Source organism: Humulus lupulus, chromosome 6 (genome assembly GCF_963169125.1).
Source record: "Humulus lupulus chromosome 6, drHumLupu1.1, whole genome shotgun sequence".
In the NCBI taxonomy this organism is placed as follows: Eukaryota; Viridiplantae; Streptophyta; class Magnoliopsida; order Rosales; family Cannabaceae; genus Humulus; species Humulus lupulus.
The window spans coordinates 34,163,202-34,235,290 of NC_084798.1; the positions used below are offsets into that span (position 1 = coordinate 34,163,202).

Genomic DNA, 72,089 nt, shown 5'->3' on the forward strand with positions numbered 1-72,089 from the left:
AAGTTACATCATTGGTGTACAATTTAACCATTCCCTCACAAGAGTACCCTTTTCCCAAGAATACATTTGATTTGGTAAGTATAAGTTTACCAGACTCAAAAACGGCTTTAATGCCGGGCTTGCCAAGCAAATCACCACTTACCAAGTTTCTACTCATTTCGGGAACATAAAGTACATTCACTAATGTAACTTTCTTGTCGGAGGTGAAGTAGACTTCAATAGTACCTTTGCCAAGTACCTTGGATTTGCCCTCATTGCCCATTTGTATCTCATGGTTGCCCTTTGACTCTTCAAAGGTCTTGAACAATGATTTTTCATAGGTGACATGGACGGTGGCACATGTATCATACCACCACCCTTTCACCTTGCCTTGAACTGCATTCACCTCATTAAGGGTAGCAACTATGTTTTCCTCTTAAGTTGCGTTCACCTTAGGTCCTTGCTGGTCTTTTCTATGTCTACACTCTCTAGCATAGTGACCCTTTTTCCCACACACATAGCAAGGACCTTTCTCGCCCTTAAACTTGTTTGGGTTGGTTTTTGGACCCAAAGGTTTCTCATTACCCTTTTTCCCTTTGTTTTTTGGGATGTTTTGGTTGTGACACCGCATTTGCTTTGGAAGTCTCTCCATTAGACCCCTCCACAAGTTTATCTCTACATATCGATTCCTCTTCGATTCGAATATGTTTTTGGATCTCCTCCAAAGAATAATCCTCATTTTTATGAAGGATTCTTTTCCTATAGCTCTTCCAAGTTAGTGGTAATTTAGCCGTTATAGCACCAACTTGAAAGGCCTCGGGAAGCTCAATCTTTAACACTTTCAATTTATTAACAATAATTTGCAATTCATGAATTTAAGGAAGAATAGGTTTATCACCAAAAAATTTGAAATCGAAGTATTGAGATATCAAAATCTTTTTGGTACCTTCCTCTTCCGCCTTAAACTTTTTCTCAAGTGCATCCCATATCTCCTTGGCCGATTTGGTCTCGGTGTAGAGGTCATAGAGCCTATCGGATAAGGCATTGAGGATATGACCCCTACAAAGAAGGTTGTCCTCCTCCCTCTTCCTTCTCTTCTCCACCTCCTCGGGAGTGTCTTTGTCGAATGGCTCGGCTAAAGGTGCCAAGGATGACTCAAGGATGTAGGCGATTTTGAGAGTGGTTAAAAGAAACCTCACCTTGTCTTGCCACCTAGTAAAATTGGATCCATCAAACCTATCCAACCTCATTAGGTCTTGGTTCATGATTTTGATGGTCTCCCCTTCCATTGAAACAAAAAAGGGTAAGCTTTTGAATGTTAGGAAAATATAAATTTGCCTCAATGGAAATAATAAGAAATTACAACTCTATGCAATATATTATAAATAATAATGATTGATTAAAAGGAGTTACAACTCTATAACTGAAAATTACAAATAAACAAAGAAAATGAAGAAGATGATTAAGAAGAAGAGAATAGTAAAACACAACTCTAAGCAAAAGGTTACAAATAAAGTAAAGTGTTTTAAACAAAAGAAAAGAAAAGATTACAATTCTTGAACAAGAAATACAAGTAAAAAGAACAAGAGAATAAGAAGAAAACAATACAATAGAATGGAGAACAGAAATACAAGAAAACTCTCACTTACACAACCTAAGTGAAGAGGGTTGGGGATCACCAACTTGAACAAGGTTTAAAACCTTTGTCCAAAAGCTTATTTCCCCTAACTCAAGCACTAAGGGATCTCTCTCAGATATTGGAAAAGCTTTCTGGAACTATCAAGCCTCAAGGTGTTTCTAGCCAAGTGCTCTAATGGATAGAAATGTTGTGTCTTACAAGTGAGCTATAGGCTCCTATTTATAGAGTTTAGAGACACCCTTTAAATTTCAAATTCCACCAACCCCCATGGCTGTTACCAATGTTTAATTGGATCAATATGGAATTAAAAATGAGATTTGGGAGTTATTTGGGTTTTTTGAGCCGTTCAACAAAGATTGAAAAAACTGAAAAAATGGTAAGTTTTTGGCCTGTGGCCGCAGCCAAAGATATTAGTGGCTGCGGCCACTAGCCTCTGTCCCACAGGCCGTGGCCACCAACATTCAGTGGCCGCGGCCACCGACCATTTTCTGCACTAAAAAATGTGCTGTTTTTCCAAACGGTTCCAAACCCTCCCAAATGATTTTGTAACTCCCAAAACACATTATTAGGGGTTAAAAGCATATCTCAAATAGCCATATCACATATGGCTTTATGAAATTCATCTCAATATTGTGTAACAACAATTTTACACAATAAAGGGTAATATTTGGAAGTTACAAATTTGTAACACCAAATATGTTACATTATTTGGATATATCTCATATATCTAAATATTGTAACTCTCTATTATATGTTACAATATGTGACACACTTTGTCACATTTATTTAATCTAAAACATTATATTATAATATAATATAATATTACATTATATTATAGAATAATATAACACTCTCTCCCAGCAAGTCTATCTAGCATCTGATCAATGAAAGGAAGAGGGAAATGATCCTTCTTAGTGGCCTTGTTTAACTTCCTGTAGTCCATGCAAATTCTCCATCCAGACACTGTTCTAGTAGGAATCAACTCATTGTCTTTATTCTTCACCACTGTGATCCCACCCTTCTTAGGTACACACTGTACAGGACTCACCCATGAACTGTCAGAGATAGGATAAATAATGCCAGCATCCAGCCACTTGATGATTTCTTTCTTCACTACTTCCTTCATGATAGGATTTAGCCTTCTTTGCCCCTCAACAGAACTTTTTTTACTGTCTTCAAGCAAGATCTTATGCATACACAAAGAATGACTAATACCTCAAATATCTACAATAGTCCACCCAATGGCCTTTTCGAACTTTCTCAATACTTCGAGCAACTTTTCTTCTTGATCATGGTTCAACTCCGCTGAAATAATAACAGGTAAAGTGGATGATGGACCCAAGTAGGCATATCACAAATGCAATGGAAAAAATTTCAGCTCCAACTCAGGTGGCTCTTCAATGGATGGTTTAGGAGCTTTGAACTCCCTAGACGACAACTCCAATGAATGAAATCGGTTTCTTGTTCTTAACCCTTGAGAATTAGCCTCCAGCCAAGCTAAGTACTCCTCCTCGTCTTCCTCATTGTATGAATCGAACAAAAATAACCTCTCTAATGGATCACCAACATTACTCGTCTCAAACTCCCTTGATGCCAAAGAATCTACCACTAAAACCACTGAGCATTCCTCAACCTCATCAGGAAATCTCATAGCTTTAAAAAAATTAAAAGTCACCTTTTCATCTTGGACCCTCATAGTCAGCTCCCCCTTCTGCACATCTATTAAAGTTCTTCCTGTCGCAAGAAACGGCCTCCCCAAGATGATGGGCACCTCTCTATCTGCCTCATAGTCTAACACAATAAAATCAGCAGGGAATATGAATTTGTCTACCCTTACCAATACATCTTCAATCTTCCCATCCGGATGAGCAAGAGATCTATCTGCTAATTGAAGAGTAACTGTAGTATGCCTAACTTCTCCAATCCCCAATTGCTTGAAAATAGACATTGGCATCAAGTTAATGCTTGCACGCAAATCGCATAAAGCCATGCCACAATAAGAATTACCAATGGTGCATGGAATGGTGAAACTCCCAGGATCTTTCATCTTCGGTGGCAGCTTGTTTTGCAAGAATGAGCTACACTCCTTGGTAAGAGTCACTGTCTCAAATTCCCCCAATCTTTTCTTCTTTGTAAGGATGTCTTTCATGAACTTCACATAGTTGGGCATTTACTCTAGGGCATTTGAGCTACACTCCACACATGCAAGAATGAGCCACACATGCAAGGATTCATCTGTATCCCTGAACCAAAGTCAAACTGCATGATGGATATATTGACTGCTGTGTTAGAGTTTGGAGGTACAATTTATTGGGACGATGATACTAATGGGCATGCAACTTGTGACAATATTGGTGTTACAATTGAAGGCCAAGCTACAGAAGTTGGTAACAAAAATCATGTCCAATCTATGAGCAAAGCCACAAGAGATGATACTGATGGGCATGCGACTTGTGACAATGTTGGTGTTACAAATGAAGGCCAAGCCACTGGTCAAGCTACAGAAGTTGGACCAGAAGAGAGTCAAGGTGACAAAATTGATTGGTTTGCTCTCAAGACTCACATAGATCTACAATTTTCATTGATAAGATCAGAAATTGCAATGTTGTCTTCAAAGATAATGTCTTTACTTCAACAATAGAATATCATATCAATGCCCCATTGTGATGATGTCATGGTGGCAACTGTATTACTGATGATGATTACATGAGAACATACCATTGAACAATCTCCTCATGTTGAAGAGCATCATCCTCAAGTTGATGACCAACCTTCTCTTGATAAAGAGCAACCTCCCCAAGTTGATGGTCAAACTCCCCGAGTTGAAGAGCAACGTCCTAAGGTCGATGACCAACCTCCTCTTGATAAAGAGCGACCTCCCCAAGTTGAAGAGCACCCTCCAAAGAGGCCACTAAAGCATTCACACTACATGAAATCACCATACATTGACCATTTTCGTCGGACTAGATTGCGACGAAAAGATCATATCTAGTTTGATCCTTCAAGGGATATTGATCCTGAAAAACAAAAGATGTTTGATGAACATTTAAGAAGTCAAAAAATTATTGATTGTGGGCTTGGTTTACGAACTATAGAGTATTTCCAGTAGATTATTAAAGATCGTGAATGGCTATTTAGTGAGGTATGACATATGCTTTTATGATCCCTTATATCTAAGACTTAATTTTGTTTCCACATGTATAATGTTATTATTATTTTTTACAACACATTGATGATGCTCTGTATGTCATTAGAAAGCAACAACATGAGTATCAGGATGTGATTCCACAAGATGCAATCATTTTGGATGAAAAATTTACTCAACTGGTGACCATCAAATTCAACTCTAACCCTAACATTATTGATGATGAGATAAGTCGATATATTTCAGGGAATCATCCGTATTTTTGGGGCAAGAAATGTAAAGGCTCAAAAAAGTTGCATATGCCTTTAAACAAAAGGAACCATCATTGGGTTGCACTTAAAGTAAACTTACAAGCATTAGAGTTAATTGTTTATGACTGTAGTATTGGAGCGACCTCATCAAAATAAATGGATGCTTTGATGTTGCCACTCCAAACGATGATTCTGACTATGCTTCGTTTATCTTCACAATTTGAGGACATAACACAATGTCTTCACAAACCATGGACATATACACGCTTACTTAGTGTTCCACAAAATTCAAGGTAAGTATATTTATCTAAGTCTATATATACATGCTTACTTAGTCTGTATTTATTGCAAAATTAAATCTATTATTAATTTTAAACTTTCTTATAATAGGGAAGATTGTTCAGTATACACAATTAAGTTCATTGAGTTTGACATTGCTGTTTGTACTTTTGATCGTCTTTTAGATGACATGATACCATTCTACAGAATGAAGATGGCGGTAGATATTTTTTGTCAAGATTGGGATCTTTAGTAACTTGTATATTTTAAAATGTTTGGCTAGTTTCAATAATGACAATGTTATAAAAACTTTATATGTAGTTGAACTCTACTAAGATCATCATGAATTTCTCTAGATTTCTCAACCATATACAAATGTCAGTTGAGCATATTTAATATTTGGAAATCTCAACTGGATATAGTCGAGCTCTACTCATGTTAGTCGAGCTCTATGGTAAACAAAATTATAATTTTGATAAATCTCGACCATATATAGTCGAGCTCTACTCATGTCAGTCAAGTCATATTGTAAAGGTTCTAAAACCTCAACATGTATAGTCGAGCTCTACTCATGTCAATTGAGTCATATTGTAAAAGTTCTCAAAACTAGACAAGATATAGTCGAGCTCTACTCATGTCAGCCGAGTCATTTTGTAAAGGTTCTACAAAACTCAACCATGTATAGTCGAGCTCTACTCATATCAGTCAAGCCATTTTATAAAGGTTCTAAAAAACTCAACCATGTACAGTCGAGCTCTACTCAATACAATCGAGCTCTCTACAAATGTTAATGCCACTTTTTTTACTAATAAATAAAACTATCAATATACTTAAAAAATTAATTGTATAAAAATGTTTGTATTTTCATAATTTTCCTAAACTAAATGTCGCATTTATTAATTACTTGTATAAAAATATTTGTATTTTCTTAATTTTCCTAGACTAAATGTCATATTTATTAAAATTAAATTACCCTTATTAAACATATTGATACATCTCCTATTTATTATAGATAAAGTACCGCATCTAATAAACGCAATAATGTTAATGCCATTTTTTTACTAATAGATAAAATTATCAATATTCTTAAAATATTAATTGAATGAAAATATTTGTATTTCATAATTATCCTATACTAAATGTCATGTTTATTAATTTATTGTATAAAAATATTTGTATTTTCATAATTTTCCTAAACTAAATGTCACATTTATTAATTTCTTGTAATTTTCCTAGATTAAATGTCACATTTTATTAATATTCAATTATTCATATTAAACATATTGACACAACTCCTATTTATTATAGAAAAAGTACTGCATCTAATAAATACAATAATGTTAATGCCACTTTTTTTACTAATAGATAAAATTATCAATATACTTAAAAAATTAATTGTATAAAAATATTTGTATTTTCATAATTTTCCTAGACTAAATGTCACATTTATTAATTTCTTGTATAAAAATATTTTTATTTTCATAATTTTCCTAGACTAAATGTCACATTTATTAATTTCTTGTATACAAATATTTGCATTTTTATAATTTTTCTAGACTAAATGTCACATTTAGTAATATTCAATTATTCTTATTAAACATATTGACACGTCTTATATTTATTATAGATAAAGTATCGCATCTAATAAATGCAATAATGTTAATGCCACTTTTTTTACTAATAAATAAAATTATAAATATACTTAAAAAATTAATTATATAAAAATATTTGTATTTTCATAATTTTCCTATACTAAATGTCACATTTATTAATATTCAATTATTCTTATTAAACACATTGACACGGTTGAGCTCTACTCACGACAGTTGAGCTCGATGATGAAATTATTATTAGTCTTTCAAATCTCGACTATTGACAATTGAGCTCTACTCATGTCAGTCGAGCTTTATGCTAGAATTTTATCTATCTTTACAAAGCTCGACCATCCATGGTCGAGCTCAACTGACGTCAGTTGAGCTCTATGCTTGAATATTTATTAGTCTTTACAAATCTTGACTGTTGACGGTCGAGCCTACTCATGTCAGTAGCGTTCTATACTGGAATATTTATCAATCTTTGCAAAGCTCGACCATCCATGGTCGAGCTCTACTAATGTCAGTTGAGCTCTATGATGAAGTTATTATTAGTCTTTCCAAATCTCGACCGTTGATGGTCGAGCTCTACTCATGTCAGTCGCGTTCTATACTGGAATTTTTATCAATCTTTGCAAAGCTCGACCATTCATGGTCGAGCTCTACTCATGGAAGTCGAGGTTCATCTCAAGTAAACACAAGAAATTTTAAATTAATTTAAACACAATGATATAAATTAACCATAGTAACTCAAAACAAGCATATGCATCAACAATTACAATATAGATGTTGTGGCTCGTAAGGGGCATGTTTTTTTTTTGGAGTGACCAGGCTGCCCACATAAACCACACCTTTTTATCCATTTTTTTCCCTTGCCAACTAATGGGATTCTTTTCAATTTTTCTCTACCACACTTGATTGGGACATTTGGAGGCAATACCTTCGGCAATACTTCAACTTCATTGATATCCCAATCTTCTTGTTGAGGGACTGGATAAATGGTATCAACATAAGCCAACGCCCAAGATTCCAACATATAATAATTAGAGCACAAATCACACACTTCTATTCCAGCTTGCTCATATGATGCTAATGCATGCACACATGGAAGTTGATCGAGGTTAAAGACATGACATGAGCATTGTATTTTACCTAAATCAATTATGGCATCATTTTCTTTACCTGTAACCTCATACTCAAATCGGTTAAGTTGTTTCACAATCATTTCCGATGCTTTCTTGAATCATTTTCGAATAATATTCTCTGACTTTGGAGTTAAAGGTGTACACTTTGTATTGATAGATGCCACAATATTGTGGCGATTTTTGAACCACTCAGAGACTTTTTCTTGCATAGCCTCCAACAACGCAATGATGGGGGTACTCTTTAGGTTCCCTCAGTGCTGCATTAATAGATTATGCACCATCCGTAGTCATAATATTGTACCAACAGCTTGTAAAGTGAGATCTCGCCCATTTACTAAGTGTGAGATTTGATTCTTCAAGATACTTCATTGCTATGTGATAACTCTACAAATTAGAGTTATTTTACCATATTTTATATGCTAATTGTTGCTTAGTTCGTGAGTTTTTAATTAACTTATTAAGTTTTTAAGTAATTTTAAATTTATTAGTCTTATTTTGATTTTATATAATTTTGTGTGTTTTTATAGTTATTTTGTTGTAAAATATTGTAGTTTAATTATTTAAAATTAGTATTGTTAGTTTGAATGCTAAAAATATGATTTTATTGAAATTAAATGTTATGTAAATTAAATTTTAATTAATGTTTTCATGGGAGTTATATGATATATTTTATTAATGAAAATATTTAATTTTAATTTAGTTTATAATTTATTGTGTAGGAAAATTATTGCCCTTGAAAAGCAAGAAAATCAAAGGAAAGATGGTAATTTTGAAAGAAAGTAACAAGAAAAATGGTGTTTCTCCAAAAGCCCAACCACGTGAGGCCCACTCTAGGCCCAACCCGTAGCCCCCCCTCCAACACCCAGCCACCACATTGCTGCCATTTCCCTTATTGAGCCCAACAAAAATGCATTTTGTCCCTTTGTCCCCTATGACAAAAATGCCAACTTTTTACCCTTTTTTCCTACACATTTTCACCACAACATCATCATTACACCCTATAATTTACCTCTACATACCATATTTATTTTATTTAATTAATCTAATCAATTTAATTAATTTAAATTGATTATTTTAATAAACTCACTTTGGCTATAAATATGGACTTTCAAGACCATTTTTGGGGTGCTTAATGTTTTTGGTTACCATCTTTTTCTCTCATTTTCTCTCTACCATTCTCTCTTCCATTTGGGTTTTTCAAGAGCATTTTGCAAGTATGTATGTCTTTTATTTTGTAATTTCTACTCTAGTTATGTGCTTCTAATCTTTTTCATAAGATTATTAAGATCATGATGAAGCAACTTGTAACTAAGTAATATTTATGTTGTATGTTGATTTCCCTTGTAATGCAACAAAGTCTATGGATTTTTCTTCTTCATATATTTCTTTCATCTTAAATATCTTGTATTTTAGATTGTTAGAACATATTTACACTTTGTACTTCATTAGTGCATAAACATAATATTCTTTGTGTAAGATGTGTCATTAAATTGTACACATCCATGCTTAGAACAAAAATATTATGTTTTGCCTTATAAATAATGTTCATTGATTTATTTGTTATTTCATTAGATTGATTTACACTAAATGCTTTGAAATTATAATTTTGAAAAGTGAAGAAAAATCCTATCTTTTTATAAGAAATTTGTGTTTAAAATTATAAATCTTTTTGAAAAAGGATAGTTTAAATTATTTTAACTATCACTAACACTTGGGAATCAATATACTAATAAATATTATTAAACTTACATTTTGTGGATTCTAGTATCTTAATAATCTTTTCTTTTAACACTTATTTTCAACTCATTATTGGTTTATTTTCATTATCTTAAATAGCTTTATTTTTCAATCTTTTATTTTATGTTCATAATATTAAAACTTATCAATCTTTGGAACTAGGTTAGAATTTATTACTTTTGATTTAAAATAGTTTCATTTTCGATTTTAGACAACTCCTTTGGGTTCGACATCCTTGCTTACGATCACTATTCTATATGGACGATTCGTGCGCTTGCGATATATAAATTTTTAAACATACCCGTTTTGGGTCCATCAAGTTTTTGGCGCCGTTGCCGGGGAGTTGCAAGAGAAAAGAAACAAAAATTATCTCAAGGTTAGTAAATTCTTCTACTAGTTATTTTAATTCTTGCACTTAAAAAAAAAAAAAAAAACCTAAAAAAATATATATCTATAAAAAAAAACTAAAAAAAAAGATAAAAAGAAAGTTGGGACGGTTCAACCACCCATAAAAAATATACTTATATTTCTATATTTATTGTTTTTTTTTAGTGACGGCACTTGTGCCTCCTATCTATCTTTTTAAATTTTTATAGTCGATGGCACTTGTACCTCCTAATTTTGTTGTAATTTTATTTCTTTTATATCTTTGTTAGTTGACGGCACTTGTGCCTCCTAACCTTTGTGTAATTTTCTTTATTTATTTTGTTGTATTTTTATTTTATTTAAATTCCGCAAATTACTAGTTGATGGCAATTTTTCCTCCTAGCTAGTTGATGGCAATTTTTGCCTCCTAGTCCTCTATCTTATGTTTAAGTTGATGGCACTTGTGCCTCCTAGTTTTTACCTTAATTTTGTTATGGTTGATGGCATGCTATGCCTCCCTACTCTTGCCTAAATTTTAGTCTTATTTAATTTTTGCCTTATTTTTCTTTGTCTTCTTTAATATTTTAGTGTAATATTGTGAAAAATACTTGAAAAAAAAAAAAAGAGAAACCTAAATCTTGTCCTTTCACCATAAGCAATTTTTGCTTAAAGGAAATTTGAACAAAATTCCCATCCGCCTCTACTAATTAACCTCGGGGAGTTGTTAGTAGTGCGCGAGTAAGTGGAATCAAATAGGCCTGGGGACAAGTAAACCATAAGAATTATATTGTTGTGAAATCTCTAAAAATTATAAGTATGCTCTGTGGTTGCGGTTTTAACTGATCTTCCACATCAGAAAATTGCTTGTTTGAGATTATCCTTGTTGCCTTGTTTGTGAAAATTGTATGCATCATTGGGAACGTAACTCTAAAAAACGATTAGTAAAAAGACGTTTATCTTTATTTGAAATTGAAAGTGTTAGTAAAAATTTGAGCATCATGGAACCTATTGCTAATATTGTTGATGAAAATGTTGTGCCTGAAAAAACTTTGCTTGAATATTTTGCACCTATTTCATCTAATGCTCCTTCGTGCATTGTTTTACCTACAACTTCTGCTACTCATTTTGAGCTTAAACCAGCAATCATTCAATTGTTGCCATCTTTTTATGGGTTAGATAGAGAGGATCCTTACATGCATGTCAAAGATTTCTTAGAAATTTGCTCAACATTTAAATTTCAAAAAATTTCTGATGAGTCGGTCAAACTAAGATTGTTTCCTTTTTCATTAAAAGACAAATCAAAAGCTTGGTTAAATTCCCTTCCCACTGGGTCTATAACTACTTGGGATCAACTTTATAATAAATTCTTGTTGAAATTTTTTCCAATGTCTAAAACTGATAGTCTAAGGAGAGAAATCTCCGAGTTTTTTCAAAAAGATAATGAAGAGTTTTATGAATGTTGGGAAAGATTTAAAGATTTATTATTAAAATGTCCTCATCATGGTTTTGAAAAATGGAGACTTGTAAAATATTTTTATGATGGTTTGACTCCCTCTAATCGTCAAATGATTCAATCTATGCATACTGGAAAATTTTTAAAATTTCAAGGACAAGAGGCGTGGGACGCCCTTGAAGATTTATCTGTCAATTCACAACAATGGAATTATTTTGATCCTAGGTCTAGGTCAACTAATTCACCAAAAAGAGGAGGAAGGTATGAAGTAAAAGAAGAATTAGACTTAAGAACATCCTTAGACAAATTAGCGAGAAAAGTAGAAGCTTTAGCCATAAGCCAAACTATAAACTCTCCAATTCAACCTAGAAAAGATGTTTGTTCTATATGTTCTAGTCCTTGCCATAATGCCCAATCATGCCCTTCCTACCAAGAAGCCTTTTCCGAGGAGGCCAATGCACTTCATACTTATGGGAAACCAAATGATAGCCCATTTTCATCCACCTACAATCCAAATTGGAGAAACCATCCGAACTTTTCTTGGAGACAAAACCAACCCCAAATGAATCAAGGGCACCAATACAACACACAAAACCAAGCTCATGCCCCACAAAATCAACCATATCCGCAACAAAGAAAACCTTCCTTAGAAGATACTTTACAACAATTTATGCAATCCACCCAACAAATCCTACAAAATCAATCTCAATCTATTACCAAACTCGAGACACAAGTAGGACAACTCGCCACTGCTTTAGCTGATAGAGAGAAAGGAACATTCCCTAGTCAACCTATCCCTAATCCAAAAGGTCAATATGAGATAGGAAAGTCTAGTCATAATGGAGAAGTCAAATCAATTTCAACTCTTAGGTCTGGAAAGAAAATTGTCAAACCCGATTACATACCCGAGGTTGAAAACGAAAAAGAAAAAGAAAAGAGTCAGTCTTCTAGTTCTAATGCCAATGACTTTTCAAACAAAGAAATTCCAATCCATCCTTTCATTCCAAAAGCCCCATTCCCACAAAGATTACTTCCAATTAAAAAAGGTGGCCAATATAATGACATCTTAGAAGTTTTTAAACAAGTTAGTATCAACATCCCTTTCTTAGATGCCATTAAACAAATTCCTGCCTACTCCAAATTTTTAAAGGATCTTTGTACTGTTAAGAGAAACACTAATGTTCCTAAAAAGGCGTTTTTAACTGAACAAGCTAGTTCCATTATCCAATATAAAAGTCTTGTTAAATATAAAGATCCTGGGTGTCCCACAATTTCATGCATTATTGGTGATCATTTTATTAACAAAGCATTACTTGATTTGGGTGCTAGTGTGAATTTGTTGCCTTATTCTGTTTATAAGCAACTTGGTCTTGGTGAGCTAAAACCTACCTCTATAACTCTTCAATTAGCCGATCGTTCTGTGAAAATTCCTAGAGGCATTATAGAGGATGTTTTGATAAAAGTTGATAAATTTTATTTTCCTGTTGACTTCATTGTTCTTGATACTCAACCTGTGGAAAATATGCATGCTCAAATTCCTATCATTTTAGGTAGACCATTCTTAGCTACATCTAATGCAATCATAAATTGTCGTAATGGTGTTTTGAAATTATCTTTTGGAAATATGACTGTTGAATTGAATGTATTTAATGTGGTTAAATCTGTTGAGTGTGAAGAAGTGCATGAAGTTAACATGATAGATAGTATTTGTGAAGATGATGGAAATGACTTACTTGATTTTTGTGAAAAATACTTTGGTATGAACTTGCATATTGATGACTTTAATGATGATGTGAATGCTTTGCTAGAGTCTATACCCTTAAATGAAACCAAAGTTGAACCTTTTTCACCCTTAGGTCATGTTCAATCAATTTCTGAGTCTCCAAAGTTAGACCTTAAACCTTTACCAGAAAATTTAAAATATGCTTTTATAGGAGAATCTGAAACTTTACCTATTATCATAGCCTCCGCTTTAGATAAAGAACAAGAAGATAAGTTGTTAGATGTCCTTAGAAAACATAAAGAAGCCATAGGTTGGACCATTGGAGACATTAAAGGAATTAGCCCATCCATATGTATGCATAGAATCCATCTAGAAGAGAATGCTAAAACCTCTCGGGAATGTCAAAGAAGGCTAAATCCAAATATGAAAGAAGTAGTTAGAGAAGAGGTCATAAAATTGTTAGACGTAGGTATCATTTACCCTATTTATGATAGTCAATGGGTTAGTCCAGTTCAAGTTGTGCCTAAGAAGTCTGGGATCACAGTTGTTGAAAATGAGAAAAATGAATTAATCCCTACTAGAGTACAAACGGGGTGGAGAGTGTGCATAGATTATAGAAAGTTGAATAATGTTACTAGAAAAGACCATTTTCCATTACCCTTTATTGATCAAATGCTTAAACGATTAGCTGGCCATGCATATTATTGTTTTCTTGATGGGTATTCGGGATATAACCAAATCCCCATTGCCCCAGAAGATCAAGAAAAGACTACATTTACATGCCCTTTTGGGACTTTTGCCTATCGTCGCATGCCTTTTGGATTATGTAATGCACCTGCGACTTTTCAAAGATGTATGATTTCGATTTTTTCTGACATGGTTGAAAGATTTCTTGAAGTATTTATGGATGATTTTTCTGTGTTTGGTTCTTCCTTTGATGAATGTCTGCATCATCTTTCACTTGTTTTAATTCGTTGCAAAGAGAAAAACCTTGTGCTTAACTGGGAAAAATGTCATTTTATGGTTAAAAAAGGAATTGTTTTAGGTCATGTAATCTCATCTGATGGAATAGAAGTTGATAAAGCTAAAGTTGATCTTATTTCAAAACTTCCCCCACCTAAAACTGTTAAAGAAATTAGATCATTCTTAGGCCATGCCGGTTTTTATAGAAGATTTATAAAAGACTTTAGCAAAATTTCTCGGCTTTTATGCCATTTACTTGGAAAAGAAAATGCTTTTGTCTTTGATAATAATTGCCATGTTGCCTTTGAAAAATTAAAAAATTTGTTGACTACTGCACCCATTATTCGACCTCCTGATTGGAAAATACCTTTTGAAATAATGTGTGATGCTTCTGATTATGCTATAGGTGCTGTCTTAGGACAAAGACTTAAAAAAATACCTCATGTAATTTATTATGCTAGCAAAACTTTAAATGATGCTCAATTAAATTACTCCACAACCGAAAAAGAATTGCTTGCTGTTGTTTTTGCATTGGAGAAATTTAGATCTTATCTGTTAGGGTCTAAAATTATTGTCTATTCTGATCATGCTGCATTAAAATATCTCTTGTCGAAAAAAGATGCTAAGTCTCGTTTGATCCGTTGGATCCTGCTTTTACAAGAATTTGACTTAGAAATACGTTATAAAAAAGGATCTGAAAATGTTGTTGCTGATCATTTATCTAGACTAGTTGTTGAAACTATACATGATTCCACCCCTATCACTGAAACTTTTCCTGATGAACAATTGATGCATGTTTCTTCCTTGCCTTGGTATGCTGATATTGTTAATTATTTGGTCACTAAAGAAATACCATCTCATTGGTCTAAGCATGATAAATCTAAATTTTATTCTGAGGTGAAAAACTTTATTTGGGATGATCCTTACTTGTTTAAATACTGCCCTGATCAAATAATTAGAAAATGCATTCCAAACTGTGATCAATCTAAAATCATATCTTTCTGTCATGATCATGCATGTGGAGGACATTTTAGTGGTAAGAAAACAGCTGCTAAAGTTTTACAATGTGGTTTTTATTGGCCTACTATCTTTCATGATACATATGTTTATTGTAAAGCTTGTGAACGTTGCCAAAAGTTAGGAAGTTTAACTAAAAGAAATATGATGCCTTTAAATCCTATTCTTATTATTGACATATTTGATGTTTGGGGCATTGATTTTATGGGACCATTTCCTAACTCTTTTGGTAATCTTTATATTCTTGTTGGAGTCGATTATGTGTCTAAATGGGTTGAAGCTATTGCATGCCACACTAATGACCATAAAGTTGTGCTTCGTTTTTTGAAAGAAAATATATTTTCTCGTTTTGGTTCACCACGTGCTATAATTAGTGATAACGGTACACACTTTTGTAATAGGCCATTTGAACATTTGATGAAACAATATGGCATTACGCATAAAGTCTCAACACCATATCACCCACAAACTAGTGGTCAAGTTGAAGTGTCTAATAGGGAAGTTAAGCACATTTTAGAAAAAACTGTGAATCCAACTAGGAAAGATTGGTCCTTAAGACTCACTGATGCATTATGGGCGTATCGTACCGCGTACAAAACACCCATTGGCATGTCACCCTACAGACTTGTGTATGGGAAGGCGTGCCATTTACCTGTTGAGTTAGAACATAGAGCCTTTTGGGCAATTAAGCAGTTAAACTTTTCTTTAGACAAGGCAGGTGAAAAACGAAAACTTCAACTAAATGAACTAGACGAAATTAGGAATGATGCTTATGACTATTCAAAAAAGTATAAGGATCGCATGAAATTTTACCATGATAAAAATATTTTGAGAAAACATTTTTATCCAGGTCAGAAAGTCCTTTTATACAACTCTCGTTTGCATCTATTCCCGGGAAAGTTACGCTCTAGGTGGTCTGGTCCTTACATTGTTCGTATTGTTTTTCCACATGGAGCTATTGAAATTGAAAATCCTAAAAATGGTGATATATTTAAAGTTAATGGACAAAAATTAAAACCATTTTTAGAATTAAAAACTGATGAAGTGGATGAGATACTCCTTGAGGACCCTGTTTACCATGCTCTTTGAGTCCTATTTGATCTTGACAACTTGTGTTTTATTTGTATTATTGTTTTATGTGTGATTTAATTTTTGTTCGTTGTATCTTGTTCTCTCTTCGCAATGCACAATATCGAGGTACGACCATTCTAAACTTTACACTCTTCTCAATTTAATTTATATTTCTATTTTGACACATTGAGGACAATGCTTAAATTAAGTTTGGGGGTATCAAGTTTTATTGTGTTTGTTTTGTGTTATTTATGTTTGCTTTGTATTAATTTTAATGTTTTGTGTTTTATCTAAGTTAGTCATGTTTGTTTGAAAAAAAATAAAAAATTTATTTATATGTTGTTGTTTTGTAATTTTTTTTAATTTGTTCATTTTCATAAAAAATTTAAAAAAAAAAAAAAAATTTGGTGATATTTTTAATTTTCAATGATAAAAATCCTGATTGAGTTTGAATTTAATTCTCTTAAAAATATGAATAATTTTTAAGCTTTGTTTTTAATTATAGGGTCAATTTTGCTTGTAACAAAAGTTACATTTTTCATAACAAAAACATTCTTATTTCCTATAAGTTTAAGTGAAAAATAATTTTAATGAAAACCTATTTTCTAAAAGCAAAATTAAGCTTAAATTTTATTCATAATAATTTCTGAGATTTATTTTCATTGTGCAATTTTTGAGAAAATCATTTTTATATCACCAATAAAAAATATATATATATATGTGTATTTTAATTTTTCTTTTGCTTGAGGACTAGCAAAACTTTAAGTTTGGGGGTGTGATAACTCTACAAATTAGAGTTATTTTACCATATTTTATATGCTAATTGTTGCTTAGTTCTTGAGTTTTTAATTAACTTATTAAGTTTTTAAGTAATTTTAAATTTATTAGTCTTATTTTGATTTTATATAATTTTGTGTGTTTTTATAGTTATTTTGTTGTAAAATATTGTAGTTTAATTATTTAAAATTAGTATTGTTAGTTTGAATGCTAAAAATATGATTTTATTGAAATTAAATGTTATGTAAATTAAATTTTAATTAATGTTTTCATGGGAGTTATATGATATATTTTATTAATGAAAATATTTAATTTTAATTTAGTTTATAATTTATTGTGTAGGAAAATTATTGCCTTTGAAAAGCAAGAAAATCAAAGGAAAGATGGTAATTTTGAAAGAAAGTAACAAGAAAAATGGTGTTTCTCCAAAAGCCCAACCACGTGAGGCCCACTCTAGGCCCAACCCGTGGCCCCCCCTCCAACACCCAGCCACCACATTGCTGCCATTTCCCTTATTGAGCCCAACAAAAATGCATTTTGTCATTTTGTCCCCTATGACAAAAATGCCAACTTTTTACCCTTTTTCCTACACATTTTCACCACAACATCATCATTACACCCTATAATTTACCTCTACATACCATATTTATTTTATTTAATTAATCTAATCAATTTAATTAATTTAAATTGATTATTTTAATAAACTCACTTTGGCTATAAATATGGACTTTCAAGACCATTTTTGGGGTGCTTAATGTTTTTGGTTACCATCTTTTTCTCTCATTTTCTCTCTACCATTCTCTCTTCCATTTGGGTTTTTCAAGAGCATTTTGCAAGTATGTATGTCTTTTATTTTTTAATTTCTACTCTAGTTATGTGCTTCTAATCTTTTTCATAAGATTATTAAGATCATGATGAAGCAACTTGTAACTAAGTAATATTTATGTTGTATGTTGATTTCCCTTGTAATGCAACAAAGTCTATGGATTTTTCTTCTTCATATATTTCTTTCATCTTAAATATCTTGTATTTTAGATTGTTAGAACATATTTACACTTTGTACTTCATTAGTGCATAAACATAATATTCTTTGTGTAAGATGTGTCATTAAATTGTACACATCCATGCTTAGAACAAAAATATTATGTTTTGCCTTATAAATAATGTTCATTGATTTATTTGTTATTTCATTAGATTGATTTACACTAAATGCTTTGAAATTATAATTTTGAAAAGTGAAGAAAAATCCTATCTTTTTATAAGAAATTTGTGTTTAAAATTATAAATCTTTTTTAAAAAGGATAGTTTAAATTATTTTAACTATCACTAACACTTGGGAATCAATATACTAATAAATATTATTAAACTTACATTTTGTGGATTCTAGTATCTTAATAATCTTTTCTTTTAACACTTATTTTCAACTCATTATTGGTTTATTTTCATTATCTTAAATAGCTTTATTTTTCAATCTTTTATTTTATGTTCATAATATTAAAACTTATCAATCTTTGGAACTAGGTTAGAATTTATTACTTTTGATTTAAAATAGTTTCATTTTCGATTTTAGACAACTCCTTTGGGTTCGACATCCTTGCTTACGATCACTATTCTATATGGACGATTCGTGCGCTTGCGATATATAAATTTTTAAACATACCCGTTTTGGGTCCATCACTATGGGATATCTATTCTTCAATTCATCATATAGTTTGTTGAAGTCAGAAACTTTATAAGCATTGGCAGTTTCTTCGAATAATTTTATGACACATTTAACTCTGACACGTGCTTTAATATTTTGAGACAGATACCACCTACAATGCCCATGTTGTGACTTCCTATAAATATTTGACACCCCATTGATGATGCTTTGTTTCTATCTGAAATAAAGACTAAATCACTATCATCTGGTATAAGTTCTTGTAACTTTGTAAGGAACCATGACCACGAAGCATCATTCTCTTAATCAACCACAGCCCAAGCAATACGATATTGATGAAAATTACCATCCTGTGTTGTTGCAATGAGCATTACACCTTTGTACTTGGTCTTCAACCAAGTCCCATCCACCGCAATAACCTTTCTCATGCAACAAAATCCTTTGATGCATGCTCCATATGCTAGGAAAACATATTTGAATTTAGAATCTTCATCCACCTCCAAATGTGTGATCGTACCTGGATTCATCTTTCGAACCATGTGTAAGTAAGTTGGAAGATTTTGAAAACTTAATTCAAGTGAACCTCTAAAAAGGTTGTTTGTAATTTTTTCCCCTTCCAAGCTTTCCAATATGTTATTGGCATGTGATTGTTCTGCATAATCGTCATTATTACTTTTGGCTTCGGTGTCTCTTTTTGACCATTGAAACTTAACCTCATGACATTAGCAACTACTGCAGCACTTGCTTGACGATGCTTTCTTTTTAGGCTAATAAGGGAGCAAGTGTGAGTGTTACAATAAGTTCGTATTGAGAACCGCTCTGAGTAGGTAACCTTTGCTGCACGCACTGCCCAATTGCATGACTTGTCAATGCATTTTGTCATATATAATGACTTGGTAGATTTATTAATTTCCATTTCAAAGCAAGCCTTTATTGCAATATTGTTCAACTTAGTTTTTACCTCATCTTTGTTCTTGAATTATTGACCAATTGCCAAATCTGACCCATCTTGGAAACTAAATGTGTCTTCACTGGGGACTTGATTTTGTTCATCGTGGTGGTCCAACAAATCATAGTAGTTGAATGAGTCAATGTGATTTGGAGTTGGAGATGATGATGTTGTCCTTTTGTTAAGAAGGTCCATAGGTTCACAACCTAGATTAACACCACTTTCGCCTGGTGCAGAAGCAGCATCACAAATATTATTTTCAAAGTAGAATTCACAGACAAAGTAATCATCTACTAAACTTTGTTCATTTTCTTCCATGTTGTGTTCAACTTCCATGTCACATATATCTTCTCTCTTAATGAGATCCACAAGTAGTGCAACTCTACGATTGTTCTCTCCACAATCCAAAAGATAAAATGCAAGACATTCATCCCCTCGTAAAATGAGTGGTGACATAATTTCTCCCGCAATGATAGGTAAGTAACTTATTTTCAATTCGATATCATTTTGATTCACCCCAATCTTCTTATACAATTTCTTCAATAACACCTCAAAAGTAATATTAAATTCATCAACAATGATAGATATAACATCCTTATTCCTTGGTGACCATTTATACAACCCTTGCTCATCCTTCCCCTCCCCATCATATTGAGCATAGATTACCACTCGAGTCATTCCTGTAACGAGAATAGATTATTAACATTAGAAAATATGTTTGATGTTAAAATTATAATTAATTAGTTTAAAATTAAAAATACGAATCTCAACCAAGTCTAGTTAGGCTCTACTAGTATCTTAACCCACTATAGTTGAGAAACAATTGAGCTCTACTAATATCTCAACCAGTTACAGTTGAGCAATAGTTGAGCTCTACTAGTATCTTAATCAACTATAGTTGAGCTCTACTAATATCTCAACCAGTTACAGTTGAGCAATAGTTGAGCTCTACTAGTATCTTAACCAACTATAGTTGACCTCTACTACTAGAATTAACATATCGAATAAAGTTAATCTTTTTTTTTATTACAAAGAATGTAATCTCTCTTTTTGACAAAAATGTTGATGGAACAATTTTATAGATTACAAATATAAATATCAACCAAGTTCAGTTGAGCTCTACTAGTATCTCAACCAGCTACAGTAAAACAACAGTTGAGCTCTACCATTATCTCGAACATCTCTATCTAGTTGAGCTCGATTGTACCAGGGCAAGAACTAAGCAAAATCATCTTTTTCATGGGTTTCAAATTGCAAAATCACTATTTTAACTGGGTAGCATTATACTTTAATTGTTATTTTTACCACATATTTATGAAGAAACAAACTTGTAAGCAAACAAAATGCAAATATTTAGTTCTAACATTCAAATCAAGAAAGATTCGGAATTTAAAATACTAATCTCGACCAAGTCTAGTTAACCTCAACTACTATCTTAACCAGCAATAATTGAGCAGTTGAGCTCTACTAGTATCTCAACCATGTTTGGTCGAGCTCTACTGAAATTGTCTTCCCGACTGAACACAGTCCAGATCTGCGTATCATCTTCTTCGTGAGTTTCATTTCGAAAAACGTCATTTTCAACTCAAAATCCACAAAATGGTTATAATATGGCTAACAAGGTACTTTTATTGTTATTTTTACCACATATATATGACAAAATAAGCATCTAAGCAAACAAAATACAACTTTCTTTGTTTTCACATTCAAATCAAAAAATAAAAAATTAGGGTTTCTCATTTACTTATCTTAATGTAATCACTTTTTTTCCAACAATGTCACTGAAATGTATGTAAGTATGTCACAAAATAATCTTTCTATACATTTGGAGAGATTTGATAGGATTTGAAGAGATTTTGAAGAAATAATGGTGGATGGAGGAATGATAGGGTGCTGAACACTTTTTTTTTTTCAAATCTGATTTTTTATTATTTTAATTAAAAACAAATATAAAAATAAAAGGACATTATTTGAATATAAAAGTTTCATTAACGGGAGGAGGTTAGTGTAGCTAAATTTAAAAAAATGAAGGTTGCATAGCTAACATAAAACTTTATAAGGTTATTTAACTCAAAAATCCGGATTTCGCACCTGTCTTCCTTCTTTCTTTTGTATAAAAAAAAATCATATATTTCAAAGTAGTAATTAATATAATTGAGTTTGTGATTGTAATTAATTTAAAATCAGCGAATTAATCGATTGAAAAACTATTATATATTATATAAGATATATGCATCTTTGAAATAATTTAAATTTACATTGGCTAATCTAATTTTATAATTTAATAAAGATTATATGGTGATTTATAATTTCTTAAGGTAACCATTAATATTGTATATTTCAAAAAGATTTTAATAATAATGGAAATTACATACTGAAATATTATAATTATAATTTTCCTAATTCCCAATACATAAAATAAGATGATATTTTATTGAGCTTTGAAGGAGAGAGTAATTATTGGGAAACTATATAGAGAGTAATTATTGGGAAACTATATATTTTGTCAAAAAAAATATTGGGAAACTATTTTGTCAAATAACAAATATTGGGAAACTATCTTAGGGCCAAATAGAATCTTCTAATTATATTTCAGAAATTCACCGTTTAATCCTTTACTGAGTTAAATAAAAAAAAGAATTACATTTTAAAATTTAACTATTTCTATTTTATAAACATCGAGATTAAATATCTAATACGTACGTACCCTATATTTGTTTTGACAAAAGTCATATTAAAAAAATTATATTGATGCAATAGCTAAAGACAAGATTGGTACATCTCTACCCAATTCTGACAAGCTTGGAGTTCCCAAATGAATAAGGCATTAATTGTTATTCATTTTAACCATGTATCATGATTCTCAATATTAATTTTCCCTTCAAAACAGACATGCCTGTGCTTGTTTAAGTTATAAGACTTCGTATATATATATATAGCACAATAAAAAAAATTACTTAATTATAAAATATATGTTTAAATTCTAAAGACAACATAAAGCAAACCACAAACATATAATAGCAAAAAAATCAAAAAGAGATTTTAAATATTCAAAGATATAGATCACAGCACATAATATTATGATGATAGCTTTCTAGATGGGAAGTAGTGTTGGCCACAAAGGACGTCTTAGAATGTAGGCAAAATACGAATCCCTGGGTGGAAGTGTACCAATCTTTGTGAACTTCTCTTCTGCAATATGGTATTCGTGAATATAAACACCATGACCGTCCTTGAAGAATATCACATCGCCATCATCCGGATGAAAATTTATGAAACGTAGTGATGAATCAAACTCAATCTTCTTCAATTCAACATCCTTTACCAAAGTCCATGGGCCATCACCATCACCATCACCATCACTTAATTCCCAAACTTTCAAAACATATGTTTTGCGCTCGTTTTCAAACCAAAACTGCGAAAGCCACAGTCGCCCCCGAACAGTTCCAATGCATAAGAATCGGCTATATCGAAATGGAATGTCAATGGTACAATGATTTGCATCTTTAAAAGGATCGAACACAATCACTGAGTTTTTCAGAAGCCGATATACCATTCCGTCGCTGCAAGCAACCGATAGATTAGTAGTGACAAAAGATCCTTTTGAAGGAATCAATCTGAAAGTTGACTCGGTCCATTCTTTACTCTCCGAACAATAAGCATAGGTGATATAGCTAAGATTGCGTGGATCCCATGTACCCTTATATATTATTAGAATGACTTTGAATCTGCATTGATGGAGTTTGGTTACAGAATATTGTTGCGGTTTGCATACCAATGCACAATGGGCAAACTGAGCATGGTGACCATACTCCAAATATTGAGGGAGTTCGATCCATTGTTTGGTGAACGGATTGCATATGATCAAACATTTTTTCGAGTCCGGCCAGAGTAGCAACAAGTCATCACATGTGGAGAGTATCCGAACTTGCGGACACGGCAAAAAATCCAAAGAAGAATTTGAACAAGTAGTATCAGTAGTGACAAAATGACACACTGATCGTTCATTTGCCCAGGTATGAGTTTTTTTAAAAACAAGGGTGCATGGTAAGTGGTTGGATTGGGATTCGTGGTGTTTTCTAAAATCAGGCGAAGAAATTAAGGAGAGCCAATGCTTACATACCAGGCTACATCGGATTGCAGATCGAACATCTGGTAGCCGTGTGAATACATGGAGCATTGCATCTTTGCTTAGACTTGAAATTAAGGACTGTGATTGGCCTTCTCTGCTCCCAACTAGAGCTACGTCGCCGCCGTTCATATCTTATGCTTTATTAGGGTATTGTCTTATGCTTTTTAATTTTGTTATTTATATATATAAATATATATATATATAGACACACAGTCGACCTAATTTTATTAGGGTTTCGTACATGTTTTTCTTTTTGTTTTGTTTTTATAAAAAAATCTATAAAGCCGACCTAAGTTCAGTCTCACTACATACTAATATAATTGATAATTGATGATTGATTTTATGATTGTTTACGCAATAGGTTATTTTTTATAGATAATTAATTTAAAATCAGTGAACTAATCTGATAAAAAACTATATACTATTATATAAGATATGCATCTTTGAAATAAATTCAATTTAAATTGGCGAATCTATTTTTACGATTTAATAAAGGTTATAATGATTTTTTTGTCAAAAAAAAAAGATTATATGGTGATTTTTTTGTCAAAAAAAAGAGTATATGGTGATTCATCGTTTTTTAAGGTAATATATTAATCTAATTTTGGCAAACTATATTGTTTCTGTAAATTAGCAATTAGTATTTAAGGATAGTTATCTCAAATTTAATTTGACATTCAGATATTTAATATATGGTATTTTTAAAAATATTTTAATAATTATGGAAATTTCATTTGTCCATAACTGAAATATTTTAATTATAATATTTCCTTCCCAAAGTATAAAATAAGATTTTATTCCTACCACAACATTTTTTTGACCTTTGCAGGAGAGAGTAAATATTCGGAAATTTTTTAGAGTATTGTGTTTTGCTTTTTAGGGTAATTTCCTCATAGGTTATTTTTTATAAATATGGCTTTTAAGCTATTATTGTTCAGAATTATGAGAATTAAATTTTCATTATTTGTATGAAAAAATTTAATTAAAAAAACTCAGTTTATAGAAAAACTAATCACCTAAAGTAACTCAAAAATTAAACAAAAACACATCAACAAAAGAAAATATATGGCATAATCACAATTTTTACAAAAATATGGGAAAAAAACCCATAAAAATGATAAAATTTTATAAAAAGCTATAAAATATTTATGATGGAAAAAAGCCATATTTTTTTAAACTTGAATAAAAAAAAACTCATCATTTCCATTTATCTATAATCAGAATTTATGTATCAGCCGATCTAACTCTTGCAATATACCCTACTTCTAATTATGTTTTAGATACGTACCCCACTATTTGTTTTGACAAAATCGATATTAAAAATTAATATAAATACATATATGAGAATTTTTTGGTAGGGGCATAAACTCAAATATTTTATATTACAGTATATCGTTATAGAGAAATTATAATAAATGGCCCAAAATAATAACATCAAGAAGCTAATGTCCTCATTTTTAAAATTGTAGAGAAATTACTATTTTTACATTATTGATTACCTAAGTTGCAATTTTCTATTATTCGTATGACTTTAATATAGTGGTATATGTATATTAGGTTTATTTAATTAGTTTTTATTTTAAAATTATTTTGATTTTTTAAGTTTTTTATGGGTTGTTGATATATTATTTTTCAACTAGTGTATATGTTTTTTTGTGGTATAGTATATCAATTATAATGGTAGTATATAATTGATGGTTAAATCCCAGGCCCACCGTTCATTATGAGTATTTTGGCTTGGAATTGTCATGGGCTTGGGAACCCATGGACTCTTCAATTCCTAAAGGATTTAACCATCCAAAAAAGAAACTCGATTTCATCTTTTTAAGTGAAACGTTAAGCAAAAAGGATCGATTGGAGAGGGTACGTACGGCTTTGGGATTTGAAGGACTTTTTGTGGTGGAGGTACAAGGGCATAGTGGCGGATTGGCTCTCTTGTGGAGACATGAAGAGGAAGCTCGATTACTGAGTTATTCGACATCTCATATTGATGTACAAATTTCAATAGCTGGGAAGGCGGAGTGGCGATTTACTGGGCTATATGGGGAACCCAGTCGGGGTCATCGACGACAAACTTGGGACTTATTGAGAACCTTAGCTTCTGCATCATCCCTACCATGGTGTATAATGGGTGATGTAAATAACGTGGTGGGCCAGGAGGATAAAAGGGGTGGTAATCCTTACCCCGGATGGTTAATTAATGGTTTTAATCAAGCATTGACGGATTGTGGGCTGATAGATTGGGATCTTACTGGATATCCATACACATGGGAACGTGGCAGGGGGTCTTCAGAGTGGATTGAAGTTCGATTGGATCGTGCATTGGTATCTCAGAGTTGGTTTAATCTTTTCTTGTATGCAAAATTATTTAACTTAGACTTCTCAACATCTGATCATTGTCCCATTCTATTGGAGTTTAATTTTGCACCAATTACCCATTCTCTAAAGAAATTCAAGTTTGAAAATGCTTGGTTAAGGGAGCCTATGTGTACTCAGATTATTCGTGATAGCTGGGAAGTTTGTAGGGAGGGTAATATTCAAGAGAAAATTCGTTACTGTGGCATGGCGTTGATGGACTGGGGAAAGGATTATACTGGTAACTTCGCAGGTAGAATCAAGGGATATAAGAAGGACATCAAGCATTGGATGATGGGTCGGGATCCTAATTCGATAAGTAAGTTCAAGGAAGGCAAGAAAAATTTGTGTGAAGTCTACGTACAAAGGGAAGTTTTCTGGAGGCAACGATCTAAGCAACTGTGGTTACAAGCAGGGGATCAGAATAGTAGATATTTTCATGCTTCTGCCACGGCTCGTCAGAAAAATAATACCATTCATCAACTGCAGGGCGACGATGGGGTTTGGGTGGACTGGGATCATGGGCTTTCGGAGACTATGGTGAATTATTTTCATAATCTTTTTTCTTCTGCTCAGACTGATTTTTTTGATGTCACTAGATATGTACAGCCATGTGTTACAGTTGATCAGAATTTGGAACTACTGAAACCGATTACTGAGGAGGAGGTGCGACAGGCTCTCTTTCAAATGCATCCTGATAAGGCTCCGGGCCCCGATGGTATGACACCGGGTTTCTATCAGAAATGCTGGGATGTAGTCGGTAATGATATGGTAGAACAGGTTATAGCATTTTTCCATTCAGGTACCTTTCCTGTGGGATTGACCGACACAAATATTGTCTTGATATCAAAGAAAAAAAATCCCATTACCATGGGGAATTTACGACCAATTTCACTTTGCAATGTTCTATACAAGGTGGTGTCAAAGGTTCTTGCTAATAGACTGAAGTTTATCTTACCTGGTGTTATTTCAGAAAATCAAAGTGCATTTCTGAAAGGTAGACTTATCTCTGATAACATCTTGGTGTCTTTTGAGGTGATGCATTATTTGAAAAGGAAGAAGAACGGAAAGAAAGGATATATGGTGATTAAGATGGATATGAGTAAAGCCTATGATAGAATGGAGTGGGGCTATCTTCGAGCGGTGTTGGAGAGGATGGGCTTTGATAGTCGTTGGATTGGGTTGGTAATGAAATGTGTGACCTCGGTGTCTTATAACATTGTTCATGGGGGTAGAGAAATGGGACCGATCACCCCAGCTAGAGGGATAAGGCAAGGGGATCCACTTTCACCTTACCTTTTCATTATTTGTGCTGAGGGGTTGTCAGCATTATTGAAAACATATGAAGCTAATGGAAGGTTGAGGGGCTGCAAAGTAGCACGTGGTGCTCCTCTGATTTCTCATATGCTATTCGCAGATGATAGCTACATCTATTGTCAAGCATCTGAAGCGGAGGCAACTAATGTGGTGCAATTGTTACAAATCTATGAGCAAGCTTCTGGCCAGAAAATTAATTTGACTAAATCGTCTGTCTTCTACAGCTCCAATACAGAGGAAGGGATGAAAGAGAGGATTCGCGGTATTATGGGAATTCCGGAAGCTGACGCAAACAGTACATATCTGGGGCTGCCTAATACTATGGGTAGGAAGAAGACGGCTATCTTGGGTTTCCTAAAAGAGAAGATAAGGAAGCGAATACTAGGATGGGAAGGTAGGATGTTATCTCGAGCAGGGAAAGAGGTACTTTTGAAGACAGTTGCTCAGTCACTTCCTAATTATGCTATGAGTGTTTTCTTACTCCCCTTGGAGACGTGCAAAGAGATGGAACGCCTCATGACAAAATTCTGGTGGAAGTCTGATTCCGCTCAACGCAAAGGCATTAGTTGGATGGGATGGTCTCGCATGTGTCGTCATAAACATGTGGGAGGGTTGGGTTTTCGAAGTTTGAGGGACTTTAACTTGGCTCTACTTGGAAAGCAAGGATGGCGACTTATTTCTCAACCGGATTCCCTAGTTGGTCGTATTTTCAAGGCTAGATATTATCCCAAAGGTAACTTCTTGACTGCATCCTTGGGGGACAACCCAAGCTTTGTTTGGCGCAGCATTAAAGAGGCACAACCTCTAATCCGCGAGGGGATCAGAAGAATTGTGGGGGCAGGGGCGTCGACCAATATATTACTAGACCCTTGGCTCCCTGATGCGGACAATCCATATGTCACGTCGATACACCCGGCATTAGTGGGAAGAACCGTAAGTAGTTTGTTGACAACTGGCTCAAGATGTTGGGATGAAGATGTGATTCAGGATCTGTTTGAGGCAAGGGATCAGGAACTTATTTTTTCACTTCAGTTGAGTACAACTGTGGACCATGATGCGTGGTCTTGGAGACATGAGCCTTCAGGTATTTACACTGTGAAAAGTGCATATCGTGCACTTCAAATTAACAAGGAAGATTGGTCTACGAATAACTCAACTGGTTTCTGGAGAAATATTTGGAAATTGGGTATACCCCCAAAAGTTAGGAATTTTGTTTGGCGTGCTATTTCAGGCTGCTTACCCACTCGGGTCCAACTACAGAAAAGACATGTTCCAGTTGAACCACTTTGCCCGCTTTGTGAAAACCATCTCGAGACCACTTTTCATGTGTTAGTTGGATGTACTTTTGCAAGGGCTTGCTGGAATAGATCAATGGTGGATATTGGGAGCTGGTATGAGGTCGACTTTGGGGTTTGGATGAGAGCATTAGTAGATCGGGTTAGTACTCAACAGGTAGAGGAAGCCTCAATGGCGGTATGGGCGATATGGCGTGCCCGTAACGAAGCACTTTGGAACCAGAAGAACACAAATGCTGCAGCTGTTGTTTCTTCCGCTCGGACAACCTTAGATCAATATTTGTTTGCTCAGGCAAGGAAGGGTCAAGCTTTCATCTCTGTTAATATTAGCAGTGAAGAAAATGAGCATTGGACTGCACCTGTGAATGATCAAGTTAAGGTTAACATGGATGGAGCAATCTTTGAGCAGGAGGGTCGTTTTGGTATGGGGTGCTTGGCTAGAGGGCGAGACGGTAGGCTAGTGGAGGCCTTTACTAGGGGCCATGTTGGGTGTGTGAGACCTGAAATCGCAGAGATTATTGGAATCAAGGAAGCACTTAGTTGGATAAAACAACATTCTTGGCCAAGTGTGGTGTTGGAAACTGACAGTCTTCTGTGTGTTCAAGCGGTCAAGAGCAGAGTTTCAATGCCTTCTGAGTTTGGTCATTTAGTCGACGACTGTAGAAGTCTTATTTTAAATTCTTGTAATGTTGAGTTATGTTTTATTAAACGATCTGCAAACAAAGCTGCCCATTGCTTAGCTAGGGGGTCTTGTTTCTCTCCAGGTCGTACACTTCAGGACTATGATGTCTCTGCTGAGGTGTTTTCCATTGTAATGGATGATTTTACCCATTAATGAAGTTACTTTTAGTTCAAAAAAAAAATAATGGTAATATATAATTTTGTATCACGATATATACGTTTTAATGGTAATATATAATTTTTTAACATAGTATAAGTTTTGTTGATATATTATTTTTCAACTCAAAATATGTATTTTGTGGTATGGTATATCATTCAGCAACCCATAAAAAAAGAAAAAAAATCAAAATAACTTTAAAATAAAAACTAATTAAACAAAATTAATATACATATGCCATAATATTAAAATATTTATAATAAAATAGTAATTTGCTAAATGACATATTTGGTAATATGTAATATTAAAAAAGTGGTTAGGCTATTTTACTAAAAAATTAAAAAAAAAAAGAACTGATATTTTATTTTAGGTTAGCCAGATCTGAACTTTGAATCCATAATGATGACTGGTTAGACAATACCATGTGATTCCACAAGGACTATACCTCACTTGACCCCTTCTGGCTAATTTTCTCTATAGTCTTGACTATTCATTTCAATGCAATAGATATATCTGTCCTATACATCTTATCAAAGACTATTGGTTATAAATACACATATGAATGGGGATCACTACCATCCCAAGTTCTCAAACTCAAAAGTATCAAGCTAATTTCATGACTTTTATTTGATTGGAACCTTTTTTTTTATGAATATATCATAGACTACTTGTCCCAAGTTCTTGGTCTACATTCTGTTTTGGTATTTTCAGAAACCAAACAGAGTAAAATTCTTGACATAGATTATGATCAGCAATATACTTAGGAAAGTAAAATTAAATTGAGTGTGCCTCATCACGAAGATAGGAGATAGTTGTTTGTACAAGATACTTCATTTGAATTAAGTAGAGAACAAAATTATGTTGTACTTTTGACAATGCTTTCTCTGAATTTTTTTAAAGAAGTCGTCACATAAAAAAAGTGTATATTCTTTTATCAAAGTTATATTTCAAACGAGGATAAAGCCTTTTCTCTAATCATAAACCCTTCTTGCTACTTTTCTCAACCTAATATTCTATGAAATAGTGATTAAAATTTTCTCTCTATTACTGAGCAATAGCAAGGATTTTAAATGTCCTCTCTATAGTTCAGCAATTGAGACAAAGTATTAAGCTTTAGCGACAAAAAAATTCATCTCTAAAACCCGATTTTGTTATAATGCCAACACAAAATGATATTTCGGTTTCTTTAAGAAGGAAAAGGACCCTAAAAAGAGAAGCAACTCAGGCAGAGCTGCTTGCAATACAACTGAAAAGGACCTCAAAAACTATACAAAAATATTATTACACCATTTACAAGTATATGTTTTTAACAATCTAATTAATGTACCAATCATCAAACAAACCAAACAAACACAATTCAATTATAAAATAGTTATACTAGATAAGTCTATATAAAAGCAAACACCATTTTCCCCTAGACTAGCATCAAACCATCGGCCAATATCAATTCAACTAATTCAAAAATGCATGCATGTTTTCTTCCTTATCTCGCCACAGCACACAAATTTCTCAGATCCTACTTCACTAAGACACACAAGTTCTCAACCTTCCGTTATCACCGCAGCACACAACAATGACTCAGAACCTACTTCACTGTGGATGAATATTTAAGATATTCAAACTTCTCTAACATTTGCATAATATTAAAACAAAGGTAAAAGGCATACCTCTTGCAAAATGCAAACAAAAGTAAGAGTCTCTCGTGAGAGATTGCTTGCACACCAAGTATTTTGCCTCTTCTCTTGGAGGCAGCCAACCAAAAAAGTTTTAACTATATTATAAAGAGAATAAAAATATAGAGATAGAGACATATATAAGCAATATGACAGCACCAAACAAAAATCTCATTATTTATGATCAAAACCCATACAATCAATATTATATATTTTCACATGAATAAAAGTCTGATAAAATCATATTATAGAATATGCATAAATCAAATCTGTAAAATCCAAATTTCATACACAAAAGCCAACAAAAGGACTAAAGAAAAGGTAATCTAAATCCATATTCTCAAATCACAAACATTAAGTATTAATCACCATATTCTTACACTTACAACATCTCTAATTTTTCTCTTTGTATTCTCTTAATTAGAAACAATTCCAACACAAAAAATTTTATAAACCTGAACTAAAGGGGAAAGGGCTTACCTTCATCAGCTACAACAAAATAAATTATTAAGAACAAAAGCAATAGCACAAACCAAAGAAATAATCTTTAAGCAAAACCAACAAATTAAAGCCCACTTAAAGGATCTTGACACAACCATAATGTGAAAATATAAGGTTTATTTATAAAGTTCTAGCAAAAAAAAAAAACAAACATATTATAAAGCTTAAAATATAAATAACCAGTATGCAAGAAAACATAAAATTATGTCAAATAATAAAACATAACCAATCATGTAATGAAAATTTGTTACATAATGATTAAAAATAAATCAAATATCACTTTAACATACATTTTAAATCAAGTTGATGGTACTTTAGTACTTTAGAAAACACAATCAAAACTATAGTTCTTTTAACACATATAAAAACTAAAATGCACTTTAGAACAAATAATAGCAAAATTTTCTTTATTGACTTACTTTCTGATTAAAATTAGCTCAATGAAAGGGCTAACTTAAATATATGTAGGCAGCAAATGAAAATAATATGAAGTCACTCAATTAAGAAATTGAATAGAGATGAAATAAAAAGCTCAACACCTTGAATTTGATCCAAACTAAGTGGAAATTCTTGAGCCAAAAACTTGAGTCTCAAAGAAAATAAAGATGGGATCAAAAGTAAGAGCAAACTCAGTAGGTCATTTCTTCAAATGCTGAGAGTAGATAAACCATATACATAAAAGAATTTCATGATTATAAATGAAGCATACTTGTATGAAAATATTTCACCTTGAGTTTTCCAATTGCCTTCAAGCTTAAGATCACTAGATCAGAGTCTAAGTGCATGCCTGCACAAAGAATTAAGAACAATGTCATCCTAGAAAACATTAAGAAAACTTTCAGTATCACAGATGTACTTACTTCAACAAGTATAATGAGTATTCGCTTCCTTATAACCTTTATCACGGAAGTCTTTAGCTTCATCCCCACTTACAGCTTAATATTTGAGCACACACTGAAAGACTTATTTTAAGGACTACTAGCCACTTTGTTTTACTATGTCCTGCAACTTCCACCCGCCAAGTCCTGAGAAAGCAAAATAATGAATTAGTTAACAACAACAAGATTCAAAACAATTGAACTTAAATGTTCGGATTCAAAAAAATTGAACATAAATGTCCCAATTCAATAAATATGGAATGTCTGTCAAAATCTAATTACAATACTGAGATCAATAACTTAAATGAACTCTGCAAGGCTGCAAATATTAAAGAGGCGTTTACAGGCAACAAACCTCATAATATCATAGTGTAAAACCATATGTTAGGCAGCTGATATATAAAGCTTATTATTTGAGCACAATACTGCAAGAGTAAGTCCTATAGCTTCCATTGCTTGTCTCACATGAAACATATATAAGATAATGACAAAAATTACAACTTAACATATATCACATGAACTATATATCCTAATCCATATTTTTTTCATTAAAACAATTGAATTTGTTAGACATTATTTACAGTCAGAATATCTTCCAAATAAAAAAAAATAAAAAGTCAAATTAGAGGTGCCTTACCTTACTTTTAGTATAACAGAGAACTGGTAATTTTTATCTGTTGTTCAACCTTCCTTTCCACCCCATATGCAAATGATCAAATCTTCAATTACAAGGAAAAAAGACTTTCACTAGGGTAATTAAAAGCAACCCATGCACGTGCACTTAACAACACATAAATAGAAAGAAAATATCAAAAACCAAATAGAGTATTCAACCACTACATCAAGCAACTTATATGCTATATGTTTTGAAAAAAAAACGAGCAAGACAAAATCGAAATGCTATATGTTGAATTATTATAACAATTATTCTTATAAATAATATACTAGATGAAAACATAAAAGAAAGCCCACTAAGAATGCTTTATGATAAACAATCTTGAAGAAACAGGGCAATGTTTATATGATACATGACATTTTTAAATAGCATTAAAAACATTATTTAAAATTCATGAACTCGGCAAAAACGAAAGCCTATCTAAAGAAACTGAAACAGAACAGAAATGATGGCATGATCTTCTGAATCATAAAACTACTGCATATAAATAAACTATCTCAATTTAGAACAAGTGCAATTATTAGAGAAATAATCACATACCAATAGAGTTGCAAATAAATAATACTACTTTGGATAATCCCCTCAACTTTGGATAGTAAATATAGGGCAAAAATACCTCTTACAATCATCAGAGCTAATGTACCCTTTTTCACTCAATGTCTATAACTTTATCTTGAAGCAAAGTGATGGATTTTTTCCTTAGTATTTTGCTCCTGATCTAAAGGACCTGCATTAACTCATTGCTAATAATATCCTGCACATGATACACATTCTTATGCTCAATATTTTCTGCACAACAGTTACCGTTGTAAATCATGTGAGAATAAATAGGATTATAAAATCAAGAACAAATCATGGTCAGAATAACAAATATATATTCCAGCAAAGGTAGAATGTACATACTTCGACATGCTTATAGAACTTAGAAGGAGTCTTTTTGATTGCGTCAAACATTTTTGGTTCCTCACACTTCTTAACCAAAGACTCCACCTCATTGCAAATTGCTCAAGCAACATCCTGGAATCAAAACATGAAAAAGAAATGAAGAAAATCCTTTTGATCATCACAAAATCTTCTAATAACTAACTACATAAATCAAAATGAATTGGGTCAAAATGAATCAATTTTGAGACATGACAGTAGTTATCACTTAAATATGTTTCATGCATTGACAGGGAAAGTAATATGGTTGTCAATTTGGCAACCATAGGAACTAGGGGTGTTCGTGGTGCGGTTGGTGCGGTTTTTCTCTAATTTTTTGGACCGCACCGCATATGCGGTTTGGACAATTTTCCAAACTGCAACCCGCACCGCATAGACCTCAAACCGCATAAACAGCACCGCAAAAATGCGGTGTGGTGCGGTGCGGTTTTGTCGGTTTATACCTATAGCTAAATAATTTAATAATTAAATATTATAATTAAGAATGATTCATAATAAATCTCATAACCATAAAGTGTTTAACAAAATAATTAAATGTACAACAAGCTAATAAACTTTAAGTAAAACAATAAAAATATAACAAACTAATAACAAATAAAAAATGTAATATAAAAGTAAATATTATTTTAATTAAGGAGGAATATCTTTAGGTTGAAGTAAAATATGTGTTAGCATCCTATGAAACATTATATTTATTTCTAGATATTGTGTATATTATATTATACTATATAAATATTTATGCATTAATTTTAAATATAGTAAAATTGAAAAAAAATATATAAAAAAGTTAATATATATAATGATGCGGTGCGGTGTGGTTTGAACCGCATTTATAAAATTTAAAACCGCAAACCGCACCGCGCGGTTCGGCAAAAATACAAACCGCAACCACACCGCAAAGGGCTCAAAACCGCAAATTGTGTTGCGGTGTGTGCAGTGTGGGCGGTTTTATGAACACCCCTAATAGGAACTGTGGAATGATCTATAAGACTTGACAAACACTTTCTTACTTAATTTTAACAACTTGCGTGATTACATCGGGAGAGAAAAATATTGGTATAAGTTGATTGGATTCTATTAGAACAAATAGGAAACAGACATACTCACTCTATCAGACATACACATTCTACTTTCAATATAGTGTTTTACGCATTTATAAACTATCATACTCACTCTGTTCATAATAAGTATCAATCAAGTTTAGGCGCACACACATACACACCAAATGCCATATCTAAGACCATCACATGTTAAGGACCAATGTGTCTACCAATCATGGTGTTGCATGCTTCAATGTAAAATAGTATGTAAAAGTCAAAAATACTAAAACCACACACCCAAAAATTAAGAGAAAAAATATGTGATAATCAATTTCAAATCCTTGTTTACCTTTTTTCTAGCTATTTTCTTTCTCGTAATATACACATAGTAGAAATGAGCAAAAATAAACCCACAACCAGATCAATAAATCATCAATATGCAAAAAAAAATGCAACAATGACAAACTATAATAAATTAGAAAATCAATTAGGAACCCTAATCTGAACACCAAAGCAAAAATCGATGATAGTGAGGCTCCAAATTAGATTAAGAGAAAACAAACCTACTGAAATAGGCAAAATGATAATGGATTAAGAAGCAGTTTTGGATCCTTCGTAATCTCCGTGAAAGCTTCAAACTGACACTCAATACATCTGATCGGCAACGAGGCTACCCAACAACGATTTCGACCGGCGACGTTGTGAGCCAGTGACCAAAAAAAAGAGAAATTGAATTTGAGAGAGAGAGAGGGGCAATAGGGGGAGAAGAGAGAGAGAGATCAGACAGAAGAATTTTCATTTTTATTTTTTTTCAATGAAAATGTGAATAGAGTTGGATTTTAAAAACAATAAATTAGTAGTTTAAAAAAAACAATAAAATAGTCACAAAGCACGCCATAGTTGTGACTAAAAAGATGTTTTTAGTCACAATAAAATACTCTGGTAACTAAAAGTGAAATAGTCATAAGTTTTAGTGACAAATATTTATACTAGTAGCTGAAAATACTTTTAGCCACAACCAAATTTTTAAAAATTATAGATTTAAAATTTTTAATTATTGCCACAAATAATTTTTTGTGACTAAAGTATAATTTGTCACAAATTATGACTATAAGTATATTTGGTCACAAGTATTTTTTAGTTGTCACTGAAAAGTTGTGAGTAAATATCAAGTTTTTTGTAGTGATAGCTGTTAATTAATATTTTTTTAAATAAATTTTAATATTTTAAATTTTTGGAAGAGTTACCTAATGACATGTCAGTCACATAATTATTAAATTAAATAATTAAAAAAAAAATTATTTAAACATTATATATAAAATTTACATTATAAATAAGCATTATATATGTAACTCACCACTTTTGTAGAGTTTAATAATTAGAAAACTAACTACTCTTGCAATATTGATCATGTTACTACGTAAATATAAAATGTATATTATCATTGAGTTGTTAGAACAATTGATAAATAAAAATACATGCATGCTAGCTCATTATTTGTTGTCAACCAAATTTTCATCATCTTCAATTAATAAAGAAAAAGCTTAAGGTTTTTTTATCACATCTTGAATTATTTTTTTTAACAACTTGAAGTTCATATATAAAATAAATATTTTGATTACATTTTAAAAGTTTGTTAGAACTAGTTCATCAATTGTGACAAGTTATTTTCCCAATTTTAACAAGTTGAGATTTCCAAATTCTTGTTCTTCAGAGAATCATATGTATTTGAATGGCATTTTCCATTAATCATTATTTGTCACTTAAATAAAGGTCGTTTGCATATAAAAATGAATATATATTTAAAGAATTATATTTTTTGTTATATAATTATTGTTCTTTTTCTTAAATATGCTATCCTATCTTCTTATTCACACATATTATGATATATTGGCATATTTATTGATTTGACAATTTTGTCATATATAGATCTTTTTATTACCAATATGATCAGATTTACATTGAATCCATATCTAATCAACTTGGATATTTGTGCTGACCAGGTTCACAACTGTCTTAATTGCTATCAAAGCTGTCTAGACAGGATGTGTATGTGAATTGGCAGAATCGATCATTCTCCTTATTTCTTAAGGCAAAACTTCTCAAGAGTCTGCTCATCGCTCGTAGTCTTTATTGTCGATGCTTCTAATGTTGCAGCCGTTGTGATCATGAAACACTAAGAACCCCACAAAAGCAACCCAATGCTTCTCTATATCTTCATCACATTTCATGATATCAAACACTCTACTTGAATATGACCAAACAGCTGACGAACTATTTTAAAATTCATTACTTTTATTTCTTTTTTTATTATTTTTTATCATCTTTATCACTTGCCTATTTAGTATTATTATTTTATATAAATGTATTCACAATTTCAAAATTAATTGACACTATAAAAAAATTTCAAATTTTTTATTTATTTATTTGTATCATCTTTATAACCATTCCTCATAAAAAAAAAAACTTGTTTAGTGATAAATGTCCAAAAAAATTTCAAAGTGTCTAAGTGAAGAAGCTTCAATTTCAAAGTATTTCTTATAAGATATTTAATCATTTGTTGTTGTTTGTTTTTCTCTCTTATATAATTTCTAATTGTTAAAAAAAATTGTAACATATATATAATTTTTTTTATAAGTGATAATCTTCTTCTTCTTTCTAAAAGAAATTCTTGATGGAATCCGATATCGAATGGAGGAAATGAATCGATCGAAAGTTCAAAAAGATGAGAAATGAATTAGAGTCTCTGAAAAGGCATTTAGAAAACAAAGAAAAATGTAAATGCATATATGAGAAAACATAAGAATTAACAAATGAAGAAATAAAAAAAAATCTTCACAATCACTATCTCTTAAAAAGCAAGTTATTAGTATAGATCAAAGTGTATTGTTTGAATATTTTAAACTCGACAATCATCTAAGACAAAAAGATGGGGAGGTGTTAGAGTTTATTTTCTCATACTCCAATCAATGGTAAACTTTCTATCTTTATGTTTTTTTCTATAACTGTTTATAATATTTTGTATGTCCTACATTTTTTTTAATACAGGGATATTATAGTTGATTGTGGTTATAGTTTTTTATGACGAAGCCACTTTCGTTACCTTGGATCTGAAATTGAATTGGAGACAAAGGTAATATGTCTTTTTTTTTACACTAACAATGTGAAGGTGATTTTTTTTTATTTGTAAATATAGATTATTACTATGATATCTTCATTGTTGACTAAAGATGAGAGGTTGAAGAATGAGAAAGAGTGTAAAATTTGGTATTTTCCTGTGACAATAATGGTGAGTCTTTTTAATTGTTATGTGTGTCAAGTAACAATTCATGCTTGGAGAATTTTTTTTTTTTTTTTGTATAATAGAAAAACTTATTGCCCGACCCACACTTACCATTACATCAAAGTTGGAAGAGAATGCATTACTACGAAAGATTTATGGGTTCCTTGGACCATTGCAATGAAGTATGAGTCTAAGTTATATGTAGAACCCATTTTTTGTTTATTATTAATTATTATGAAATTTCTAACTTTAATTATACTTGTAGATATATATTCTCATTTTCATCATGAAACACTACATGTTTGCTTGAGTAATTATAAAAGAAAGAGAAGTTAAGGTTTGGGACTCACTTGCTCATGAAAAGTCTCCTATATTGCAATCATCTAAAATTTTCGAGATTGTAAGATTTTATTGGTTGATTTGGAAGAAAAAAATAATTTCAATTTTATTTATTCTAAAAATTGATTCGAAATGCAGTTACACAATCTTGATTTGGGCTTGGAGAATCAAATAAAAAATACTCCTTGTAATTTCAATTTTGCTAGCTTTCATGTTGTTCGCGCAACTAATGTTCCTAGACAAACAAATTTGTACGGATGTGGAGTCTGTCATATTATTTATGATTCATGGTTGTGAGCTTGATTCAATGTCTTTCATGGTTAGTTCTCTTTGTGATAATATTTTTTATTATGTTTTTAAAAAAATACACTTAACCTTTTTTTTTTTTTTGTTATTGTAGTTTGACTCTAATGAAGAGCGGTGTTACATAGCTACATGGCTTGCAAGTTCAAACTACAATAAGAATAGAGGAGAATTAATGCAAAAAGTCCGAGATTACAATTCATGAAGACGATAATAGCATGTTTGCACTTAATTTTTATTTAAAATATTAATATTTTGAATAAAGTTGTATGAAGGAAAAACAACCTTATTTTAATTAGATTTTCTAAATTACAACTTAATTAAATGTCTAATTATATTATTATAGAACACATTAATTTTAAATATGTTAATCATTTAAAACAAAGGAATGCTATTTGTAAGGTAAATTTCAAAAGTTTTTAATTAATCAATTACCAATAAAAAAATTAATGTCTAATTATCTCAAACAATCACAAATTATTCACTTATCAACTTAATCATTTAGACAACTTATCCAATGAAAATTAGTGCATGATTTAGGGGATTTGAATGGATTATATTTTTGTTTTGATAAACTTCAACACCTTTATTTAATTAAATAGATGGTATATTTTTTAAACATTAAATATTTTTATAAATCATTAAATAATTTCGAATTTAGTCTAGCTATTTATCTTTGAGGTTTTTTTTATTAAAAATTAATTTCACTTAAAAACATTGAAATTACATACAATGTTGACTTTAGTATAATTTTAAAATGTTATTTATTTTGAATATATTAGTTAATTAAAATATTTAAATGCTATTTATAAAGTAAATTTCATTTATTTATTAATAAACCAATTACCAATCAGAAATTAATGCCCAATTATCTCAAACAACCATAAATTAACTTATAAACTTATCTATTTAGACAATTTATCCAATGAAAAATTAGTGGTTGATTTAGGGATTCTGAATTTAGTGATTACCTAATTATACCAATGAATAATTTATCATCACAATCAATCACAAATTAATCACTTATCAACTTAAATAATAAATAGACGAAACATTGTGATTCTATACAATTGTGTTACACCCAGTTTCCGAGACTAGAAATTATGACCTCAAAAGTTGGACTCGTCAAGTATGAGCTCGAGATATATAAAACACATGTTTAAGGTCAAACCTCTGAGGCAAGATGGCAATCTCGAAGACATGTAACCTCGAGATTCTTTCCAGGCTCGAAAGGCATAGCATCGGGATACATACGTTATCGAGTATCTTCAGATCAAATAGTCTGAGCCTAAAGAGTGCAGGCTCGTATCATGACAGCCTCGATAGAATTTATCTGCTCCGAGCAGGTCTTGGAATAAGATGGCCAGTTCGTAACCTGTCTGTAAACCTTGACTGATGCGATGTTGATTGCTGATTTCGGAGATTTGATGAATCATCTGATGTAACACTCTTTGTACATTTAAATATATTTATTGTTGTAACGTCCCGACATTAAAGGGATATTAACAAGTATGTTATCCGTTTTCCTGGTCTTCAAGGGACGTTTCATTGTATATAGGAGTTACAGCATTTAATATCATTATTTCAATTAATAAGCAGGAGTATCTTCCTGAAATATGTGGGAATGAACTCTGAAAACTCTCTATAAATAGAGAGGTCATGAACACTTGTAAAAAAGGATGGATCTTTTGCTATCTGGAGAGAAACTCTGGAGAATTCATCTCTGAAGGATTTCCATAAAACTCCAAGTCTTAATAAAATTGACTCGTGGACTAGGCAAAGTTAACTACTGAACCACGTAAAACTCTTGTTGTTCTACCATATTATTCATCTGCACCATAGTTCCTATTGTTTAATTGCTCTACATTTTAAGTTGACGAAAAATGGCGTCAACAGTTTGGTGCTTTCATTGAGAGCCTTAAGTAGTATAATCCCTGATTAGCTATGGCTGCAAGTGATCAGAATATTCCTGAAGAAAACTATCTACGCCGCCCTGGGAAGCAGCCGATGATGAATCCAGAACCAGAAGAGAGAAGTGAGTCCTTCGATTCTCGAGGACCTCCAGCACCTCCGGCTCCCAGGGATGACGAGGAAATGTATTATAATCTTGAGCGGTATGTCCCCATTATGGAACTCGAAAACCGACAGTTAAGAAAACAGTTGGCTGAGGCCAAGAAGCGTAACGAGGAGATGGCTAGATTAGCTGCGAAAGCGCAGGCGGCTTAGCCCCAATCTTTGCCTGAGGTCCAAGCCCCACCTTCGCGGGACGTTCATGTTCCTCCCCACAGGCCTCGTGGGCAACCTCACAATAATGCTGCCACAAGAAGAATGGAGAAACCTCCGCCACCGGCAGAACAGCCTGCTCCCTCGAGGCCCCAAAGACACACCCGGGATAGAGCTCTGGTTAACTCAACTGCAGAGTTACTAGTTGAAACTGGGAATAACCGAGCCCCTGCAGAGGCTCGAACTTAGAATCTTGGTAACACACAGAATGTTACTGAGCCAGCACAGACAAACTCGGAACCATCCAGACCCCGAAATGGGTGGCAGCCACCATCACCCATACGGTTCCCTTCGTCACTAATAAGATATCCCTCACCGCCTTGGAGAAACACACAACCGACTCAGGGTGATAGGGAAAGGCGGGCTGGGTAGAAGCAGGGGATGGAGAAGCTGCTAGAAAACGGAGAGGCGCCCAGCCTACAAGAAGCCAAATGTCTCAATCTCGTACTGTAGAGACGAGGCAGCCTGAAAGGAATCCATCTCAAAACAATCATGCGACGAGCCTCGCTAGCGACGACTCAGGGGACACCAGATCAGTCAATATGTATGATCAAGGACGCAGAAATATTGGGAACCAAAGGAACCACCCTGACATGCGGGAACACCTAAATCAAAATCGAGGTAGTGGTAATCCCTCGAACCTAGACCTAAGAGATCGCCTAAATGGACGCAAGGATCCCATGCGAAGGCACGAGTCTGGAATTGTGATCAACGATAACCAATTTCAGGCGAGACCCCCTATGGATCCAGTTCAGGAAAGAATTGATCAACTGGAAAGAGCATTTAGGCTCTTACAGAATGAGCGAGGTTGGAATCGGAACGAAGATTCTGATGAGGAGCTCAAACCATTTGCTCCCAACATTTTCAACACTCTGTTTCCTCAAGGGTTTTAGATTCCTCATGTCCCACCTTTTGAAGGGAAATCCTACCCGTACAGTCATTTAAGTACATTTTACACTATAATGAGAGCAAGTAATGTGGGTTACGAGCTCAGATGCGTGCTGTTTCCAGCATCGCTTACAGGACCAGCGAAAAACTGGTTCGAAAAATATAAAAGGCATTCAATCACTTCTTGGGATCAATCATCAAAACACTTCAAGAAGCAATTTAGAGCCATGATCGGGATAAGGCCCGAGGCATCGGCCCTGACTAATGTCCGGCAACAACCAAATGAAACGCTGAAAAGCTATCTTACAAGATTCAATCTGGAAGTCGCCCGAGCTCGGGATGTAGACGATAGTGGTCATTTAATGGCCGTCCGAGCTGGGGTAATGCCGGGAAGTCCCCTCTAGGAAGATATGCAGAGGAAGCCTGTGAGGTCAATAACCGAGAGTTTAATAGGCGAGCTCATAGGTTTGTCAATGTAGAAGAGGCGAGGTCAACACTGAATATGACCTCACAGCCAATAACTACAATGACAAACATAAACTCTGCCTCGACCTCGGCAGACCCATCAGCCTCAAAACCCCCTGCAGAAAACCCTTCCAAAAGGAAAAAGAATGAAGGAAGTAACCCCGAGGCGGAAGGGGGAAAGGTATTTCTCCATGTACAAGGTGTACACCGAGCTCAACGAGTCTCGGGAGAATATTTACCTGGCTAATGAAAACCAGGTCCCTTTCAGGTGTCTAGACCCCATGAGAAACCAAAAGTCCAAGAGAGACTCCAGTAAATACTGTCGATTTCACAGAGATACTGGGCACACCACTGATGAGTGCAGGCAATTGAAGGACGAGATCGAAGGTCTAATCTCGAGAGGATACTTCAGGTAATATGTTAGGAACCAAAACAATAATCAGGCTTCTACCAGCCAAAGGACAGCTGCACTGTCGCCTGCCCAAAACAACAATTCCTGGGCTAGGGAAGAAGAGAGACCCCCTCCGATTGATGGAGAAGATGTGGTAACCATCTCAGGCAGGCCTCACCTCGCAGGATCGAGCAAGAACGCCCAAAAGCGATATGTGAACGAGCTGAAAACTGGGGACAAGTCCCCTTATGAACCTGAACCCAGAGATCCAAAATACCAAAAGGTTGAATCTCAGCCTATAACCTTTAATAAGGACGATGCGTCCCATGCTCAGTTTCCTCACAACGACCCACTGGTCATCACTCTCCAGCTCGCGAACAAGAGGGTTCACCGAGTCCTCATTGACAATGGGAGCTCAGTGAACATTCTCTATAAGGCCACCTTAGAAAAGATGGGACTCACGCTTCGTGACCTAAAAGCTTATGCAACGACGCTATACGGTTTTTCAGGAGAAGGGATTGCCTATATGGGGTCCATTGAACTCCCTGTAACCTTGGGAGACTACCCAGTCTCAACAACCAAGATGATGGAGTTCGTAGTAGTGGGCCTGCCATTGGCCTACAACGTGCTGCTCGGGAGACCCGCCCTAGTAGGGCTGGGGGCAGTCTCGTCTGTAAGGCATTTGGCCATCAAGTTCCCAACTTCTAGTGGCATCGGGACACTGAAGGGAGACCAGTTAGCCGGAAGGGAATGCTATAGCATTTCCATAAGAGGAAAGAAGCACACAAGCACACAAGCGCTCGTCGTTATTCAGAATAAGGACGGGACAGTCTTGGAGATTGATGAAGAAATCGATCCAAGAGTAGAAGAAAGAGCTGATCTCGAACCATTGAGAGAGCTCGAAGAAGCAGACCCCCCGAAAACAGTAAAGGTCGGGAAAAACCTCCCCAAAGAAACCAAATAGCAATTAATTTTCTTTTTGAAGAAGAACCAGGATGTCTTCGCATGGTCACATTCGGACATGATAGGGATAAGTCCAAATGTGGTGAGCCATGCGTTAAATATCGACAAAAGCTTCCCGCCGAAGCAGCAAAAGCGAAGACTACTGGATGACGATAGGAAGAAGGCCCTTAAAGAGGAAGTCGACAGGTTAAAAGCAAACTGATTCATCAGGGACGCTTTTTACCCCGATTGGGTAGCCAACCCGGTACTAGTCCCGAAGCCTAACGGGACATGGCAGAGCTGTATTGACTACTCGGACCTCAACAAGGCCTGTCCTAAGGTCTGCTTCCCTTTACCACGGATCGACCAGCTCGTGGATGCCACGGCAAGGCATGGACTCATGTTGTTCATGGATTCATATTTTGAATATAACCAGATTGCCATGCATGCCCCTGACCAAGAGCATACAAGCTTCATAACAGACAAAGGGTTGTATTGTTATAACGTCATGCCATTCGGGCTCAAAAATGCTGGAGCCACTTATCAGCGACTCGTGAACATGATGTTCTCCGAAAAAATAGGTAATAACATGGAAGTTTATGATGACGATATGTTAGTTAAATCTCAACTTAACAATAACCATGTGGATGACCTCGAAGAATGCTTCGCCGTGTTACAGAGATATAACATGAAACTCAATCCTCAAAAGTGCTCTTTCGGAGTATCTTCAGGAAAATTCCTGAGATTCATTGTGAATGCTCAGGGAATAGAAGCTAATCCAGATAAAATCCAGGCTCTGATTGATATGCCCTCACCTCGGCAGCATAAATCTGTTCAAAGTTTGACTGGCAAAATGGCAGCGCTAAGTAGGTTTATCTCGAAATCTACGGACCGGTGTCTTCCATTTTTCAACCTTTTGAGGGGATGCAAGAAATTCAAATGGACGAAGGAATGCGAGTTGGCTTTTCAAGAACTCAAGAAACACCTCGCAGAACCCCCCATCTTGTCAAAACCCATTACGGGAAAAGTTCTATACCTGTACCTTGCCACGACCGAGCACGCCATAAGCACGGTACTCGTGCGAGAGGAAGGAAAAGTGCAAAGGCTCGTGTATTACGTCAGTAAAAGGTTACTGGGGGCAGAATCAAGATATCCCTTGATGGAGAATTTAGCTCTCAGCCTAATTCACTCATCTCGAAAGCTACGACCCTATTTTCAGGCGCACCCCATCCATGTACTTACTGATCAACCACTAAGACAAGTCTTGTCCAAGCCAGAAGCCTCAGGTTGACTGCTCAAATGGGCTGTTGAACTCGGACAATTCTAGATCACTTATCATCCAAGGACGACCATAAGGGGACAGGCTTTGGCAGACTTCATAGTGGAATGCACTGGCGTGGCCAACGATAAAGTTATAACCCCGGCCCGCGAGCTATGGAAACTTTATGTTGACGGGTCTTCTAATGAAAATGTATCGGGAGCAGGAGTAATCTTGATCACCCCTGCAGGGAGCCGATTTCACTCTGCCTTAAGATTTTACTTCAACGCGTCGAATAACGAGGCCGAGTACGAGGCTCTACTAGCAGGACTCTGCATAGCCAATGAGCTCAAAGCCAAAGCCATACATTGCTACAGCGACTCCCAGCTGGTGGCAAATTTTGGGAGAGTACCAGGCTCGTGGTACGAGAATGGCGGCATATTTAGAAAAGGCAAAATCATCACTGGAGCGTTTCAAGTTCTATGCGATAGAACAGGTCCCCCAAGAACAAAACTCGAACGTGGACGCCTTAGCCAGGCTTGCTACCTCTACTGAGAATGACGAACTGAATGTCGTGCCAATCGAACATCTCGCGATGCCCAGTATAGACGAGCCAGAACGAGAGGATGTGTGTATGGTCAATTCCGAGCCAACCTGGATGACTTCGATAGTTGAATACCTTGAGACTGGCGTTCTCCCAGAAGAACGGACCAAGGCTCGAAAATTGATATGTCAAATCCCTAGGTATACTATTGTAGATGGAAAGCTGTATAGAAGAGGATATTCCATGCCCCTACTCCGGTGTGTGACCCCACTCGAAGCTAAGAAAATCATAGAAGAAATTCATGAAGGGTTCTGTGGAGACCATACTGGGGGGCATAGCCTGTCCAAGAAGATCATACGTCAGGGATACTTCTGGCCTACCATCAAATCAGATTCGTTTGAATATGTCAAGAGGTGTGATAAGTGCCAACGGTTCGCCACAATTCCTCGAGCTCCACCATCCGAGCTCACTATGATGACCTCCCCATGGCCATTTGTGGTATGGGGAATCAACCTCATAGGCTCACTGCCGACTGGCAAGGGCGGAGTAAAATACGCAATAGTCGCCATAGATTACTTCATGAAGTGGACTAAAGCCGAACCTTTGGCGACAATAACCTCGAAGAAAGTCCTTGACTTCGTGGTGAAGAACATCATATGCTGATATGGGATGCCAAGGAAGATTGTGTCCGATAACAGTACCCAATTCGACAGCGATCTATTTACCAACTTTTGAAAAAAAAAAATGGGATAATAAAGAGCTTCTCATCGATGGCCCATCCCCAGGCGAATGGTCAGGTCAAAGCTGTAAATAAGACCCTAAAGATTTCGCTAAAGAAAAATTTGGAAGAAGCTAAAGGAAGATGGCCCGAAGAATTGCCCCAAGTTCTATGGGTGTATAGGACCACGGCCCGTACATCAACAGGACATACCCCATTCTCTTTAGCGTACCGTTGCGAGGCTATGTTGCCAATCGAGGTCGAAATTCTCACAATTCGAGCCATCGCTTATGATCAAACCTCAAACCACTCTCAGCTCGAAGAAACTCTAGACCTGATCGAAGAAAGAAGGAACGAAGCTCAATTAAAAAATGTTGCATACCAACAGCGAGCTACCAGGTACTTCAACAAAAGAGTTTGAGATAGAAAATTCAGCGTAGGAGATTTGGTGTTGAGGCGTGTATTCTTGGCAACATGGGATCCAGCAGCTAGCGTGCTCGAGTCAAATTGGAAGGACCTTATCAGATAGAATCAATCATCCGAGCCGGCGTGTACAAGTTGGCAAGATTGGATGGAAGTCTGGTACCACGAGCATGGAATGGCGAACACCTACGACCTTACTATCAATAGTGTAGGAAGGATGTCGCCTATAACCATGCTTGTTTATCTGTACTATTTTTCTATTTTTGAATTTTTCAAATAAAGTTTGATTTTGTGTTTAATATGTTGTATATTTTGCAATCTTTCTTAATTTAATAACCTATGGTCACATTCATAGGATATTAAGGGGCATTAGCAGTATATATACCATCAGCTCGAAAAAATAAAATAGCATATACGAAAAAACATACAAGTGTTTGGATATAACCAAATGCGCGCGCTAAGATAGTTTGGATATAACCAAATGTGCGAGCTAAGATAGTTTGGATATAACCAAACTATCAAAAACATGCAAGTGTTTGGACGTAACCAAATGCGCGAGATAAGAAAGTCTGAACATAATCAAATTATCAAGAGATAAAAATATAAGTGTATGGATTACAAACCAAACACGACCTTAATAGGTTTGGAACAATCCAGCTAAAACTAATCGACAGTAAGTTTGAGCATAACCCACTTCGCGTTAAGTCGAGATTGAGGCTGGAGTATCTTGCAAAACAATAGTTTCAACCTCATAACCTCGGGGAGCTAGCCAAGGACGAGAAAAAGTAGCTAAAAAAGTAAGATATAACTAAACCATTTGCATTACACACCATATAAGTGCTTTCGGGTGCATGGTAAAAGTAATCGCCGACCTTGATAAAATAACGATATCGGAAATGAATATTTCGAGCAAAATGTGCATGAATGCATTGAAACTCGAGCTTAAATCCAAACTATGTTTGTATGAATAAACATGCATATATGACACTTTAATATAAAATGCGCAAAATATTTCAACCCAAGAAATGTAAAGCAAATGTATTAAAATAAATTCAAAAAATGATATCTCAAATATCATAAAAGGCATCTCTTTCACGAGCTATAAAATTGTCTTGGCCCCGGGGGCATAAAAAATGAAAAACCAAACATAAAAAACTCTTACAAGAGATTCAGAGGGACGCAGCCCCGAGGCAAGATTTAAGAAGAAAAAGCATTCTCCTTGGCCTTCTCAGCATCGGCATAACCCCTGGCTCCCTCTGCCTCATCCCGAGCGATCTCCTCCTCATCAAGCCGAGCTTGCCACTTAGCCACAAGCTTTGCTTCAAGAGGGCCTAAGAAGCTAGTGTCGAGGTCGACATTGTTGGCCCAGATTTTGTACATGGCCATGTCGACTGCCCGATCCTTCTTCTCCTTAAACTCTTCAAGAAGACGAGTCTTTTCACCCTCCATGATCTCGACAGTGGCAGCCTTCTCTTCTTCGAGCTTGGTATTGATCTCCTTGGCCCGAGCATTCTCCTTCTCAAGCTCTGCGAGCCGGGCATTCATCTTTTCAAGCTCGGATGTCTTGACCTTTATCTCCTCAGCTCTTGCCTCCACCTTTGCCTTTGTGGCCTTGAGCGCATCACTCAGTTTGAGTTAGAGATCCTTTGCCTCCTGAGCAAAAGACATACTCATGTGGACCTCGTGGTTCAACCTGTAATTAAGTTGAGCAGAGACAGCATGAGTCTATCATACGAAGAAATCAAATCAGCATATGAACCAAATATAGATACAGGTAGAAGCAAGAGAAGAAAGGTTACCGCAACAGTAAGCTCAATGCTCTTCTCGTAAAGAATATTGCAATCTCAAGCATTTTTCAAAAACTGCCAGTGAGAGGCGTCAAAGCTACCAAAACTTTGGCCCACCCGAGATAAAACGTCCGAGCCTACCATAGCTCTGTGGGGTCCAACTGCGTTGTCAATCACATACTCATCGACGTGAGTAGAAACCGAAAGCAACTGTGTTCTTGAGGCTGAGGGTTTCTTCGAAGGTAGGCCAAGTTTGGAATGGACCTGGATTACAGGAGAAGCATGAGGCAAGGTCGAAGAGGACATCTCGGCCTGAGTAGGTGGACTCAAAACGAGGCTCAGAGCAACCGGAGCTGGGGGAGGAGGCATTTTCTTGGTCCTCTTAAGGACCTTAGCAGGCCGGTCTGTTTTTCGCAACCCCCTCGAGTGCTTACTTCTCTTGGCTCTGCCACTCACCAGGATGCTGTCAAGGTCGGAGTCCATCTCGCCTGCACATTTACACCACATTATGAGTTATCCCAAAACAAAATAAATTAACATGATGTAGACAGACAAGGGATAAAAAGACAAGTGGAGAGAAACCTAACTGGAACTCTCCCCCGAGCTTGTGCTCGGCGACCACGAAAGTCCCCCATCTTCAGAAAAGTCAGGGGGAGTACCTTCCCTATAGGTGGATGTCAACCTCGAAAGGTCCCTATAGTCATTAGTCTCATATTGGACGGATATTCCATCCCATACCTCGTTTAGGCTATACATGGTGTCGTATTTCCTGAGCCAGCTATTGAACCTATGTACCCTCTCATCTACCCAAGACCATGCATAGAAATGGTTCCTATCGTCCTCGCACAATATTAATCTATCAGGTTTATGTTTAAGTAATGAGGGAGACCACAAATCTGAGCTAAGGATGACTGTACCTTGTTCGTCTGAGCCTGAGCTCGAGGCCTCATCGTTGGCCTCATTCCCCGATTGTGGACTCCTGCGACGCTGGGCTGGAGATGGAGGCCTTGCATTTCTCCTCGGAGGAAGGTTGCTGGTTGGAAGAGGCACGAGCTCCCACTGGTTGTACTTCTTATTGGACTAGTCAGATGTAGATTGATCCTCCCCCAAAAGGCCGCATGCCCGGAGCTTGTCTTCATGCAAGTGGTAGGAAAGGGACCTCCTCCCATAGGGAAGCTGGAGCAAAGTCTCTCTGTGCTCCCTCATCTCCTTGGTGGGAGTAGGGCGAAGGTAATTGGCTGGAAGATCAAACACATTTCAACTAAATACGAGCCTAAGCAAAATTCGAGCACAAAAAAGAAAGAAGTTGAGATACTTACGAATTCGTCTAAACGAGTAATATCTAGACGAAGCAAGGCCATCCGTCCAGAAGAAGGCTTTCTTGAAGTCTGGTGGATGATTGGGTAAATCCCCGAAGATCTTTGGCTCCTTGGGATAACTCGAAAGGTAATAGAAGTCATCCCCTCCCCGAGCTCGGGAGGGATTGATTTTCAAGCAAAAGAGATACAAAATCTCTTTTGGTGAAGGTCCTGCCCACTTCAGCTCGTGGTACAACGACCTCAGGGCAGACAGAACCCTGTAAGAATTGGTGTTGAGCTGGAAGGGATCCAGCCCAACAAAGTCCGTGAAGTCCTTGAAAAAAGACTTCAAAGGCAGTATTGCCCCTGCCTTCATATGCTCCTGGCTCCAAGATGCGTATCTCAGCTTGCTGTCAGGATTTCCATCTCCTAGAGCGCGTCAACTCCGCTCATGGGAGGTCGGAGCTCAACACCTCAACGAGCTCGATAGTCTGATGCCATGAAAGGCCAGAATATGAGTTATCTGACCTAGCGATGTAACCGAGCTCCAGTAATGCTCGCCCTCGAAGAATTCTCTCTTCGCCTGCGAGGTAGAAGGTTCCTGATCAGCGAAAATTGAAGATCACCCAACTTAAAGGCGATTATTACTTTGAGCGTAGGTTCGAGAGGAATCGGTCTAGGCTCGGTGTCCGGATCTGGATAAAGGGCGACCCTTAGTCTTTTCCTTTTCTCTTCTTTGACCTCGTCTATCTGACATCGGAAGTATTCTCGGGTGTCCTCTTGCTCACACCTCAGTTTGTGCTCCCGAATTAAGCGCTGGTTCTGAGTAAAATGAGACTCCAGGCTCGAAGCTACTGGTGAGTAAGGAATCGCGAGCTTTGACCCCCACCACTTTCCCGAATTCTGCGGCATCTAACAAGAAAGCAAAAGGGTGAGGGCCAAGCGAGCAAGAAATAATGAGATAAATAATACCTAAGCTCGAATGATCGAGGCTACAAGGCAAGCTCGATCCAAAGGATGAGGCTAATCTCAGAGCGTGTAGTCCACCAAAAGAAAAGAAGGTGGACATAGTATTGGAAATCCCGATATATCAGGGAAAAAAGGTGGCGGTTATTCAAAAAATGATATTTTTGGGAATCGTGCATTCTGTAAAACAACCCTGATTTTGTACCCGATATCTTGGTGTGCAAGATATGTACTCTGAGATTTGAAAACCCAGAGGAGGAACTATATTTGAACCTTTTCACACAAGAACGGGGTTTGAATCTAATGTCTATCAGTCAAAGCATCCTGGTGCATTAAACTAATGAATGGACCAAAAATAAACCCTAGTGCTAAAGTGTAACAGAAGCATAAACGTGCATGCAAAGATATAGTATGAATGCAGATATAAGAGGTTAAGAACAGATACTTACATAATGAAGCTAGCGGGTACTGAGAAATCGAAGACCGAAGGAGTGGTTGCAAGAACGATCTCACAGAGTCAAATAAGCCAACGTTATTTTGTTTTCTTGGTTTGGAGAACATGCAAGAACCAGGACAAATTGAACTCTGGTCTTTTCTTCTTCTTCTTTTTCTATGAAAGCACAAATGAAAGTAGAGTGGGGAAGACGCCCCTGGAAATATCAAAATCCAAATTGTTCTGAGCCGTTGGCCATATTTCGTATCTGATCCAACGGTCAGGGACAATTGATTCGATGGTACTATACAGGATGGCAGACGGATAGGCGTGGGCAGGTTTCCAATACTCAAGTATTTTGAGTGATCAATACCCAGGTGACGCGTGTCCACACTCATGTATATTTGATGGCACGGTTCCCAATGGAAGTAGTTCAAAAGTTTCCCTCTCATAGGATTCGAACAAATACTTTTGAGGGGGCAAAAAGTTACACCCAATTTTCGAGACTAGAAATTATGACCTCGAAAGCTGGACTCGTCAAGTATGAGCTCGAGATATATAAAACACATGTTTAAGGTCAAACCTCCGAGGCAAGATGGCAATCTCGAAGACATGTAACCTCGAGATTCTTTCCAAGCTCGAAAGGCATAGCATCGGGATACATCTGTTACCGAGTGCCTTCAGATCGAATAGTCCGAGCCTAAAGAGTGCAAGCTCGAATCATGACAGCCTTGATAGAATTTATCTGCTCTGAGCAGGACTTGGAATAGGATGGCCAGTTCGTAACCTCTTTGTAAACCTTGACTGATGCGATGTTGATTGCTGATCTCGGAGATTTGATGAATCATATGATGTAACACGCTTTGTACATTTAAAGATATTTATTGTTGTAATGTCCCGACATTAAAGGGATATTAACAAGTCTGTTATCCGTTTTCCTGGTCTTTAGGGGACGTTTTCTTGTATATAGGAGTTACAACATTTAATATCATTATTTCAATTAATAAGCAGGAGTATCTTCCCGAAATATGTGGGAATGAACTCTGAAAACTCTCTATAAATAGAGAGGTCATGAACACTTGTAAAAAAGGACAAATCTTTTGCTATCTAGAAAGAAACTCTGGAGAATTCATCTCTGAAGGATTTCCGGAAAACTCCAAGTCTTAATAAAATTGACTTGTGGACTAGGCAGAGTTAATTGCTGAACTACGTAAAACTCTTGTTGTTCTACCATATTATTCATCTGCGCCATAGTTCCTATTGTTTAATTGCTCTACATTTTAAGTTGACGAAAAACGACGTCAACAAATTGAAGTGGAAAAATATATAGTTTAATTGATAATAGTCATAGATAATATTTTTATAATAACAAATAATATTTTTCCATAATATTATAAAACAAAGTGTCATAACCATACAGTACAAACAGAAGAAAAAAAATACACTCAAATTAGTTCTCAAAATTTAAATGAGCAAACTATTCATTATTCATTATTAATAATACGTAAAGTGACATCATTCTTCTTCCCAATTATCCTACAAAGAAAAGTAAAATATTGAAATATAACAAATATATTGAAAATAAAAAGAGGTTAATCTCATAAATTAAAAAAATTTAAAACAACATACCTTATGCTGATGATAATTATGAAGACTTTTATCAACTTTCTTCTTTTTGTCTCCTTTAAATGGGGTTTTGATTACAAAATCCTCACCAATAGCATTTAAGCATCCATTTTGCAATTTTCTATCAACTTTCTTGATCATAGTCATTACACATGTCACGGAGTAACACATCATGAACTTTGTCTTGATCATTGGAATGTGAAGATAGAGATGTTTCTTTATTTTTGGAATAGGTTGTATCAGAAATGTTCATCATAAACATGGTTGGTGATTGTGGATAAAACTTATTTTTTTTAGTAAAATAATATAGAATCTTGATTTTGTGTGAGTGTGTGTGTGTGTGTGTTTTTTTTGAGAGATTGGGGAGTATTTATAGCATTAAACAATAAACAATTTAATTATTAAAACAATAAACACATAATATTGAATTAATGCAATTGTAACTGTCTTAATTAATCAAGTATTATGTGTTGTTACAATTTATGTTATTTCATTTTTACAAATATTCCATAAAATTGTTACATGCCATAATATGTGTGATATTAATTTCATAATAACATAAGTCATAAATATAATTAAAAAAATAAATATTTTTGTTATTTGATAAACGACATTTCAGTGATAAATGACATTTATGTTGTTACATAGAGTTGTAAATTTTATTTTATATTAGTTATATTGTAGTGTGTGTGATATTTATTTTATCAAAATAACATTCTTAAATAAAATATAAAAATTTATGTTTTTTGAAACTATTTTTTTATAATACATAATATGACATTAATGTTGTTACATATAGTTACAAAATTAAGCTTATATTATACTATGTGTGACATTTATTTTCGAAAATATTAGTGAAAACAATAATATAAAAAAAATATGTTATTATTTTCAAAAAATATATATGACATCAATGTTACATATATTTATTAAATCGACTTTATATTATCTATACCATAGTATGTATGTTTGTGTTTGTACGCCCTGGTTTTCCCACGGACTGTTAGCAAGCTGAGACACGGCCTAATTATGATAGTCGGCCTAATCATGTCTACCACGTGGACATCCCCAAGACCGGAGCTGCCATAGAAAGGCCCTACCTCCTCAACTCGAGATAACATAAGGGTTCGCCAAGAATAGACTGAGTTTGGACTTTGAAGACCACAGGTCGAGGGAAGCATCCTGCTCGTGGTACGAGCTAGAGTTGGAGGCTGTGACCCTTTATAAAGTCAACCACGCAAGGTAAACGTGCATATATCAGACATCACGTGTCTGATATATCCCTGACTTCTCGGACACGTAGCATGAACGTGCATATTCAGACACCCACGACTGGGTTGGGCCGTGCGGCCCATTATCCCCTTACCTATTGATTTGACCACACTTATGTGTTAGGTTTAGGAATTAATCATGAATGTCACAGAGTTGACATGATAGGTAAGAAGGTCACGGGATGACCTTCTTACCAACTCCCAGGTGCCTTCTCCTATAAATATGGAGACCCTGGGAGTTACAAGGGGTTGGATTCAATTATGTAAAAAATACCCTGTAAAAGAATACCAAGCATATAGCAATAATATCGACTGGTGGAGTAGAAGGATTTTAACCTTTGAACCACCTAAAAAATGTATTTTGTGTCACCATTCCATTTCCAAGATCATTCATCTATTTCGGTTCAACATAAGCACTAATCCCTTTCTCTTATCTTCTTAATTACCTGTTGGCGAAGAACCGCGTCAACAGTTTGGTGCTTTCGTTGAGAGCAAGTTAGATTGGTGCTGTCACAAACATCCAACTATGGTGACCACTCGATCCAGACACGGTAACGAGACGGAACAACATGATGGGCAGGAGGCTCATCATACCGCCATCCCCGACGAACAAATTCCTGAGGTCCAACAGCGGCCGGGCAAGTAGCCGGTGGGCCAAGATGACACTGGAAGTTCGGCGCCCCGGCCACCTAATCTGAACCCAGGTTATTACACTACGGTGGAGATGGAGAATGCTCAGCTGAGGAGTCAGCTAGCAACAGCTAATCAGCAGATCAAGGATGTGTTGGCCCGACTACCCCCTCTTACAACCGACGATAACATCGGAAAGAGGCAAGGCGAGGCTCATAAGTCCCGCCGGGGTAATCGGTCCAGACATAGCCATTCGGACAGACCTCCGACAGCCAACTCCATTCCCTCATCACACCGTCGAGAGGCAAACTTCGAAGAAATGCCTAGAGCCGAACGACAGCAGTACAGCCGTTCGGTCCGAACTTCAACTTCCAGCTCCCAACCAGCCTCGAGCGCGCCCAGGAGAGCTTGAGGAAGTTCCAGAAGGAGATCCGGGGAGGGCTCACAGCATCAGCCCGTCCCCAACAGCCGTCCTGTGCCTCGTCCAAATCGCCAGGCATAGGACCCGCAGATTGGCAGGGCCGCGAGGCCCCCACCTAACTTGATCCGACCTGATGGAACCAGGATCGCATCTCCGGTCAAGCATCCTCCCTCACCAATAAGATATCCATCTCCTCCTCGGCCCATCTGAGATATTCCAGCCTACGGAAGTAGCAGGAGAAACCAACCATCCGCAGGGCCTTCCCGACGTAGTAGGGTGCCGAGAGAAAGCACGGATCCTCACCACCAAAGGCGAACTCTGAGTTTTTCTAATGGGAGCTACTGGACCGGCAGTCCCCGGAGCGACCTCTCTGGCGGAGACCTGCGCCAGCGTTTAAGCTCGGCACAAAGTCCTCAAGCCACCCAAGGGGGCGATCTGCGAGATCGCCTTAACTCTCACAGAGGAGAGTCAGTAGGAGGTGGTAGCCATGCTCGTTCAGGGGGAGACCTGTCCGAAGTACGTAACGATGGGAATGCCCCAAATAACCTATCTCAAGATAGGAGGGGCAATAACCCACCAAATATGTACAATGGATCCGAAGCTGTTGAGCAGCCCCGGAATAACCAAGGAAATCAGGACAAAACCCTCGAGCGCCTGGCTAAGATGGAGGAGCTGATGAGGAAGCTCCTGTCGGAAAAGGAGAAAGATGAATATGATTCAGGGGACGAGATGGAGCTCTTCGCCCCCAGCATAGCAGCAACGGCTTACCCACCCGGTTTCCGTATGCCGCACCTGTCCAAGTTCAATGGAGACAGAGATCCATCGGATCATCTAGGAATGTTCAACACCCTGATGATGGCCCACAACATTGGCCCCGAGCTGAGGTGTCTAATATTTCCCTCCACATTGACTGGACCAGCCAGGCCATGGTTCAAGCAAAGCAAAAGACAATCAATCAGCTCCTGGAAGACTTTCTCAGCTGACTTCAAAAGGGCATTCCGAGCCTCCCAGGCTGCCCGCGTCAAGGCCGACTCTCTGGCTAACGTGCGGCAACAGCCCGACGAAACTCTGAAGGCTTACCTGAGCAGGTTCGCGAACGTCGCTGTTCGGACCAGAGACGCGGATGACAGCTCCAAGCTCATGGCCCTGAGAACTGGAATCCTCGTCGGAGGGGAACTCTGGAAAGATATACAAAGAAAGGGAGTTAGCTCAGTAAACGAATTCCTTAACAGGGCCCAGGAATAGATCAACCTGGAGGAGGCCAAAGCCTCAGCTGCAGGGACCAGCCAGGTCCCTGAGCAGCCCGCTGGAGTGGGGATGGAGGTCGTGGCAGCGACCCAAAACGTCACACAAAATAACCAGCTCAGTGGAAGCAAAAGAAAGGGGAACGGCAAGAACGGCCAGCACGACCCAAAGAAGAATAAGCCCGTAGACAAGTTTAAGCCCGTCTACACGACTTATACAGAGCTCACCCACTCTAGGGAGAATATCTTCCTGGAAAATTCTACTCGCCTCCCCTGGAAGAGGTCGGAGCCGTTGAAGCACCAGAAGGGGAAGAGAGACACCTCCAAGTTTTGCCGTTTTCACAATGATGTCGACCACAATACCGATGATTGTAGGCATTTGAAAGATGAGATCGAGACTCTCATCCGAGCCAGCTCCTTGGCCCAGTACGCACGTAACAAGGTTCCAACAAGTCGACCTGCTCCGGAAGTCCCAGTCAGTCAGCCCGGGTCTCAGGTAGATCAAGACGTCCCTCCTCCCGTGATAGAAGGAGAGATATCCACAATATCTGGAGGTCCGCATATGGCTGGCACGGGCAGGGGTGCCCAGAAGAGGTACGTAAATGAACTTAAGGCGCATAATGGAGTAGAGTTCGTCCCGGAGCAGCGCCTACCAAAGCAGCAGCGATTGGAGAAGCAACCGATCGTTTTTACAGAAGAAGATGCGGACCATGTCTAGTTCCCTCATAACGACCCTCTGGTCTTAGCAGTTCAGCTCAGTAACTGGAGGGTTAGGAGGGTGCTGATCGATAATGGGAGCTCGGTCAACCTTCTATTCCGGTCGACGCTGGAGAAGATGGGTTTTACTATCGCCGAGCTGAAGGCGACCTCCATGATGCTGTATGGTTTTTCGGGAGAAGGATCAGCGGCTATAGGGACAATCGAGCTGGTGATCACCCTAGGAGAAGGACCTGGGACAGTCTCCAAACTCCTCGAGTTCGTGGTCATCGACTGTTCCGCCGCATACAACGCAATTCTGGGACGACCCACGCTCATAGCCTTTGAGGCCGTCACTTCCATTTGCCACCTCGCAATGAAATTCCCTACTTCCACGGGAATATGCACTGTCCATGGCGATCAGCTCGCTGCCAGGGAATGCTACAGCATTTCCATGACGGGAAAATCGAAACCCGGGCAGCTAGCAATGGCTATCCAAGGTGGTGGAGAGGAATCTCAGGAACCCTTAGCTGATCCTGAGATTGAAAACCTCAGAGCGCCGAAGGGGAAAATCTCGTCTTAAGTGAGGATATTGACCCCCGAATAGGCGAGGACAGGTCCGAGCTCCAGGCTATTAAGGAGCTCGAGGAAATAAACATCGATCCGCATAATCCTTCACGGATGGTCAAGCTCGGGAAAAACCTCTGTAGCAAGAGGAAGGCGAAGCTGACTAAATTTCTGCAGGACAACCTGGATGTGTTTGCGTGGTCACACGAGGACATGGTGGGAATCAGCCCGAGTGTCATCATGCACACCCTTCATCTGGATAAAAGCGTTCCTGCAAAGTCCCAGAAGCAAAGACGCCTAGGAACAACCCGGGCTGAAGCCTTAGAGGAAGAAGTAGCCCGGCTCAAGAAATGCGGCTTTATCCGTGAAGCCAAATTTCCAATTTGGGTCGCCAACCCCGTGCTGGTCCCAAAGCCCAACGGGAAGTGGCGGACCTGCATCGACTTCTCCGACATGAATAAAGCATGCCCGAAGGATTGTTTTCCATTGCCAAGGATTGACCAATTGGTGGATGCCATGGCGGGGCACGAGCTCATGTCCTTTATGGATGCGTACTCAGGCTACAATCAGATCGCCATGAATCCGGCGGACCAGGAGCACACCAGCTTCATGACCCCGACTAACGTTTATTGTTACAAGGTCATGCCATTCGGGCTGAAGAACGCCGATGCTACATACCAAAGGTTAGTAAACAGAATGTTTGCAAACCAGATCGGGAAGAACATGGAAATGTACGTTGATGACATGCTGGTCAAGTCAAAGACTGCCGATAACCATGTTTCCGACCTGGAAGAATGCTTTAAGATACTACGGGAGTATGGCATGAGGCTTAACCCACAGAAATGCACTTTTGGAGTCGCATCGGGAAAATTCCTGGGTTTCATCATCAATACCCGAGGAATCGAGGCAAACCCCGACAAGATCAGATCATTGCTCGAGCTTCCCTCACCCAGGTCGCGCAAAGATGTCCAAGGCCTGACAGGAAGGGTGGCAGCCCTCAATCGATTTATTTCAAAATCCACCGATAAGTGCCTGCCATTCTACAACCTGCTTCGAGGAAATAAGAAGTTCGAATGGACAGAAGAGTGCGAAAGCGCTTTCCTCGACCTGAAGGCACATCTGGCCGAGCCACCCGTATTATCCAAACCAAAAGCAGGAGAGCCTCTTTTTCTCTACCTAGCTGTCATAGAGGATGTAGCTAGTGCCGTATTGGTCCGAGAAGAAGACCGGATTCAAAGACCGGTCTACTACATCAGCAGGAGACTTCTCGGAGCTGAATCCCGGTACCTGTTGATGGAGAAATTAGCGCTCTGCCTCATCACGGCCTCTCGAAAGATTAGGCTGTACTTCCAGTCCCACTCAATACACGTCATGACCGATCAACCTTTAAGGCAGGTTTTGCAAAAACCTGAAACATCGGGACGTCTGTTAAAGTGGGCCATCGAACTCAGTCAGTTCGAGATTTTGTACACCCCACGAACTGCCATAAAAAGCCAGGCCCTGGCCGATTTTGTAGCAGAGTGCACAGGATTCCAGGAGGATGCTGCAGTAGACTCACCCCAGGTCACCGCGGCCCAGGCGTCGTGGAGGATCTTCGTGGATGGTTCATCCAACGAGAACGGCTCCGGAGCTGGAATCATTTTGATATCCCCTGAGGGACATAGATTCCACTCCGCGCTGAGATTCGGATTCAAAGCCTCCAACAACGAGGCCGAATATGAAGCTTTGCTGGCTGGGCTGAGGATAGCTCAGGAGCTGAAGGCGAGCTCCGTTCAGTGTTTCTGTGACTCCCAGCTCGTGGTAAACCAGGTTCTGGGAAAATATCAGGCACGAGGACCCAAGATGGCTGCTTACCTGGAAAAGGTAAAAGTTGAGCTGTCCACGTTTGGGCAAGGCTCAATCGAGTAGATACCTCGGGAGCATAACGCTAATGCCGACGCTCTTGCAAAGCTCGCCACCTCCGGGGAAACGGAGACCTTGGGGTTAGTGCCAATAGAATTCTTGGAGAAACCAAGTATAGAAGAAGTCCGGACGGAGGTCGAGATGATCGACGCTAGGCCGACCTAGATGACCCCCATCCTTGAGTATCTCACCGAGGGGAAGCTACCTGAAGGGCGTAATGATGCGCAACGAGTATTGTATCAAGCTCCCAGGTATATGATAATAGACGGGGAGCTGTACCGACGTGGACACTCCTTACCTCTCCTGCGATGTGTTCTTCCAGGCGAGGCAAAGGCCATCCTGCAAGAAGTGCATGAGGGTTTTTGCGGAGATCACACTGGGGGGCAAAGCTTGGCCCTGAAGGTCCTGAGGCAAGGATATTACTGGCCCACTCTGTCCAAGGATTCGATCTCTTATGTCAAAAAATGCGACAAGTGCCAGCGGTTCGCCTCAGTTGCCCGAGCTCCCCCAGTCGAGCTGAAGATGATCTCTTCCCCATGGCCGTTTGCAATTTGGGGAATCGACTTAGTTGGCACCCTCCCTACTGGAAAAGGCGGGGTCCGCTACGACGTGGTGGCCATCGACTACTTTACGAAGTGGGCTGAGGCAGAACCTTTGGCAACGATAACTTCCAAAAAAGTCCTCGGCTTCGTGGTTAAGAGCATTATCTGCTGATTCGGACTGCCCAAGAAAATCGTTTCCGACAATGGGACTCAGTTCGACAGCGACCTCTTCACCGAATTTTGTGAAAGGTACGGAATTGTGAAAAGTTTCTCCTTCGTGGCCTATCCTCAGGCGAATGGCCAGGTCAAGGCCGTCAACAAGGCGTTAAAGGCGAGCCTCAAGAAGAGACTAGACGAAGCCAAGGGGGTCTGGCCAGAACAGCTCCCCCAAGTTCTCTGGGCATACCGGACCTCGCACCGGACTCCTACGGGTCATACTCCTTTCTCTCTGACTTTTGGGAGTGAGGCGGTCCTCCATGTGGAGATTAAGGTACTTTCGCATAGGGTCCAGGCATATGACCAGGATCGCAACCACGAGCTACTTTGCACTTCCCTAGACTTGATTGATGAAAGACGAGAAGATTCACAGCTCTAGCTCGCACATTATCAGCAAAAAATCACTCGTTATTTCAACTCAAAAGTCAAAAAGCGCGCCTTCAGCATTGGCGACCTGGTCCTCAGAAGATTTTTCTTAGCCGGGAAGGATCCCAAAGATGGAGTATTGGGACCGAACTGGGAAGGACCATATCAAGTCATCGAGGTCATTAAAGAGGGAACTTATAAATTAGCTCGGCTTGATGGAGGGGCAGTCCCACGGACTTGGAACGCCATCCATTTGAAGAGATATTATCAATAATTCCCTTGTAAGGCCTAAAAAGCCATTTTATATGTATTACGCAATGAGAATTGACTTTTCGTTTATGATTGTACATGTTTACAAGTGTAATCTAAAGTAACCACGAAAGACCCTTTCCCAGTTACTTGGGGGGCATATGGTACCTGGATATAACCAGGTCGCCTTAAAGACTTAGAAGTTAATTCAAATCGATTGATCGTTGTTTTTCTTAAAAAACGCGAGATATTGATAAAAGTTAACACGAACTAAGTTTTCAAATTAAGTTCCTGGATATAACCAGGTCATAAAACTTAGAAGTTAATTTAAATCGATTAATCGTTGTTCTTCCTAAAGAGCACGAGATATTGATAAAAGTTAACACGAACTAAGTTTTCAAATTAAGTTCCTGGATATAACCAGGTCATAAAACTTAGAAGTTTATTTAAATCGATTGATCGTTGTTCTTCCTAAAGAGCACGAGATATTGATAAAAGTTAACATGAACTAAGTTTTCAAATTAAGTTCATGGATATAACCAGGTCATAAAGCTTGGAAGTTAATTTAAATCGATTGATTGTTGTTCTTCCTAAAGAGCACGAGATATTGATAAAAATTAACGCGAACTAAGTTTTTCAAAATAGTAACTAAAGTGCATAGAAAAAAGGAAATAAGTCAATTAAGAATAAAATTGATAGTTAGATTGTCTCGAGGTGGAAACACCTCATGCAAAAGTTACACAAAAAAAAAAAAGAAATTGAGAATATTAAAGGAATACCACTAAGCTCCACCAGGCTGCCCCGTGGAAGTCGTCGTCTCGCCCTGCTCAGCTGCGCCGGAGACTTCCCTGGCCTCGGAAGGAGGTTCTTTCTCGAGGCGAGATTTGAACCCCTCCAGCAAGGGCTCCCAGACGTCCGCTGCCAAGAAGGAGAAGTCGCCATCCTGGTTATAGGCCCAGCAATGGTAGAACATGTCCTCCATGGCGGTGCCAGAAGCTGCCTGCTCGGCCTCCAGGGCGGCCTTGGCTTCAGCCTTCGCAGTGTTCAGGTCTGCCCGCGCAGCAGCTAGGGCGGCTTTGGTAGCCTCGAGCTCTTGTAGCTTGGGGCGGGCTTCTTCCAGCTCGACCTGCGCGCCCTCCAGGGCATCCTTAGTTGTCTGCAAGGATGTATGATGAGTGGCCACAGCCGCCTGGTGCTCGCTCCACATATTCTCGAGCTGGGCCTTGGTCCTGGCTATGCTCCGATGAAGGGCAACGACGCTCTGCAAAAACGGAGAGGCAACTGCCTTAGAAAAAAAAGAGAAGGGAGAAAGGAAAAACAGGGCAAGGCATGATAATTAAAAACCATAAAAGGGTAAGGTCAGCTTACTGTTAGGGCCATGCCCAATGAAGATTCCAGCATGCCCACCGGGCTCCTTGTTTCGATGGCCCTGAGCTCCTTCTTGTTGAATTTGTAGATGTGGCTGACGGCGTAGTTCGTCGTCTCATACACCGTCCCCCGAAAGGCCTCTGGAATCTTCTCCAGGTCCTGGGGGTCAACCGGGATGCGCACCTCGGAAGGTGAAATTGCCGAAGTCCCGGGCTCTGCCCCTGTGTCCTGGACGAAGGCCGGAGCTCGCGAAGGGGGTGGGGGCATGCTGCTCTCCCCTGCAGCAGGAGGAACAGTTCCCACGACCTGGGCGGCTGGGGGCTGCTCTTTCTCCTTTGTAGGAGACTTGGTTGGGGTCCCGGCGGTTTTCTTCAGCGTCCGGGGCTTCTTCATTTTGGGCCCAGAGGCCCCAGCTGTGGAGTTCCCCCTGGTGAACGCAGCTCGCAGACTTTTTCCTCCGGGCTGAGACATCTCTTCTGTCAAAACAAAGATATGGTTAGTACAGAAGTTAGCAGTCATACAAAAACAAAGAAAAAAAAAAGAAAAAATGCGAAATTCAAGTATATATATGTACTAAAGGGAATCCTACCCCCCGAGCTAGAGGAAGAGTCTACGGTTACGACCATCGGCCCCGGAGCTTCTTCGGGGGAATCTAAGACAATCATTTCTTGAGCTGGTGTGTGTTCTGGATCCGAGGCTGGCTCAGGACTAGACTCTTCTACATATTGCCTAAGTCCTGGAGCTATGGTACCCTCCCGGAGTGATGGCCATGACTGAAAGTTAGTCTCATACTCCTCGAATAGGACCGACCTAAAAGCTAGGGTGTTATCTACAACTTTTGTCCCCCTAGGGCGGCTACTTTCGTAATCCAGCACGAGCTGGTCGACGTAGTGGAGCAGGGTTTCATCTAAGTCTGGGTCACTTCGATGGCGTTTGACGATCTGTTTGGGATTGTACCTAGCTAGCCGGGGGTCAGCAGTGGCCCTATCTAAGCACCTAAACATGTATGGGTTACCTTGGCCAGAAGGACCCGCGGCTGCTCCGGACCGGATCCTCTCCTCGTCCGTTCTTTGGGCGACCTCCAACGCCCGCTTCTTCGTCCTCACGAGAGGCACCTCGTCCTCCTCGTCCTCCTAATCTTTATCCCCCGCGACCTCCTCCACGATGATAGGTCTGGTATCGCGAGCTGGGGGAAGCTCCCAGAGCCTCCTCAAGTTCAGAGTCTGGCCTGGGGAGATCAGCTTACAGGCCAGCATCGTCTCGTCTGTCACGAGCTGACGATAGTCCTTTTCACTGGGGGGCAAGCTTGCCAGTGTCTCGTACTGGTTCCCGAGGACCACAGACTTCTCTGTCCTCGCGAAGATAGCTGCAGAATTAATCTAAGTCAGAAAGGGATACAGGAGGAGCTAAATGGTACTTAACTTACGAGCTAAGATTGAAAGGCACTTACGAGGATGGTTGAAGTAGTGCAGCTCGCAGTTTCGGAACCCCATCGACATAAAGAATTGATCTTTAAAGTCATTGGGGTGGCTGGGCAGCTCGATGACCGCAGCCGTGTTGGGGAACCGGGTTAAGTAATAAAACCCGTCACCTCGCCCCCGCTGCTCCGGGCTGGCCTTGAGGCAGAAGAAATAAAGAATGTCCGCAAGAGTGGGGACCTCCCACTCCTGTTTCAAGAACAAGTATCTTAACCCTGCCAACAAACGATAAGAGTTGGGGGGGAGCTGGAATGGGGCCAACCTCACATAATTGAGGAAATCGGCGAAGTACTGATCCAACGGGAGGAAGGCCCCCGCCTTGAAATGTTCGTCGCTCCAGGCCGAGAACGCCTCATCAAGCGGCGCGCATCTCCGCTCGCCTTCTGCGGGAGGTCGGGCAATCACGGATCCTCTCCCAAACTCGATGTTGTGGGAGAGGAATATTCTGTTTACCCTCGCCTGGTCAGTAATCTTTGAAACGATCCTCTCCGCCTCAAAGAACGCGTCGGGAGCCACCTCGAGCTCATGTTCCACTGCTGGCCCGAAGTTGGGGATCGGGGATTCAGCCATCACCTCCTTTCCTTTGTCTTGTCGAGAGGACGAGCTGCCTACAGGCTTCTTGGGAGCATTCTTCTTGGGTCCCATCTGGTCGCCTAGCGAACAAAAAGAAGAAATTTTAGAAGAAGGCGACCTAAAAATGGAGAAAAATCTGTGTTTCCTTGACACGAGCTGAGGTAAGCCCAGCCCGTGGAGAGTGAGACCACGCGGTTCTATGAACACGCGCCTATGCTCCCAACAAATCCCCGATTGCTCGAAATTCGTGTGTCAGGAGGGTCAGGGTAGAATTTTGCCTTGGAGGGAAAGTTCCAGTAGGCAAGAGAGGCAAAATCGCCTGTGAAGCGTGTCCCCTAAGCTACCCGGTTTTGCACCCAAAATACTAGATATTTTGAACAAGCCTACCAAAAGTCCTACCTAGAAAATTTCCCCAGAAAACGCACCCTATAAACCGTGTTATTAAAGGATTTCCTACCACAAACGATACCCTAACCTAAAAGTTTTTTACCCTTCGTTCCCACAAAAAACCAACAAAACCCTGCATGTGGCTACAATAAATATCTACTTAAGCTACAGTGAAAAATAATTTCAAAATGTGCACAGTCAGGAGACTTACAGTATGTGTTGGTTGAGAAGAGGATGAAGGGATCGCCTAGGTAGGGACTTCGTCGGAGTAGTTGATTCCAAAGCTTCAAAGGAACCCTTGCACCTGAATTACTGGGACGCCGAAGATGGTAACCGGAAGGAAAAAAGGGGTGATTTTTTAGAACAATAAGAATGGAAAACTCTGGAAAATTTCAAATGAACGGGTGGCCCGTGCGTAAGGTGGCCATCCCTTTTATATACGTGAAGGGCCACGTGAGGAGGACCGTTGGATTGCCCTGATGTGGGATCCAAGGCCCTCCACTCGAAAGACGAAACGACAGCTGAGTATAGGCTAGGCCATTAAATGCAGTTCTCGGAAGACGTACCGTCACCAACCACGATGTTCCACGTATTCTGCGCCTGCGTAGAATGTGGAAAATGAAGAGTTCATAGGGAAGCCTAAAAGCCCCTATGTGGCCCTATGCGACGTCGTATACCACGAGCAAGGGCTTGGGGGGCAGATGTACGCCCTGGTTTTCCCACAGGCTGTTAGCAAGCTGAGACACGGCCTAATTATGAGAGTCGGCCTAATCATGTCTACCACGTGGACATCCCCAAGACCGGAGCTGCCATAGAAAGGCCCTACCTCCTCAGCTTGAGATAACATAAGGGTTCTCCAAGAATAGACTGAGTTTGGACTCTGAAGACAACAGGTCGAGGGAAGCATCCAGCTCGTGGTACGAGCTAGAGTTGGAGGCTGTGACCCTTTATAAAGTCAACCATGCAAGGTAAACGTGCATATATCAGACATCACGTGTCTGATATATCCCTGACTTCTCGGACACGCAGCATGAACGTGCGTATTCAGACACCCACGACTGGGTTGGGCCGTGCGGCCCATTATCCCCTTACCTATTGATTTGACCACACTTATGTGTCAGGTTTAGGAATTAATCATGAATGTCACAGAGTTGACATGATAGGTAAGAAGGTCACGGGATGACCTTCTTACCAACTCCTAGGTGCCTTCTCTTATAAATATGGAGACCCTGGGAGTTACAAGGGGTTGGATTCTATTATGTAAAAAATACCCTGTAAAAGAATACCAAGCATATAGCAATAATATCGACTAGTGGAGTAGAAGGATTTTAACCTTTGAACCACCTAAAAAACGTATTTTGTGTCACCATTCCATTTCCAAGATCATTCATCTATTTCAGTTCAACATAAGCACTAATCCCTTTCTCTTATCTTCTTAATTATTTGTTGGCGAAGAACCGCGTCAACGGTGTTACACTCAAATTTTGAAATTAAATAAATAGCCTCGAAATATAGGCTCGAAAAGAGTAAGCTCAAAAATAGCAAGTGTTAGCAGTATACTTGTATAGTTTGACACACGATTTCGGAACTGTTAGTAGCCTCGAGCATGAGTCGCAGTGTTTGAGCCTGAGCTGCATGCTCGAATACATCAACCTTCTCTAAGGAATGAGTTCGGCCAAAATAGTGGATGGGGAAGAGGCTGGGACTGGAATGATGAGCTCAAAGCTTGGCTAGTCTCGAAAGTATGTCAGCACAACGATCGAGCTCAATTACGCGTTTGTCACACGGAAAGGCTGTTGGGAAATCCTTATTTTGTCGAGATTCGTTATTATCGTGTATTCCCTATTATCATGGGATATTATGTAATTAGTGCATTTAATGTATTTATTTCATACTTGAATTCTTGATTGTAACTTCCCTGAATTGGGGGAAGATATTCTCACTACTAGGTCTATAAATAGTCTGGAGTATTTCATTTGTATTCACGCACAAATTGTACTGAAGAAGCTCTGCCAAATTGCTTTCATTCAAAGCTTTGAGAGAGTATTGATAATAATAGTGACTCGTGGACTAGGCAGATTTTAACTGCTGAACCACGTAAAAAACCTCTGAATTCTTCTATTTCTTCTACATTCTTGTTTAGTGCTCTTCATAATTAAGTTGACAAAAAATGACGTCAACAGTTTGATAAATTTAAAATACCATATTATTTGTGACATTTTAATTTCTAATCCAAATTTTAATATTTTAACCCTTACAAAATTCACTATTATATTCATTTCAAACATTTAAGTGAACTCTAAGACTAGTAGTACAAATGATGGTCTGGTTGACAAGAGCTCAATCGAGGTATTAGTGGTATGATTGGTAATCTCACTTACGGGGGCTTGATAGAACGTTTCATTTTGTCTCTAATATTTTTATTTTTTGTAGGATAATATCTAAGTGTTACATCCAAGTTGTACCCTTATACCCGTATAGGTGCAATGTCCAAGTCAATAGTGGTACGATTGTAGTATGTGGGACAAGAATTGTTCATTTTGTATCCAATAGGTCATTTGTCTTAGTCACTAGTGGTTCGCTTTGATGTACGTAAGACATGAGCTAGATTTGAATAATTCATTTTGCCTCGTCAGACTATAAGATTTAAATGATATGCGTATATAAAATAAATGATAGTTAGTGATACTATCTTCATATTTTATGGTTATGTCTCCAAAACTAGTTTTAGTTTGAAACCACCATTTTCAATTTATGATTGCTAATGTCCACTTACATTAGGTTTTGAGTATACTTATTATTTAAAAAAGTACAATAATTCTAATATCAAAGTCAGCTTTAGAATTTAATTTAACTAAAAAAAACTATATATTTTCCATTGACATTTCATAAAAGTCAATATCCAATATATGGAAATAATTAAAAGAAAGAAGATACTATAAAAAAACTTATCATATTCGAAATTTATAAATATTTTGTATTTTTCTTTGATAAAAAATGTCCTATTTGGAATATAATTAAAAATAAAAAACTAAATGTAGTTTTTTATTATAAATTTAAAGTTTGAATTCCCAATATGTGTTTATTATAATCTAATAAACTTTAATACCCAATATATGTCATTTTTATTTGTCTCATAATAAAATTCATTTGAAAATTGGAAGTTACATTTTTTATTTAATAAGATCACTAATTACAAAATTTGACTATGATTAGCATTTAAATTTCAAATATTCAATCATCAATTTGTGTATTTATATTCAAAATTCAAAATGTGAAATGAGAAAAATATATTTATTAAAATAATATATAAATTTCAAAGTTATTAATTTTATATGAAAATAATTTTTTAAAAAAAGTAACAATAACCTTTTGACTTTTTTCAAAACATTTTTATATTATTCGAAATTTATATATATTTTTTGAATTTTATATTTATAAAAAAAAAATTATATTTGGAATATAAAAATATGAAAAGTTAACTATATTTAGTATACCCAAAAACTATATTTAGTATCATAATAAAAAGAAAAAACTATATTTAGTATCTTATTGAAAAGTTAATTTTTGAATTCCCAAAAACTCAATATATGTTTTGTTATTATTTAATAAAATTGTATACCCAATATATGACATTAGTCTTTGTCTCATTAATTAATTAAGATGTTATGGTCTAGATTATTTGCTTTATTCAATACCATTTAGTAATTAATGAAAAATTATGATTCTATTCGTTTTCAAAAATATAGATGGTAATTGATATATTTAATAGCCTTTAATATACATAAAAAAAATTAATTCAGTAGCATCGTATACAAACATAATAGGGGAATTACCATATATACAACAATTCTAAAAGTTTTTTCATTTTTACGGATTTTTATTTGTATTTCAATTTTATATGTTGTTGTTTTTTTCCTTTTTATATTACAGTAGAATTTTAATATTCATTTGTACAGTAAGTACCTCTGGCTCTCTCTTTTCTTTCATTTGAATTATCTCTTCACCCAAATCTGCAACCACCACCACGATCCTGCGGCTATTGAGAACCCCAAAACTATCGTTGCTCAACTCTTGAGAACTTCCCAAAGCGTGTGCCTCAACCTATTAAGTAAATTGTTGTTTATATGGGATGTTGATTTTGCTGCTACTTTTGGGCAAAGTAGAGAGAAAAAATTGCTTTGAGAGATTGAACTCAAAAAGAACCTAATAAAAAAAATATATTTTTAATTATGTACCTCAGGGAAAAGTATTACCATACCAAAACTAAGAAAAATATACATCCAAGCTAAAAAAAAAAATAGAAGGTGTAATTGAAGTGGGGAAAGAAGAGATGTTGAAATAAAATGATAATGTTCTCCAATATGAGTTCAAGATATCTTCTATTAATAGGTGCAAGTATTAGTGTATTGATTTATATACCTAGGAGTGTTGACTTTTTAAGTCAAAGTGTAGGAGCGTAGAAATTTAAAGGAAATCACCCAATATTCTGTATATTTTTCTCAATATATATACAACCCATGACAACTCAACCAACATCAATGCAACCCATAATAACTTAAAAATTAATATGCTAATTTCATCCTTTTGCAACCCTTGCAACCAAATGTAACACATGATAACTTAAAAATTCATGCTAATTTTACCCTTATGCAATTCATGCAACTCACTGAACCTCAAATACAAGCCCATGCAACTTAATGCATCCCCAAGAAACTTAATGCAAGCCCAATGCAACTAAAAGCAACCCAATAAAACCTAAAGCAACTTTAGAAAACTCATTTTAATTTCATATTTACGCAACTCATGCAATCCACTGCAATTTTAAATGCAAGCCTAATGGAACTCCATGCAACCTAAAAGCAACCTTATGCAACCTAAATTAACCCAATGCAACTCATGCAACTTAAAAATTTATATGCTAATTTCATTCTCGTGAAACTCACTATGTAACGTCCTAATTTCTCAAAGATTACCAGAACACAGCATTGGGTCATAATCGTAAATATTGCTCTTTTATTTAATAAAAACTTAAAAATAAATACATGAATCCATGGTTTTATAAAAATAAAATACTTGTCTTTAACTTAAAAAATGAGCAATATTTAAATAAAACAAACTTTAAAATAAATAAATAATTTGGCCCACTTGATCTTGCTCGACTATATGGTCCCCAACGAATACATCACAAAGTTCTTGGGTCTCACTCGCCACCGGCCTTTCTATCCTTAATTTCCTGTAATAACAACATCATAAGCAGTGAGCTTCTAAGCCGAGTAAGGAAAATACAAACAAGGGTTAGTCATATAATCAAACATAACATATATTCACCAAAGTTATACAAACACAACATCCAGAGCATATCATATCTTAAGTCATAATTCTAAATCATAATCTAAGCCATAAATCATAAATCATACTCTAAGTCATAAGTCATAGGTCATAAGTCATAAGTCATAGATCATAAATCATAGGTCATAAATCATAACTATAGGTCATACATCATAATCATAACTAAAAATAACAAATCAGATATAATAAAAAGATAAGTGCTTATACAGGGGTGGCAATTAAGCCCCGGACAAAAGTCTGTCATACACCGGACATAAGTCCGTCATAAAGTTTTGGCAACCGAGCCTACCGGACATAGTCAATCATACATTATTGGACACCGTAGGTCCAGACACACTTACCCCTTTATTGTACCTAAAATGTTAGGTCATACAAACATAAACTATATCATTCATTACATAAACTAGATCATAATACTAAACTATCTAATTTTCCTTACCAACACCAGGATAATTGAGAACAAATGCAGAACTTGGAACACTCATAAAACCAGCGATAAAAATAGTGAGTATTTCTAGAGATGAAAGGAATAGAACTAAACCAACAAGAGGAAACTTACCGAAAAGACACCTTAAGTTCAAAGAACTTAAAATCCTAACCACAAAACCATAACAAAATTTAGAACCTGAATGAAAACTAAAGAAACTAAGGAATCAAACAGAATGAAACTAAAGAATAAGGGTACCTCAGTTGACCTTATGGATTAGTCTAACTCCAATACCGAAACACTCTAACGTCACTTCCCAAAGTGTTTTATAAAGCTTAAGAATAGAAAAGCTTTTTCCCAACCCAAGTGTTTATCACTCTTATGGTCTCACTAGCACCTTGGAGTCTGATCACAGCTGAAGAGTAAGTGAAAGGGCTGGGTCCTAAGTCCTATTTATAGAGTTCTAGGAATAAAAATCTTCTTTTTGGCTTGAATAAAAATAATGAATTTTATTGAAGATATTTGAATATTCGTCAATCAGAGGCTGAAGACTCGGTCAAAACTATCAGAGGTTTGTCTAAGAAGTCAAAGTTAGTTTTTAAAAATTAAAAAAAATAATAGAATCCTAACTTCTAACTTCCTAAATCTCGTAATATAACTGGAGCTTTAGGACTCTGATTTAGACTATCTTTATACTGTTAGAAAGATAATTCAATTATCTACAACTTTCTAGAAATACTATTTTTCGAAATTCATAACATAACTAGGTCAAAAATAGGTTAGAAGTTACAGTACCCTAAAGTTACGGGAAAATCTATTTAATAATCTAAATAACAACCTAATCCACAATTAAATAAAATCGTGACAAATGTCATGCTCCTAATAGATTCTGGTGAAGACTAAGTCTGATATTTCCCTTGTTTTATCATTAAAAAATTAATTCCTTAATAATCATGCATATGACAAGTATCATAATCCTATTGGCTCTATCTAAACCTTAGGAATAACCATGCTCATGACAAGTGTCATATTCTTATTGGCTCTATCTAAACCTTAGGTT

At 37.0% G+C, this 72,089-nt stretch overlaps 1 protein-coding gene, 1 long non-coding RNA gene and 1 other non-coding gene across 5 annotated transcripts; all 3 read right to left on the reverse strand.

Annotated features, from left to right (window-relative positions):
• Positions 1–2,969: 2,969 nt before the first annotated feature.
• Positions 2,970–3,788, reverse strand: LOC133784957 (uncharacterized). Its single transcript, XM_062224219.1, has one exon. It carries the CDS (start codon positions 3,786–3,788, stop codon positions 2,970–2,972), a length of 819 nt encoding a protein of 272 aa, XP_062080203.1.
• Positions 3,789–11,533: 7,745 nt separating this feature from the next.
• LOC133787290 (small nucleolar RNA R71) lies at positions 11,534–11,640 on the reverse strand. Its single transcript, XR_009872320.1, has one exon. It is a non-coding gene; the product is annotated as a small nucleolar RNA R71 (small nucleolar RNA).
• A 7,199-nt stretch (positions 11,641–18,839) lies between these two features.
• On the reverse strand, positions 18,840–36,199 carry LOC133782032 (uncharacterized). 3 transcript variants are annotated; one of them, XR_009870326.1, is made up of 7 exons: positions 35,957–36,199; positions 34,315–34,428; positions 34,028–34,165; positions 33,373–33,454; positions 32,718–32,882; positions 32,586–32,644; positions 18,840–20,426 (listed from the first exon to the last, which is right to left on the reverse strand). It is a non-coding gene; the product is annotated as an uncharacterized LOC133782032 (long non-coding RNA). The 3 variants fall into 3 exon arrangements; XR_009870325.1 differs by having other exon boundaries at positions 31,351–32,644; XR_009870327.1 differs by lacking the exon at positions 18,840–20,426 and having other exon boundaries at positions 31,692–32,644; positions 35,961–36,199.
• Between the last annotated feature and the right edge of the window lie 35,890 nt (positions 36,200–72,089).

Bases quoted from the DNA above. Each gene is read 5' to 3' on its own strand.
- LOC133784957 (XM_062224219.1), bottom strand. From the start codon at position 3,788: ATGCCCAACTATGTGAAGTTCATGAAAGACATCCTTACAAAGAAGAAA.